At 40.4% G+C, this 72,089-nt stretch overlaps 4 protein-coding genes across 4 annotated transcripts; 3 read left to right on the top strand and 1 right to left on the bottom strand.

Moving 5' to 3' along the window:
* Positions 1-27,212: 27,212 nt before the first annotated feature.
* On the bottom strand, positions 27,213-31,897 carry slc25a47a (solute carrier family 25 member 47a). Its single transcript, XM_034150624.1, has 6 exons — positions 31,724-31,897; positions 31,288-31,331; positions 31,126-31,197; positions 30,281-30,454; positions 29,824-30,088; positions 27,213-28,600 (listed from the first exon to the last, which is right to left on the bottom strand). The coding sequence occupies exons 1-6, from the start codon at positions 31,758-31,760 to the stop codon at positions 28,287-28,289; spliced, it is 906 nt and encodes a 301-aa protein (XP_034006515.1). The 5' UTR covers positions 31,761-31,897; the 3' UTR covers positions 27,213-28,286.
* Positions 31,898-32,429: 532 nt separating this feature from the next.
* slc25a29 (solute carrier family 25 member 29) lies at positions 32,430-39,029 on the top strand. Its single transcript, XM_034150718.1, has 4 exons — positions 32,430-32,874; positions 35,101-35,144; positions 35,299-35,382; positions 36,327-39,029. Exons 1-4 carry the CDS (start codon positions 32,847-32,849, stop codon positions 37,095-37,097), a joined length of 927 nt encoding a protein of 308 aa, XP_034006609.1. The 5' UTR covers positions 32,430-32,846; the 3' UTR covers positions 37,098-39,029.
* A 2,157-nt stretch (positions 39,030-41,186) lies between these two features.
* LOC117498529 lies at positions 41,187-44,663 on the top strand. Its single transcript, XM_034150683.1, has 7 exons — positions 41,187-41,252; positions 41,344-41,598; positions 41,716-42,009; positions 42,093-42,146; positions 43,855-43,953; positions 44,297-44,343; positions 44,427-44,663. The coding sequence occupies exons 1-7, from the start codon at positions 41,195-41,197 to the stop codon at positions 44,538-44,540; spliced, it is 921 nt and encodes a 306-aa protein (XP_034006574.1). The 5' UTR covers positions 41,187-41,194; the 3' UTR covers positions 44,541-44,663.
* Positions 44,664-49,578: 4,915 nt separating this feature from the next.
* Positions 49,579-54,221, top strand: vrtn (vertebrae development associated). Its single transcript, XM_034150382.1, has 3 exons — positions 49,579-49,744; positions 50,406-50,727; positions 51,325-54,221. Exons 2-3 carry the CDS (start codon positions 50,416-50,418, stop codon positions 53,077-53,079), a joined length of 2,067 nt encoding a protein of 688 aa, XP_034006273.1. The 5' UTR covers positions 49,579-49,744; positions 50,406-50,415; the 3' UTR covers positions 53,080-54,221.
* Positions 54,222-72,089: the final 17,868 nt, after the last annotated feature.

A 72,089-nucleotide genomic window follows, 5' to 3' on the forward strand; every position in this document is an offset into this window, starting at 1 on the left:
CTTTGTCATCCAGGTATAATGTCGCGTGACAGTGATTTATGCATGTACAATTGAAATACATTGCACAGTGTGATTGTCATCAGAAACTGCTGTCTGCCATCTCAACTCAAATTGTTTCATCGATATAGAGCCTTTGATGGAGCCTGAAGTGTTTCACAAAAAATAGGAAAAAAGTATAACATTGAAAACCAATAAGACTGTATAGTAAACAAATCAGTAGAGTTGGTGACTCCAGAGTCAGTGAGTTCCCTTATTTGAAATGGCTGACTTTGACTCTTGCCTATCTGCCTATTTGACCTTTGCCCCCAGAGAGGGTTTTTCTGTTTAAGTATAAATGCCTCATTGCTCAAGAGAAATGTGGACCCAGATGATACACATGTTTTTATCTACATGCCACATCCATTTGACCCAAGGGAACCTACAAAGCAGGAATGCCTCTCACAACAGGTTGTAAACCATTATGGGAATCCACCATGAGTTACCATGAGTGCCATACAAATATGGGAAAAACACACATAAATATATCATGGGAATATATTCAGCTGGCAAACGAGGCCTTTCTTTTCTGGGTGTAAAATATCTGTTGCTGAATTAAAAAATAAGATTTTGACTTCACTATTTGTGAAAATAACCTACTCAGCAACTGTCACAGTTTTCAATTGTGAAATAATTGTTTATGCAATTAGTAGGTACTGCGTGGTAGGCAAAAACCCAACGTTGCAGTTACGGATCCATTTAATATTAGCAGGGGCTTTGTTGTTATAATTATTCAATTTGCTTAATGCACCTCGTGTTATGTAATCCTAAAAGCAACTTGAAAAGGATACAAATAATGTCCGATTTGTATTCAGCTTTAACATAAAAATCAGGATCTGAAGGTAGAGTTTAGGTGAGAATCTTTCAGTTTAGTTGTGGTAAAATTGCTTCTTCCCCTAAAGTTGTCTACAAACATTTCAGGGCGCTCCCCAGATATTGCAGCTGCTCTCAGCGGAACATCAGTCTTATCATGGCGTCGGTACAGCCGTATATTTTATATACATATATATTTTTAACTGTTGTTATAGAAGAGTGTGATGGCCCCAGGGCCTTTGTCTTACGATGGGGTGGAGCTGAAGAGGCTAATCAGCACGATCACGGACACCTCCGGAGCCGAGGTGCTATTAAGCCCAGCTGCCCGGAGTCACACGACGGCCCCTGTCTCTCTCCAAAGCGGCTGCAGGAAGACTAACTCTGCGATCCTCTCAACCACCTATCTCTGCATTTACCACAATAAATGTGCAGTGGTTTTGTAAACTCGTGTATGTCTCCTTGTCTTTCCGTTGTGGCCTACGAGCCGCTCATAACAAAGAGTAAGTTATTTTTACCCGTTATAAACTACTACTGTTTGATGAGAAATCAAATCATGGTTTGCTATATATGAATTCAGGGAAGAAAGGATAGGCCTACTAAGTATTTCCATTAAACTTTATTTTTAGAAATGTACAAAATGAACATAAATATACATATATACACACGGTATATCATCCATTCCTCCTCGCATCTTGCCTGCGCACAGCCGGTGCGGTGCCTTTTAGCACGAGGCCTCAGTAGTAGTAGAAGTCCCGTCCCCGTCATGGATTGTCCGCCAGGATCTGGCTGGACGAAATCAAATGCAAATCACAAAATATTAGAGAAACTTAGTTGTTTTAGATTCGTTAGTAGTAGTTGTGTAATGAACAGCTTGCCTGCTAATATGCTAACCTAGCTTTGTTTACCTTGGTAGCTAACACGATATGAACGTTAGCTTGGAGGAAAGGCAACTATAATGCAGTGTAATAAAACTACTATGAACAAAAGCTAGTGGTTCATATTAGGCTAGCAATAACGTGTTTATAATTGCAATCGTATACGGGTATTCTGCTACCATACAATGTAACTTGCATGAATACATTGTTTTGCGCTAGCATACAGCTAGCCTCGTTAGCTACATGCAGTATATGTACTGTCACAATGTACGGTAAATCACCCGGAGTATAATGTATGAGTATTCCGTGTGTGTGACTGCAGACATTCTCCTGCCATGACAAACATGTAAGGCCATCTGCTGACATTGTAGTTGATATATTTAAACGCTAGCAACGTAGCATCACAAAAATGTTTTTCCGACCAAAACTAGCTCTAGCTCCGTGTGTTAGATCGGTTGCATACACGCTACGCCAGTTATAATGTAATTACGTTTCGCGACTGACCGCACGGCAAATCACCCGGAGTATACTGTCAATAGGTATTTTGTGTGTGAATGCAGACATTCTCCTGCTATGAGATACATGTATGCAAGGCCATCTGCTGATATTAGAGTTGATATATGGAAACTCTAGCAACTTAGTTAGCACAGTTAGCACTGTGTCAATGGCTTAGCAGTCCAACACAGTTTACACATTTAAACAGTCTTGTTTGATAAATACACAAATAACAATGCAAACTTACAGGTTGTAAGTAAGGCGCCGTGCTGGTGGCTGCCTGTTGCATGCAGCTCCCGGTGTTTTATTGTTCTTTGTCTTTTTGTTTACTTTTATTCTCTTAGTTGTACTTTTTTCTTTGGATATTTATTTTGTTTTGCAGCGAACTATGGCCACGTTTTACTTCGAACGTTTTCTGGTCATTCTTCTGCTACTTTTTTCACTTTTTGTGTCGGAGAGCCATGCTCAGAGGAGTGATGGCATTGTTTACACGCGTGAGCAGCTGATTGCGCTGTGCCGACCCGTGCTGCTGCCCGGAGCCAGGCATGACATCCCGGAGGAGCTTCGGAGGCTCAAGCGTGGCTGCAGAGCTGGGGCCAAGCTGAGGATGAAGAAGAAGATGAGGTACAAACCCTGTGTACCGGCCATCATAATGGGGAACGTGAGGTCTTTGGGGAATAAGATGGACGAGCTCCGCGTGCTGACGAAGACGCAGTGGGAATACCGTGAGTGTAGCATCATGTGTTTTACCGAGACTTGGTTGCACTCGCTCATCCCGGATAATAACACGGCTCTCCCCGGCTTCACGAGTGTTCGGGCGGACAGGGACGTTATTCTGAGCGGTAAAAAGAAAGGAGGAGGGATTGCACTGTATGTGAACGAACGATGGTGTAATCCTGGACATGTTACTGTGAAGGAGCGTTTCTGTAGCCCGGACATTGAACTGCTAGCTGTGGGATTACGTCCATTTTATCTACCTAGAGAACTTTATTCTGTCATCGTAGTTGCTGTCTATATTCCACCGAACGCGGACGCGGAGGTGGCTGGTGACGTCATTCACTCTTCTGTGGCCAAACTCCAAACTCTTCACCCAAATGCATTCATAACAATAACTGGGGATTTTAACCGTGCAAAACTGGACAAATCTCTGCCTACATTCACTCAGTATGTGAAATGCCCCACCAGGGGAAATAATACTCTGGATCTTCTATATGCTAATACCAAGAATGCATATTGTGCCACTGCCCTCCCCCCCCTGGGCAGATCTGACCACAACCTCGTCTTTTTGGCTCCTAAATATGTCCCACTGGTGCAGAGGCAGCCTGTATCCACCAGGACTGTGAGGAAATGGACTCCAGGGGCTAATGAGGCTCTACAGGACTGCTTCGAGACCACTGACTGGGACGTGCTTTGTGTGCCACATGGAGAGGACATCAATAATATGACTGACTGCATCACAGAATACATCAACTTCTGTGAACAAACAATATTACCGGCTAAAACTGTCAACTGTTTCCCCAATAATAAACCCTGGATTACTAGTGACCTGAAAACACTTTTAAATAAGAAAAAGGAAGCTTATAAGTCTGGGGACAAATCAATGCTGAAGAGTGTCCAGCATCAACTTAGAGACAATTTGAGGAGGGGCAGAGATTCGTACAGGAAGAAGCTGGAGACTAAGCTCCAGCTGAACAATAGCAGGGATGTCTGGGCTGGGATGAAGGCTATCACTGGCTTCAAAGGGAGAGACAGACTGACTGTGGGCACCCTGGAGAGGGCCAACGAGCTGAACACCTTCTTCAATAGGTTTAGCTCTCCGCCCGCTGCTGTCTCCTCCACTTCCTCTTCTCACCTCACCTCCTCCTCTCAGCCTGGCGTCAACATCCCCCCTCTGCTCACCACCTACACTTCACACCTCTCCTCCACCACCCAGCCTGGCTTCTGCACCCCCCCTCTGCTCACATTGCCGCTGACCCCCCCCCCCCCCTCTGCTCATCTTGCCTCAGGCCCCCCCCCCCTCTATCCCCCCTTCCATCAAGCCCCCCCCCCCGCTTCACTGTGAGCACAGGACAGGTCCAGAGTCAGATGGAAAAACTCCACCAAGGCAAGGCTGCTGGCCCTGATGGTATCAGCCCCAGGGTCCTGAGGACCTGTGCACGCCAGCTGGCTCCTGTTCTCCAGTATATATTCAACCTGAGCCTGCACTTGGAGACCATCCCGGTGCTGTGGAAGACATCATGCGTTGTTCCGGTCCCTAAAAAGACAACTCCTTCTGGGCTCAATGACTATCGCCCTGTAGCACTCACATCTCATGTGATGAAGGTGCTTGAGAGACTGGTCTTGGCCCATCTCAGACCGCAGGTGAGATCATTCCTTGACCCTCTGCAATTTGCCTACCAGCCTCACCTGGGGGTGGACGATGCCATTATTTACCTGCTGCAGCGTGCTCACTCATACCTGAATGGATCGGGTTGCACTGTGAGAATCACCTTTTTTGATTTCTCCAGTGCATTCAACACGATCCAGCCTCGGCTACTGAGTGACAAGCTGCAGGCTATGAGGGTAAACTCGTCCACCATCTCCTGGATTACCAACTACCTCACGGACAGACCACAGTACGTCCGGCTGGGCAGTGTGCTGTCTGATGTGGTGGTTGGTAGTATTGGAGCCCCACAGGGGACTGTGCTGTCTCCTTTCCTGTTCACCTTATACACCTCTGACTTTCTATACAACTCGGAGTCATGCCACCTGCAGAAGTTTTCGGATGACTCTGCAGTGGTAGGGTGTATAAGGGATGGACGGGAGGAGGAGTACAGAGCGCTGGTGGGTGATTTTGTTGAGTGGACTGGAAGAAATCATCTGCTTTTGAATGTGGCCAAGACCAGAGAGATGGTCATTGATTTCAGGAGGAAGAGGACATCTCCTCCTCTGCCCCTGTGCATTCTGGGAGAGGATGTGGCAGTTGTGGAGGTCTACAAGTACCTGGGAGTGCACTTAGACAATGGGCTGAACTGGAGGATCAACACTGACGCTGTGTACAAGAAGGGGATGAGCAGACTCTATTTTCTGAGGAAGCTGAGATCCTTCAACGTATGCAGTAAGATGCTGGAGATCTTCTATCAGTCTGTTGTGGCTAGTGCACTCTTCTTTGCTGCGGTCTGCTGGGGGGGCAGCATCAGAGCCGGTGACACCTGCAGGATCAATAAACTGATCAGGAAAGCTGGGTCAGTCATCGGCATCAAGCTGGAACCCTTTGAAGCTGTGGTGGAGAGGAGGACACTGAACAGGCTGTTGTCCATCATGGATAACCCCACCCATCCTCTCCACCTGCAGCTGGACAGTCAACGGAGCTCCTTCTCCAACAGACTGCTGCAGCTCCCCTGTCACAAGGACAGATACTGGAAAACATTCCTGCCCACTGCAATATCACTGTACAACAAATCACCTCTGGCTGGAAGAGAACTCTCTGCTCCATAGTTTCTCTAGAAATAAAACCACCTTGTACATTTTACTCACACATAATCTGTTTCATATTTAATACTCCATAATTCCATATATTTTGAATATATATATATTTGTATATATATATAATATCTGTATGTATATTTTCTATTTTGTATTTTGACATGTATATTTTATATTTTATTTTATATTTTATTTTATTTTATTTCTATTCTTGTATATTTTGTTTTATTGTAAATGCCTTTTATGCTGCTGTAACAAAAACAATTTCCCAATTTGGGATCAATAAAGTACGATCTATCTATCTATCTATCTATACCCAGATCTTCCCCTGCTCCAAACGGTCCAAACAAGCTGTGCATATCCGGCCTCAAACTGGGCAATGTTTTGGAAGCTTTCGTCTGTGAAATGCCAGTTCTTCGAACCTCTGGAGGAGGAACACGCCGCTGCTGGTGTGGCCATAGCTCTTCGGGATTGGTCCATTTCGTTCCGGGTACCGCATGACATCAGGCGGTACCCGGAAGAATCAAATGGGCAGTGACGTATCTCCAACGAGGCGTTTTGGGGAGGTATTTTCTGTGTTAGAGTTTTACTCGCTACAGGGTGTACTTTGAGGGTTTTGACTCTGCACACCGTTTACATGCATAAAAACCTTCATAACACACAAGGGGACGGGTAATAACCGGAAAAGCATGACATGGGAGCTTTAAATTAGTCTTGCAAACAACCGAGAGAACGTGATGTACATAATAAGTGCGGGTCATTATTGATTTAAATTGAAACTTGCCATTGTAATTCAATTTGGAAGTTGTCATAGTACAGGATGTTCTAATATACTGTTCGTACATACCTACAACAAGTAGGAATTTGTATAAACCCACAAAACCAATTTCTCCATAGCCTACAAAAACTCAACTTCCATTAAAATAACGTCAATCTCAATGCCCGCTCCCTGGATGTTCACTGGTGTCGGGGGGGAGTGTTGGCGCTGTCTGAAATCCACCACCAGTTCCTTGGTCTTCGTTGCGTTGAGCTGGAGGTGGTTCCTCTGGCACCAGAGGGTGAAGTCCTGCGTCAGCTCCCTGTACTCCCTGTCATCCTCGTTGGAGATGAGGCCAACGATGGCGGAGTCGAAGGCCTCCACCTTAACGTGGTTGAGGTTTTTGTGTGCCACTTTAAGAGTTATGTTGTTGGTGGCAAATACTCCTGTTACGGTCTGCCAAGGTAAGGTAGTCCCAGGGAAGGACACTCCACTTGACTAGGTTGTAACACCTCATCTGAAAAAAACTAAACGGGGCCCCTTTCGGGATGGAGAGCTGGGAGGGAAATGTGCCATGGTGGTTGGACATCGACCTATGGGGCCTGGGGCTTAACATGGAGCTGCTGCACTGTTGCCCCCCTACTTGTATCATTAGGGTTGGGTGTAATGTGAGCTGGTTGGGCTGTCATTGGTACTCCATTCTGTAGATCTATTTAAAAAAGCAGCATCCAACCCAGTCCTTCTTCTTTTCTGCAGCATTGCTTTAGATTGAATGCCCTAATGGAACTTCCCTCGCAGGGCCACACCTCTGTGCACAGCTAGGGATCAGGAAGTTAGGACCGTGCCAGAGAGCTTCAGGGGAGGTGCAGCGTGAGAAAAAAATAACGAGAAACAGTGAAATCGAACTAGTTAATTTCAGCTAACTTTATGCGAGCGGCAACATGGATAGATTTTTAGTGAAGTTACCTAAAGTGAGAGAGGAGACAGCGTCTGGCAGAAAACGGAATAAGTATGACCACGATTATTTGAAGCTAGGATTTTCATGGACCGGTCCTGGCAGGGTCGGACTGGCCATCTGTGTGTTCTGGAGAATCACAGAACGGCCGGTCATCAGCGGGCCGTTGGCGGCTGGCTCGGTTCGCTGACGGCCGGCACCACCCTTTATTTTAATTGTAATAATACTTACTTTGATCAAAAGCAAGTACCGGTCAAGGCTGCAGCCAGAGGATGATCTGCATTTATTCCTGTCTACATTGCATCCCTGCATCATCCGCCTGTGCGCATCAAAGACGCAGACTCATTGTTCCCACTAAAGTAGGGGTGAGTGCAATAAGGAGGCAAAGTTGACGTTCAGTGTGTTGCCGGGAGCATATAAGGATTTATCCACGATGTTGAAAATGTAAAAAATGTTTTAAAATAATGTTTAAAACATAAAGATAAAAGGGTTTAAAAAAGTTGTTGTTTAATGTTTTAAGGAGGTGACGCTACTCAGCCAATCAAATGGGTGCAGTCAGTGAGTCAGCACGATAGATTCAAACACACACACAGAGACGAGACAAGAAGAGAGAAACAGTCGGAGTAATTTCAAATGGCGTGCTCAAAAAAGAGAAAGGTAGACAGCGAAAACAGAGCATTTAATGAAATGTTCTCTTACTGGACCTCTTTGAAATGCAATTGAATACCCCTGCATTATAGCAACAACAACAACAATAATAATAATAATAATAGCAATAATAATTGGGAGGCGGGGCGTGGCTGTTCTTATGTTCTCTGAGGGGAGGCTCACCTTCCCACACTTTGAAAACCCCTGTTCTGGGAGATTCCATTTCAATGACAGAGATGAGAGAAAAATAAGTTGTTGGTTCAGACAATGAGGCACTGCAGTATCTCGCATCTCTTATTGCTCACATTAAGTCCTACAGAGTTGCATCGTTATGATGCATGACTGACTCATTCTTAAAATGAAACTTTAATGTATTTTCCAGTCACCACCACAGTGCAGTACTGTCAACAATGTAAGTTTCCTTTAGCTTTTCCGGGAAAAGCGAGAAATGTATGAGACATCAGTTAAATTTGGATGCTTTCTTCCACAGCTGTTCCCCCGGAGGGGAATACTTTCTTAGTTTTTTAGCATACTGACGAAAGCTTCAATGAATTGAAGACTGTTCAAATATTTGTGTCACATGTTAAATTATATGAATATTTCTGATTTGTAACAAAATAAGTTAATAGCATGCTCCATTATTTAGGAATGCAACCATCTTTTTTTTGTTTCAAGATAAATGCTTTTTTTTTAGACTTTGATTCTGAAAAAAACGATTCTTCATACATTGGTGTTCTCTTTTGAATGAACTCTAAAAGCAGCTTGAACAAAAGATTGTGTGAAATACTATGACACACAGGTTTGTTAAAGAGATATTTCAACTGAAAAATGTGTTTGACTTGATGTTAATTCACTTGAATGTTTGAGCTTTACTGAACAGAATGATGTATGGTACACAGTTTGAAACTAGCAAGCTGTGTGTGTGTGAGTTTAACAGATAGGCATCAGCCTTCACCCCTTTCACACACCCACACAGGTGTGTCACACAACAGAGTGAATCCCAGAGCAGTTACAGCAACCCTGGGTCCTAACAAAGTACAACATGTACCACAATTACAACATCTGATATGTCCAGCATTATTAAATAAATGTAATAAAAAATACCTGCTGGTGACCATTATCCGACAATATTGTCTGAATGAAATATGTAGCATAAATACACTATAAATCATCACTGAGTTTAGTTCAGTTTCCCTCCGCTGAGTCGGTCAACTGGACCACAAGACACAAAAAGAGAGCAAAGGTTGGATTTATAATCAATGCGCCATTATCTGATGATAAAGCCAAAGGAATGTCCCACTTTATCCGTGCCAACATACGTCTTCCATATGTCCAAAACAGTTCTTAATGAGCCATGAGAACTTTGGGTTACACTGGGTTTGTTTGGTAAATAAACAATTGGCTTCATTTCAATCAATTATAAAAGGCCTTTTGATAAATTAGTTGGGGATTTTAAAGAATGAACATGTTGTACCTCTATTGTTTACCTATTATTGCCTGTCCTTTGATAAGAAATAATAGTATAAATCCTCTCAAGTTTGCAAAAACAGTAGATTGTGAATTTTTCTGAAAATACATAGATGTTCTCCTAAATGACCTAAAGCAATTAATACTTAATGGGTACATTTTTATTAAATTGTTTTTAAATCAAAGGAAACCATTTGTTTAAAAATAAAGGTTTTTAATTCAGGAAAGCCTCACAAGAAGTTGTGCTGCTAGTGCCTTCAATGTATAATTGAGCGTCAACCAGGAAATGGAAGTATTTGAAGAATATCTGATATATTCTATAATTAATTTGGTACAGACTTTCATTTTTGTGAGAGTGTGAAGCTGAGGCGAGGGAAACAAAAGGTCGTGGCCTCATGCAGTCTTCCAAAATGATACAAGGCTTCTTTGTCAAGAAGCCCAATGTCCTATTGAGCTCCACTGGAACTACAGGGTTCATGTGAGTGCAGAGAACTACCCCTATCCCCACACACCTCCGGCGCTCCCACCACATCTCGTCCTTTTTTCCACCCCGAGTGTAACCCTGCACAATATGTACAGACACAGTTTCCCTGCATAACCCTTGGCTGAACTGTAGGGTATTTACAGCCACACATTAATGCAGTGTACTGTAAGCGTAACTGATGTGAACTGGATTTAGTTTTAATCTTCCAGAAGGTCTTATAATAGCATTATAATAGTACCGCGTTATGAAGTTGTCACAGTCTGCTCCCTCACTCAACTATTTTCTGCATTAACATTCCTTAGTCACCTGGTAGTCACACCCTGTTTCTCTCTCTCACTCTGTTACACCCATCAGCTCCATTAGTATATAGGCCCACTTCACTCTCACCTCAGTGCCAGATCGTACTTTGCAGCATGCCAGTCTTTCCCGCATTACCTTCCAGATTGCTCTCCCGGTTTCGACCTTGTCTGCCCCTGACCAGCCTGCCTCGCCTGTTTCCTGACCCTGCCTGTCCCTGGATTATTCTGCCTTGTCTGCTCCCTGACCCGGTCTGTACCTGCGACTCCCGTCTTGCTTACTCCTGGAACCCTCGCCTGTCCGCGACCAGCCCTTTGCCTACTGTCTGCCGGTTTGTCCCCGACCAGCCCTTTGCCTATAATAAAGCTAGTTACCGACTATCCCTGGTTTCCCGTGTGTTGCATTTTGGTTCTCAGCTCGTTTGTGATTTAGTTTATCTGTATTTCTTATGACTATAGGGGAAAACCAGGATACCAAGAAGAGAACATGGGAGAACATGGAACTCAACAAAGAAAGGCCCCTGCTAATGTAACCCCAGGACCCTTTTATTGTGAGGTGTTTGGGGGGCAATGTACAAGCATGAGTTAAGTCAATGGGAAACTATCTTTAGCTGTATTATTTCAAAAGGTTCAGTTGGGGTGCAAAAAGTCTGATTGTATAAAGGTCTATAAGAAAAGGACCATAGTTCTCACTTGATTTTCATATCTCAGTTAACAGTTTTCAAATGAATTTATGATCTAAATTCCAAGTTTTAGGTGATCTTTAACAAAGCAATATGTTAGTTTTCTAAATAATTAACAGATTAGAGCAAAAAAGACAATATTGCAGGATGTTCTTTGGGTTTAACTTTTGATTGACAAGTCGCTGCCAAGGTGTTTGGAATTTGAAAAATAAAAGAGCTACTGATACAGGTCATAATGTCAATATCTGACCCTCCAAACCCTAAACTACAGTTACTTAAAGAGCTACTTCAATGTTTCCAATACGATTTAACTGTATAACTTTTATCATGGTACATCTGGGTACTGCCATTTTTAGCGCTATTTCTGACTTTTTATTTATTATTTTTTAGTACTTTTTTTTTGTATCAGTGTCTTTTGTTGTGAAGCACTGCGGGATTTGTCTTGGCAGATTCAATTAATTAATTAATTTATAAATCATCATCATCATCATCATCATCATCATCATCATCATCATCATCATCATCAGCATCATCATCATCATCATCACCATCATCATCATCATCATCATCATCATTCGATTAATCACTTACTTGGTTGATATTTAATGGTTTAAACTTCTTAAGCGTGAACACTTTCAGGTTTTCTCAGTCTTCGCTAACAGTAAATTGAATATTCATTCTCAGTCATCTGAAGGTATAACAATAGACCATTCAATTATTTTATAGAAAATAAACAGCAGCTTAATCAATCTATTTGTTATTTGCAGCCTTAAACGGTAATGTTTAACTGCATGAATAAGGACGTTTACACATGTTCAGCTGTCCTTATAGCTGGGTCTGTAGCACTTGTTCATATAAATGTGACAAACATTCACATTGAGTTGCCTTGTCCTCAGAGGACTGTGCTGTTGGAGATTACTTCAGACCTCCAATCTGTTTATTTAACAGGAAGCCTAGGCTACTTAAGATTTGGGCATTTTGAACAAACCTCTGCCCAAACAGTGATTAGCTTCCATCCTATAAAGGGATTGTTTGTTTAGTCAGTACATTTATGTTAGTTGATACTAAACTTTGAAATGTGTGATTATTGCCAAGGACACTTGTCTAAGCTCCTGTCACGATGTACCAGGGCACCAACAAAGTTCGCCGTGTACATTTTCTGTGCACTTTGTATGGCTTCACCTTATGAGTCAGATATTACAGTACAACAAGAACCAGTCCTGACATGACAGTTCAACTTAGAGTAAAATAAATATGACCTTTGTGAGAGGTGTTGTGCAACATACAGTACATATAACATTTACCATTTGAAGAGTTTAGTCATTAACATAAAGATAATGTGACATTGGATCAGGATTTCAATTGTTCTGCTCACAAAGACAGTTCAATCGGTCAGGAAAAACACTTTAAATCATACAGTAAAAAAGGGAAGTATTCACCAATTGAGGATTATTTAATCATGAATTAAAATAGTTTGGTTAACTATTACTCATTAGAGTTACATCCCTCTGACAAATGCTGCATTTCCACTGCACAGAGCTGGGTCAGGGCTAGGGTTAAGGTTACAAGTTGTATAACCTTGTTACCAGATTTGTTGAGGTTTCAAGCCAGCAGAGGCCATACTAGAAGGTAGAGTTCAAACACAGCCAACCACAGATTGTTCCGAGAAAATCCTCTCTTGCGCAACACGGGACATCCTGCACAAGCCCCCAAAATCATTTAATATGCGAGCAACCTAAAAAAAAATCCTGGACACAGATTTCATAAAATGGCAGCCAACACTATCTACAATAACACTATGGCTATCAAAGGGCAGACGATTCTCTGTTTAGTTTTCTATCAAAGGATTTAGCGAGGCTCCGGATGAAAAGGATGTCATTACAGTTTGACAGTTCAACGACCAGCTGGTGTTCGATGTGCAGTAGAAAACTAAATAGATCTGGTACCAAAAGTAATTTGAAGTGCAGCCAAATCATGCTTTGGAAATAAGGCAAGAGTTACCTACAGTATTATACTCAAGTGACCTTTCATTCCACAGTTGTCTGCATGAGCTGCATGCTCATGGTACAATCCAATGAAGCTTCCAGCTAATTGTTTTTAATTAATCAGCGGGAAATGAAAAAGAAAGAAAACCTCTTTATACTTATTTGTATGTTGCTAATTATCCCTAAAGTTTCTGTCACTTTGCAACATTACCTTAAGGTCATGACATACATATCTGATCTCACTGAGTTTCCACTGCAGAGAAGATGCAATCATTTCATCATCTTATAGAGTCTGAGCACATTTGAAACTTTTATGTTGCAAAGACTAACTTTTCTGGGGAAATGTGGAATTTATGTACAGCTTCTATCCGTCTCAGCACATGGTTTGAATATTTTGTGTTTCCTTCTCTGCCAAAGTGTCTTCAGAGGAAGACTCTCCTGCGTGTTTGTGTGCGGCCGACCTGCTCTGAACCCTCCACCGTTGCACCGGGCTGTCAGATTGAGTAGGCTGAGATGAGCCGGCATCAAGCCTGCTGTAAGGCTCCGCGTGGCGGCTACCTCCCTTCACCCCTCTCCTATTGTGATACCTTTTTATTTTCTGTTCTGTCCTTCACTTCTTCTCCTCTTTCCTTCCAGTTACGCTTTGCTTTTCCTTTGCTTGCTGCCGTGTTTCCTCTGTTCGTGCCTTCCCTGTTCTCATGCTCGCTCATTAAAAACGTTCCACTTTCTCCGCGTTTCGTGCACTCTGCAGACCTTTGCGTGGTTCAATTCAGTTAACTTTGTCAGGCACATCTTGTGCCCTGTTATTGCTACATTATGATGATTGAGAAGCTACTGGTAAGTCTCTTCTCAATCCAGTCATTGAGGTGAGGTGTATTGTGAATTCCCTTGCTCTGTGAATGCTGTTAGAGGGATTCCTGGTTAAGAAGCCAATGGAATATGTGGACAGACATGTGGGTAGTGCTGTTCTCGGTCCAATCAACATTCATCTGATCTGATAAAAACACTACATTATTTAGCTTATCTCCGGTTAAACTCTTGGCCAGATACCTACATGTTCCTCTGCTCCTGGTAAAGAACATGTTGTCCGAACTAGCTGAAAGAAAAGTGTTTATTTCCCCAGCACAATCGGAGGTAGGGAAAACGCCTGCAGTCAGGGTGAGACGCCACAACCAATCAATTGTAAGCGTACCTGCAACAATTTTGTTACTCAAAAGCATTCATGGTGTTGCACAAAAGAGGCTGTAATAGAGGTGATGCAAGCGCTTCATTTGAATACTTGAAAGGGAAACATTGTAGTTTTTGTCCTGTGTTCTGCTTCAAATCAGCATTGTATTTTCCATTATTTATTAACCTTAACCACATACTCTGAGTACCTAAACATAACCATATTCACAAATAAATATATGTAAGACTATCTATGTCTATAATGAATTATAAAGATTATAACATGTACACTTGTAGACCATTGCAAAAAACTGTTGCTAAATGACCATTGATTATATAATATTATAATACTTGACATTATAAATTATTATGGAATGCTTTAAAATGTTTCATGAGTATTGTTATAAGGCATTATGAGTATTTATGAGTGTTATAATGCATAATATAGTATTATATTACTAAAATTATCAGTATGCTTTAGTTGCCATGACAGACGTCAAGTGCGGATACATAATGGTCCGAACATTTGGTTAAATTGCTGAAATGTTCATCCAAACCGTCAAAAATCTATTCCAGCATTATGTAGGGGAGAAAAGGACTATTTAGATGGCATTATATGTATCTGAAAATGTATATGGTACAGGGTTGGACTCACATACCTAATATACTTTCAGTAACACACCAAATATTAAAAATGTAATTTGTTCAACAAAATGTTTCAGTGCTGTAATAGTTTGAAATATGTAAAGCTCATCCATTTTTATATGAGTAGCTGTAACGTTTTTTAAGTGTGTCAAAGTTTAAAGGTCCCATGACATGCTTTTCCGGATATTACCCGTCCCCTTGTGTGTTATGTAGCTCTTTATGTATGTAAACGGTCTGCAAAGTCACAAACTCTCCAAGTACACCCTGTAGCGAGTAAAACTCTAAAGGCCCGGACACACCAAGCCGATTTTGGCCATCGGTGAGCGTCTGGCCGACGATGAGCGTCAACACGCCCTACTCAGATTGGTGTGTCCCGCACCGTTGTGTCTTTTCAGCCATGCCGACGCCTTTTCGGCCAAAGGCAGTCGGCAAAATAAATCACTCTGATTGGCTGTTCAGCTAGCGAATCAGTGCATGAGAAGCGAAACTGAAGTGAGGGACCCAAACAAACTATTAAGAAGGCAAATCTGAGATTTCATTTAACTCCAGCTCTCGACACAGGTTCGGGAAAGCCCCATGAGCTTCTCATTGTAGAGTGAAAATGGAACGCACACGCTATTTGTTGTTTGTTTATATCACGCAGTCTGTTCTTCTTCTCTCGGTTATCACGCAGTCTGTCTTCCGGTTGTTGCCTCTTTTGAATGACGAATACACACTACCGCCGCCTGCTGGTAAGGAAAGTTATTGCCACTCACGCATGCGCAGTTCGTACGTGCTTCTTGGCCGTCGGCTGAAGTCTTTGCGGTGTGTTCCAGTGCGACACATGGCCAAAACGCAGAGACGCGGGGGCAATGTACAAGCATGAGTTAAGTCAATAGCCGCTTTCACACCAAGTACTTTGCCGTACTTAGTGCCGGCACTTAGTGCCCCGGCACTTAGTACCCCAGGGCACTAAGTACCAATCGCGTTCACACCGGAATAAGTTCCCTGAGGGAAGATTACGCAAATGAGCCGCTGACGTCACTTCGTCTTCCTCTGCTTTGGGTTTACTGGCAGGCCGCAAACAACTTCACGGCGTATACTGCCGCCCGAAGTCCCCGGCCGGAAGTCCCCGGCCGGAAGTCCCCGGCCGGAAATCCCCGGAGTTGGGGACTGGCTTCAGTAGAAGCTGCTGGGACACCCAGCAGCTTCTACTGAAGCCTTCCGAGTAAATCGCCAGAACGCCGACACCTCCTCATCACTCCACCGCTCCCATGTTTTTTTTTGTGTTGCCATAAGTTATTCTCTCTCCGTTGGTGCGCGGGGCTAATGCTAATGCTAATAATGCTAATGCCACAAATACAATGGCGGCTTCACAAAACTTTTCAGAGTTTTACGGGGCGTGGTTTGCAATTCGCCCAGCCAATAGAAATTGGTACTTTTTTGGTACCACCTCTCTAGCAGGCACTAAAAATGGGGGTAAAAGTTCCCGGCACTAAGTACTCTTTTTGGTGTGAACGCAACATAAGGGGTACTAACGGAACTAAACGGGAAAAGTACGGGGAAAAGTACTCCGGTGTGAACGCGCCTATTGCAGCAGCAAAAGACAAGGCATTTTACATTAGAGAAGTTAAAAGACTAGAAATAAACAATCCAATCTCAAATAGAAATAAAATAGCATTAAAAAAGTTGAAAATATACATAGATAGTGTGAACAGCTATCTTACCTGCCTTGTTAACATATACATGTTAGGCTAACGTTGCCTTGATTAAAGAGCCTGTTGCTGTTGTTTATTGCTTTGAATTCTTTAAAACAAATATTATCTTCATAAACTTGTATTGTAGTCAGGAGCATCACATCCTAATGTGTATTTATATATTTAGAGGGAGGGGATGGGAAGGAAGGTTTCAAAATTCTGATTAGATTCATTTCTACCATTTCTTTAATTCATGGTGCTTTCAGTAATCCCATGGTAATTGAGGACATAAGTAATCTAAATGACTAATGTAATCTTTATGACGACTTTCAGAAAGGACAGGAGACCGACAGGTGCCTATCAATGATTGTCAACTGACAGCACAATGAGCCAAAGGACTAGCAGCAGCAGCATGATGATGATGTTAAATGTGTGGTTTTAGGAACATCCATTAGGCGCTTTCACACCAAGTACTTTTCCCAGGAATAGTTCCCGGAACTTTTATTTCCTGGAACTATCTAGTAAATCGAGTTCACACCGGAATAAGTCCCTGAGGGAGCCGCTGACGTCACTTCTTCTTCTGCTTTGGGTTTACTGGCAGACCGCAAACAACTTCATGGCGTATACTGCCACCCGAAATCCCCGGCCGGAAGTCCCCGGAGTTGGGGAAGACTCCCAGCTGCTTCTACTGAAGCCTTCCGAGTAAATCGCCAGAAGCGCCGACACCTCCTCATCACTCCACCGCTGCCATGTTTTCTTTTGTGTTGCCATAAGTTAGTCTCTCTCCGTTGGTGCGCTGGGCTAATGCTAATGCTAATAATGCTAATGCCAGCAAATAAAATGGCGGCTTCACAAAAACTTTTCAGAATTTTACGGGGCGTAGTTTGCAATTCGCCCAGCCAATCAGAAATTGGAACCTTTTTCTCCCCAGGAAAGTCCCCTCGCTAGCAGGGACTAAAAAGGGGTGAAAAGGTTCGCAAAAAATCCCAGGAACTATCGGAACTATTCCGGTGTGAAAGCACCTATTGTAAATACATGGAATTCAATAAACATTGAATAGCATGTCATGCAGTTTGTCTTTGCCTTTTCCTCTGTGCTGTCCTGGCATATAGTCTCCCCCATGGTTTGCTGTGCTGCCTGGGGATGCTCCAATCGCTCAGAGAAAGGAGTACGAATGTACGGTGGCACAGAGAGGAGGAAAGAACGGCTGGCTCAAGTCAGCAGGAGCAATTTAACTATCACAAAAGACAAAAACAGCAACAAAATATGTGAGGTAATCATATTTTTCACAAAACGAAGACCACACCATTGGGAAGCTTAATGTCTGTTTAATAAAAATAAGGAACCGGGAGAGGCTTGCAAAAGTCTAGGAGTTGAGACTCAGGTGCAGGGTGTGGGTCTCATTTGCAGGTCTTCAGGCTCCATTGAATCCCCCTGGGGTTCTTGGGCTGAAAGAGGGAGACAAAGACAGGAGAAAGGGTTAGATACATCCAGTGTTCGAATTACCCATTTGCTTTCGGGGAGCCCTATTTTTCAGTGCACATCCTGCTACTAAATATGTCACACGCACGCTCTGTTAACTGGCGCAGCAGCGCGGATGCGATCAATTGCTATAAAAACACTCTGCTATTTTTTTTTTTTTATAAAAAGCCATGGATACCTTTCATTCCACTCACTCCATCTTTTCTGTGTCCAGTTAAAAGGCAGGTCATGGGCATCGTCAGGTTCGCTAGTGCAGGTGGCGCCGGCGGATGTGGCCGTTGTTGAAGCCTCTTCAGGCTCCGCATCGGCAGGCCTTTCCCTCGGTGTGAAGCTGTCAAACTCGACCCTAACGCCGCTTACAGCCGGCCAACTAAAAGTTGTTCTGTTCACGTTGTCATTTTTAGACTCCATCGCTTCTTTGCTTGTGAATCCAAAAGCTGCGAGGCTTGGCTGTTTTCGTTTCGCCATATCTTTTATTACAAACCCAGAGTTAAACAAATATCAATATGAACATTTCAAATACCGCGCCGGCATTGCCGCCGTAACCATTGAGTGCAGCGCCGCCACGTACAGATGGCCGCAACACCCAGAAATATTCACAAATATAAAAAAAATATTCAGAAACTGTAATGAACAATGACTATTATTTATTTCAATAACTTTTATTTACAGAAACTCAACATTTCTAATCTGTGTGACACAAATATGCACGATTTCTTTGGGCTCCCCCTATTCATCTCAAAGTCGGCCTCCAGGGGAGCTCCCCCTAAAGCTGGCTCCCCCCCATTTCGAACAGTGGATACATCTATAAAGCAACCTATAGCATGGGAAATTGCTGACCTATTGTACACTTACCTTGTGTTTTCACTCTCACTTAAGTCCCTCTCCCTTTGCCATCAATCCAAAATCAGCTGAGCTGCAACATAATATAGGCAGGTGATAATCAACAGAATCACAAGGACATTATATGGCTCTGCTAAAAACACTCACTCATAAGTAACGTTTTTGTTTACTGTTTAGAAGTCTCAAATATGCACTCTAAATCCATATCAATAGCGATGTATCACAAAAATAGCTCTCTTCCTTATTATTATGTAACGTTAACTATAATATACTAGCTTGAACTCCAAAATGGATATCCTAATTTCACCACCTCCACCCACTACAATCACACGCCCCAATGTTATATTTAACTAATATTTAACTCCCTCCACCCTGGATAAAATCACGTTTAGAAGCCCCTTTTCTCTAATTCCACAACGTTGGACGAAATGATCATTAAGAGAACGGAATTTACAATTAAAAGGCTGATGATGGTTAACGTGTGTTGCTAACTTTATCCGGTATCCTAGCCTAATCTGTTATCGTTCCCTAAATCTACTCATTTAGAGGGGGATAATCCACTAAAATGCTTTAATTCACATGTTAATTTGATTCAGATGTGCTGATAATATCCGCAAAATAAGTCTTTAAACGTCTTACCTATAAAAGTCCATCACAAACGGTCTATTATGCTGCAACTCTACTGCGCTGCTAGTATGGAGCCAGAATTGGGTCAATATTCTAGCGCGCAAAACAAGCTACTCACGAGCGAAAAATGTGCTTTTACACGCGCACAGTGGCGTTTTTATATGTACAAAAGTGGTGGGGCACAAAAAACTTAGATGTCTATATATAAGCTTCTGCAGTGACGTGCAGTGAGGTTCATGGCTGGTGAGGCACTGGCACTGACTCTTCAGGTTTACAAATCTTATATTTTGACCTAAACCAAAATATAATATTATTTTCAAAAGCTTTTTTTGTCTGATGCTTCGATTAATTTTAAACAGACAGTTCAACAAAAGGATACCCAAAAAATGTAATTTTATCATTTAAATATTGAATTGTTCTCTCTAAGTAAGATCCCATTTTCAAAAAATTGCGGTCTTACCTTGACTTGAAGATGAAGTCCATTTGCCTATCCTTCTGGACAAAAAATTCTATAACTTTTTTGTAAAAGTCCTCCTTATCATCTTGTAGTTTCAAAAGTCTATCATAAATCTAATCGATAGATTTATGATTCGAAAATGATAAAAGTAGGGTAGACATGTGGATATTATCCGGCTGAACAAAACGTGCATTTATCTAACAGGTACGTTTCCCACAGATCTTATTTCAAGCTATTTTCTAAAATCCTATAGAGAAACCTCATTGCTTTTTTGCAGCTTACTTCCTGGTTTTAGGACGCGTCACTGCAGCTCTCGTCTCCTCTTATTATACATCCATGCTCTTCACACACCACACTTTTCGCGGCACACGTACTTACAGCCAATCAGCTCTGAATGATGTGAGATGACGTATGGTGGAGATGGCAGCTCTGTGCCCCTATGGTGTTTTTTTTTTTGCCACACACAATACATTGAAAAATACTCTGAGCATGCGCAGTGTAGTTTTTACAGTCACCGTTCACTTTGACAGTGAAAGGGTGGGGCATGATCAGGTTTTGTCCCACATGGCTCAAAACGGCACTGTAGACACTAATTAGAAGAACACAGACTAAAACAGCAATGTACAGACGAATCAGATGATTAAACATGACCTTAAAATATATTTTATATATTTTTTTATTTCTTTTTTTGCATCTCTTTCCATTTTTTGTAATCATTATGTGTAATACTTTCTGCTGACACTAGGTGGGGCTGTGCCCCTAATGACCAGTCGCCACTGCACGCGCATAAAATGACCCTGGCGCGCAGATTAAACCCCCGCGAGCGGCTATGCGCTCGCTCGCAAGAGAGACAGCCCTCTTGCTCGCTCGCGGGAGTGTCAGCCTCACTCGCTCGCAGAGTCTGTCTGCGCGCGCGTGAAAAGTTTCTGACACTTTGCGGCGGAGCCACTGGACTTTGATTGACAGCTGCCAGGAAGCCCGGAGTTGCCAGGTTTGATCATTGCCTGAACTACCAAGAGCCGAGGAGTGACAGCAGCAAGATTAGTTGGACGAGATTTAATGATAAAGTCGTCCATAAAAAACTATTATATTCGTAAAGTGTACAGCTAATATATATATATCAATTAGTTTTATATGAAACAATATATTTTTGAGTGGGCTGTATCTGTCGAAAACTGCTAGCTACTGTCTGCTGAAGAAAAGTAATGTCCACAGTGTTAACATGCAGAAAACAAGTTAACCTAGAGGCCGTTTTATGATTACCCTGTCAGTGTGCTGTTGAGTTAGCTATTTAGCTAGCAAACATTAGCTGGGTGATTCTCTGAATCGGGTGCCAATTTTAAATGAAAGAAAAAAAAAAAGTTTAAAGCAATTAATGAATACACAAACAGGGTGTTTTGCATCACAATATAAAACCAAATATATATATATATACCAATGATCTTAAAAATATATTGTAGTGCCGAGAGAAGGGAGTCGGAGGCTGTGCAAAGTTGGCTTTATTGAGCAGCAGAAAAGCACATGTTGTCCGGTTGCAGTCCGGGAAGAGAAGGGGAGAAGAGAAAGGAGGACACACAGTAGGTACACAGGAGGTACAGTCAACATGTGTGTCCGTGCGGAACAATACCCCCAACCTGTAGTTCCATGAGTGAATTATGATAAACAGTGATCACTACACAAGCCCCCCCAGAATTCAACCATGGACACAATCCTCGCGTCCGGGAGGAAGCACCACAGGGGCCGAGGAGGGCGGGGCCGCAGGCGAGGGCCGGGGCATGGAACGGGCCGTCGGAATAGGCCGTCGGAATAGGGCCGCAGGAGAGGGTAGGAGCCCTAATGAGGGCGAGGGCATCCCCACCGGGGGTGGGGGGCGGGCCGGAACGGGCCGCCGTCAGGGGGCCGCAGAAAGCAGGGTCGCTGTGATGCGACGTGGGGACGGGCGTGAATATCCCGGTGGTCCTCAGCCGGGAGGAGCGCTGCCCAGCCGCAGGCAAAGGCACAGCGGCGGTGGGCATGAAGTCCTCGGGAGGAAGGAGCCGTGTCCCCGGGGGGCAGGAGCAGCATCCCCGGGAGAAAGGAGCCGTGGACAGGGGAGAGGTCAGACGGGGCGCCGTCCGAAGCCGCCGTCGAGGCGAACCGTGAGCCGCGGTCAGAGGAGAGGCCAGGCAGGGTCCGGGAGCGCGCCACCCACGGGCCGATGAAGGCGTGGGCGACGTTCGAAGCTGCTGCCGAGGCGAAGGAAGAGGCCAGACAGGGTCCCGAAGCGCGCCACCCACGGGCCGATGAAGGCATGGGCGACGTCCGAAACCGTAGAGTCGAGGCGATACGGGGTCCAGAAGCGCGCCACCCACAGGCCGAAGAAGGCATGGGCGACGCCCGAAGCCGCCGTGGAGGTGGTAAAAAAGCGAGAGGGTCCACACGAGGCCGACCAGACATGGTCGAACCTCCTCTCAGGCACCAGAAAAAGCTCAAAAGGGTCGTCCTGTCCACAATCAAAAACAGGTGGGCGAAATTGTGAGAGGATCCACATGAGGCCGACCAGACCTGATCGAACCTCCTCTCCGGCACCACAAAAAAAAAAAGAAAAAAAAAAAGGGGGCTAACAGTCGGATGTCATTAGCCGCTAGCTGCCAGCCGTTATCCGTCGTGGCTAGCCGGTCTCGACGGCCGTTAGTCGCTGTCGGCGGCGGCGGCGGCGGCGGCGGCGGCGGCCCCGGAGCCTCTGCTAGGCGGCGTGCCCCCACCAGGGAAGGTGCCGCAGCGTATAGTGGCCAGCACCTCAGGGGTAAATCGCCGGGCGGCTAGGAAGAACCGGCTAGCTTCTTCGGCTAAAGCGCGGGGCTCAACACTAGCCGCGTGAGCTAGGGCAGCCTGGACATGCAGCCGCATATCCCGAAGAAACAGCTCCATGAGGTAGAAGACGGGTTCCTCCATACCTAGCAGGTCGCGGGAATGGCGAGCGACGTCCTCAACCATTCCGTGGGGCGCACCGAGCCTCAGTCTGTGTGCACGTGGCAGCCACGGACATCTCTAAGAATCTCCGGCATTTCGAGAAAAACAGTGTTTGTTTTTTGCCGTCATCTGTTTGTCATTACTGGTGTCATTTTCTGGTTGCTAACAAACGCCATTGTATCACATAAACACTGATGTTCCACTGTAACGGTGGTGGACTCATCAGAACAGAGTGGGCGAGCTGACCAATCAGAGCACAGTGGGCTCATAGGGAGGGGGGTCAGGAGCTCCAACAAGCCATTTAGGACAGAGAGTGAATACACATACTATACAGAGATGCTGTATGAGAAACCAATGTGATTTTGGAACATTGAACAATGTAAATCTATTCTAGTAGACCTCAACAATGGAATTATGATCAGTAGAAATGGCCATGTCATATTGGAATGTGTACACGTGTTGTGAAAGGAAACTGTACAGGGTGTCCCCACACAAAGCTGGCTCAGGGCCAGGGATTCAAATGAGGACATGGTGCTGAATTTGATGTGACAGGAAAGACAATGGAGGTGTTGCATTGACGTATGCAAATGTTACACCACACAACATGTCTATTTAACTTATTTTCAGTACTGAGACATTTGAATAGGGCGCTAGGGGAATCCTTGCATCACTTTTATGAGTGTTTACTGGCCCAGCTCTGCTGTGAGTGAATGTCTTAGGAATGTATGTTCAACGTATAGATCATTACTGTTTAATAGCACCTCAGATATGCTGAAAGACGTCATAGGAACATTGAGGGAGAAGAGAAAGTAAACCATTAAAGTTGTTGACCTTCTCAACAGGAAGGATGATGCTTTACAGTTTCTTATCCTGCATTGGTTTTTCTAAACTTAATTTCACAGCAGATCATGGCAAGCGGCTACTGGCTACTTGCTAACATTTGAAATAAAATCTGTGATTGTATTAATAAGAGCAACTATGCAGTGTGTGCTGGCTATAATCACTAGGACTCCCACAAAGATAAACCTTACCAACTATATTGGATTTTTTTAAACATTATTTTACATCCAATGATTGACAAAGATGATTTATTTGTGATGGCTTTCTTTAAATCGCATACTGACAAAACTTCCATTTACAATCACTTTTGCTCGTTACTAGGCAGTCTTCCATGCAGGAAAGAAAACAATGTAATACAAAAACATTACCATCACAGAATTTGCACTGAGCATCAAAAATATTTATTCAGTATGTCCTTTTTTCCTGCTGTTTGCCACAGTTTGTTAGTATCAAGTACAATAGCGCCCCCACTCCTCCACCTTCATCATCACCTATCACTTTTCTATACACTTGTTAGTCATCAGTAAGAAAAAGAGTCCTTGGGTTTATGAAAGGCGCTATAAACAGTACATTTAAGTCATTATTATAGTTCATTTCTTCCTCAGCTTTTGTCTTTCATCTGACGCAATCCGTACATTCACTTAAAAATACCTATTCTTATTATATCTGTTTGTTCTTTTAGTTTCTTCAAGTTTCATTCAAACCCCACTCATGTCCTCAAGTCATCTTTCAATAGTTGTATTTTTTATGTTTTCTGTTTCTCTCCCTCCAGCATCTTGTCTGTCATCCCTCCCACCCCTACATGTTTTTCCCGATTGATGCCATCTGAGGTTGCAGGCCCAGGCCACCGGAGCTGCAAATTTACCCAGCAGCACACGTCACTAACAAGGGAGCGTAGAGCTCCCAAAATAGCCCAAACAGCAATTGCTGAATGGGGACCCAAGTGGTAGTTACAGAGGATTCTGACAACAAAATTAAGCATATTAAACATTATGTGAACACCCTTCATTTTAATGTGCCACCCACACAAACTCCACCGGTTGATTTATCATGTGTGTCTGTACTTGTTTGGAGAGCCGTTGGAAGTTCCTGATTGTGTTTTGAAACAATCCTAATGAATTTGTAATATATCACCAGAGCGTAATAATAAGGGGCGACTGATGGGCTTCTATTCCTGAACACAAGCCACAGAAACATATACTGTGATTCAGTTGAAAGACAAGAAAGGCTCTTCTGATGTGAGTCATGCGCTAGAACTCATCCCACTGATTTGCTTATTAAAATGCAACACAGTATTCACCACTGGGATAATAATCGGTCGTATGTGTGTTACAGAAGTGGTACTAATCTTGTTCTCAAACCTATTTAAGTTGTCTGAAGATCATCCAAGATACCGAAATGCAATAATACAGGTCTGAAGAAGATCTATTTTCATCACTGACAAACACTGTCTCTTGAATAGCTTTCCTTTTAACCCCAGGGGGATATGGTGAGCACAAACACAACAACATAGACGCATTGCAAACATGTTAGAAGTTAATTGGAAACTCTAGCCATTTCACAACCGGCCTGTAACTTTATTCAATGTGATCTGTGAGTGCTTGCATACTTGTGGCTTGTTGTTGCATAAGGGGGAAAAGACATGCAGGGTTTAATTAAAAGCAGCTAACAAAGGCAACATTGAGCCGTTTTCTTGTTTCACAGTACAGTCAGCAATTCCTAGAATTTCAGCAAGTATCCGATTGTGAAAAAAGCCTGACCCGCACTAGCGTGGAACCCAAATGGAGGGCATTCAAATTCAGCAAGTGTTTTATGTAAGGCCAAATGGTCAACCCTTGTAGATTAAAGGCGGTAAACTTTTCCAGTTATGCTGTTGGGTCACTTGAACTAATTAATCCTGACTAATGTCTGTAGAAGTTATAAAACAAGTTATGCAGTCCGTTGAGAAGATTGTGAAGTATGTTGAAGACCTATCGATTACCACATGCACATCAACAACAATAATAGACACTCCTTTTCTCTTTAGTTTGTTCGTGTTTGCAGCATTTGATCCTAATCTTGCAGCAGAACTGACTGAGAAGTGATCTCCTGGGGCTCTAACCCATGACTTCATCCATTGAGTAAATCTGTTATTCGTAAAGCAAATAAATCATCACAGTTGAGTTCTTTATAATTGGGCTTTATTGCACCCATGGTGGGATAACCACGAGCCAATTACACATGTTCAACAGATGAAAACATGAATCTAACACATATCTCACACAGTTTAGGTTTGTCAGTAACAATGACAGAGAGACGGAGTAATAATGTCTGTGGGCTTGACAGAGCGTTGGCGTGTTCATTCAATCGGATCTTAAACGGTTTCCTGGATTACACTTGATTTTGCTTGTAGGATAATCTGATTCGGTTAATTATTTCCTTAAACAATAGGCTTGTTTGTCCCCTCTTATGTAAAATGTGGAAAGAGGTTACTGCTGCTTTCAAGACACATTTCAAAACATTTGTGTGAATTCCAGGCAGATGGATATTCCTGCCTGCACTTTTTTAAATCTTCTCTAAATCCTTTGCACACCAGACCAATGTAAGGATTAAGTTGTGATTTATTTTAATACACTTCAGATAATTTGTCCAGATCTGGGGAAGCAATAGTTTCCATTCAACTGTTGTGAATTTATTAAAGACAACTTTTGAAAATTCTTTCGACAAAATGCTCTCACATTCCTGCAGTAAAAGTTTAGCTTTTCATTTAAAAAAGTATCTATTCTTTGCTATTTAGCCATCATTTTGTCATTTAACAAATACTTTTCGGCTGTTGCAATAAACTCATTTGCCATTGGATGCTTCTGATACCTTCAAACTCACATAGACAAAAAGTCTAAAAGTAAAAAATGATACTGTCAATATTTGCATAATCTTTAAAATAATAGATTGCACAAGATGAAGGTACTCGCTATTAAACAATTGACATTGTACAGTGCATTTTGGATCAAGATTGCATAGAAACAAATCAAAGTAAATTGCATACATTTCTATTTGACAACAATATGATTAAATAGATCAAGAGAGACAACGCACAGATAAATAAATACAGACATACCTTATTTAAATGGACAACAATAAGAGGAAGAAAAAGCTGAAAAAAAGGTTTGAAACAGCTGGGGCCAAGGCTGTGAAATTGAATTAAGTTTGCAGACACCAATGTGAATGACATTGCCAAGATGGTGTCAAACTCCAACACTAGATGGTGGTACAAACCCACAGAACGGTTAAATCATACAGGACACATTTCTGCAGTGTCTGCTTTACCTGGTATTAGTGGTTTAGGGTTAGTTAAGGCATGTGTTGGGTTAGTAATGAGCAGTAATAAAACACTGGTTAATACCGACTTCATTTATTGTGGAAGGCACAAATAGCATTTTCATGACACTCACACAAATAAAATCTCAGAAAATATGATTCACGTGTTTCCCCCTGATAGAGGAACTGTGATTTTACAGTTTCCCCCACTCTGAGAACAGATATATTCCCTTATCATGCCACAAGTTAAGATGGAATAAAACAAGTATGTTTACAGGTATGCTCCATTTTCAATAAGAGACATCTTGTTTTGAGCATTTATTTTCATTAACAGCAGTTCAGCAGTTGTAGTGTATAACAATGATAAATAAACATTACGTGATTATCAATTAATCCTCTCATTAATCCAGATAATCAAGGTTTTAAATTCCAAGATTATAGTCGCATTGAGATTGTCCAGTTTTGTGATTTTGCTGGAAATGAGTCATGAACAGTGTTGGACGCAAATGTTTTGGTAAAGTAAAGGTAGTAATATCACAGTGTAGAAATAATCTACACTGCCCTAAAGTAACAGTCTTGCATACAAAATTCCACTGACCTAAGCATACATCATGTACAAAAAGTGAAACTAGCCACTTTCAGAATAAAATGTTATACTTTAAATTACAATTATTGCTATATGTTCATTAAGTAACTTTGGATAGCTTGTGAATTTCACATATCTTATCCAAAACTACAAAAATACATGATAAATGTGTTTATATTTGTATTATAAATACAATTCTTCAAAGGCTGTCGTTTAAATGTATTATTCTATATGCTACAGGTAGAAAGTAGCAGGAAATGGAAATACTCAAGTACAGTCCAAAAATTGTAATACTAATACCACTTCACTGGTCAATGAAATACTCGGAGTACAGGCAGCAAGGAACTGGACGGGTATCATACTCTAAATTGTGCGTGCTGCAGCTCATTAATTATTCTAAAGTTAAATATAGTTTATGTATTAGCAGTCTACAAACGATTGAGGTTACATCATGCTTCTTTTCTGGTTAAAGACTGAAGCTGTTATACAAACTGTTCTCTTGTCATTAACATACAGATAAAACAAGTTAGACAGGGAGGCCATCTAGTGGTCAGAGGTGTGTGGTCCAACTTGTAGTACTGATAAATTACCCCATAAGCATATAAGCATAAATGTAACAGACGGATTGTGGTTCCAATAGAATACTGCACTGCAAAATACATTTCCTTCACAAAGAAGTCTATGCAGTTATGTATGTAAAACCTCCAAATTAAACATTGAAAACATAAAAAACCCAAGAAGAACCAGCAGGCAGGTTATTCAAACCCAAACCGAGGTTGTTCAACACTGTCATGTCCTGTTTGGAGGAAACCGTTGAGAACCTCGTATGTGACGAACACCACCATGTTGACGGGGAAAGCGCGCAGACAGTTGATGCCTAAGCTCTTGAAGAACACCCCCGCCCCCTCCACCCTGGCTGTCTCAGTGATGCAGTGGAAGAAGCCCCTGTAGTGCTTCGTCTCCCGCGCCCCGTCCACCTGCAGCCGGGCTTTGATCACGTCCATGGGCGTTCCTAAAGTCCAACCTACCATTCCTGATATTCCACCGGCCAGCATCACAACACCCCAAGCTGGAGGAAATGAAAATATACTGACATTTAGATAAAGATACATTATCTTGCTTTTTTATTTCTGAAAGATACAATTGGATCTTTTGGAGTAGGGTTGTATTAAGTACTTAGCAAAAGATATATATCATCAAAGAAGCAAACAGTATCATATGAACCTAAAATGAATCAATATCAGTTTATGCTATAATAACAATAATTTAACCGCTTTAACCTGAGACAGCCCTTTCTGACATATATGTATATAAATATTTTTTAGATATTTTTATATATATTTGTATTTTGTATTCCTCGGGATTGTGGGAAACGGTATTTCGATCTCTCTGTCTGTACACACAAACTGAAAGATTGACAATAAAGTTGACTTTGACTTTTGACTGAACTAATGTCAAAACAATAATCTTGCCTGATTTTTTTTCTCAATGAAGTCTGATGGCTCTGAAGAGAACACTGACAATGACTTTGCCACCCAGATAGATATAATAAATAGATAAAATGGCTTTAGTTCACAGTCTTTTTAGGTGGCTAAATATGTTTTGCTGCTGTCTTTTTACAGCAGAACGTTGCTTTGCTCCCGTGCCATTAGTCTTATCTGCTTCTTCAAACTAGGGTCTTGCCAACTCCCATTTCCTGTAGGTAATGCACTGTTAAGGGATGAGTATGCTTTAGTTTATGAGCTAGTTTACAGCTATTGCATCACTCTCAATTTAGATTGTGATACAACATGATGACTGACGCTGATAAGAAGAAGAGCTGTGAATGAATCATTCAATAATCAGGAATGACTTCATTCAAGTTATTGAATGTGACCATGTGAATAAACAACAAAAATCATCACATGACTTGTAACAAAGTATATATATACTTGTATATAGACTCTTTTGCACTATTTCTATTTTATTTGTATTTAAATTTTTGCACATCTCAAAACATTCTCTTGCACTATTTTATCTGTTTTATTTATTTTATGTCCTATACATACATATATATATATATATATATATATATATATATATATATATATATATATATATATATATATATATATATATATTCATGTTGCACTGTTGGAGGAGCATGTGACTTAAGTTTTTCATTGCCATATCTACACTGTAGCTAATGTGCACATAAAAGCAATAAAGCCTTGAATCTTGAGATGAGCATAAAAGATTAAAATACAAAAATAAGCCTTTTGTGGATATAAACGTGGTGTTGACTGCTCTCACCTGGTCTTTTCTTGCTGCCGTCTGACAGCTTTTCACAGATGGTTGTGTAAGTCAGAAAGTATGTGGCGAAAGATGGTGCGTCTCTTAGCACGAGTGGTAGAGCTCCTTTGTAGAGCCCCTTGAACCCTTCCTCTTTAATAATGCTGAGCAGACAGTGGACTGGGCCGCGGTACCTTGGTTTGGGCATGTTGGTACCGCCTCGCTTGGACTCCGTCTGACACTGCAGACGCACTTTTACTATGTCACCTGGAGACATCACGGACGACTGTTGGAGGCAGATAAACAGAGATGCAACAGTAGGAATTAGAGGAGGATATCTCAAAATGTGAACAACTAAGACTATCTGCAAGGCTCTCTACATCAGGGAAACCAAGGGAAAATGTTTTTTTGAGGGTTTTAGCTGCCATATATACACATACGTTGTAAAAAGAGGGGGTTGTAAAGTCGTATCCATTACCTGAGCTATCCCTGCCAACATGCCTGACAGGAAGACCTCTGGTTTGGTGTTTGGACCACCTCCTCGCGCCTGACTTAGACATTGCAGGCAGTTCCGGTATGTGCCAAACACCACTGAGGAGGTCATAGAGATCGTAGTGATGGGTAAGGACAGGCCTTTGAAGAAGCCATGCACCTTATGAAACAAATGAGAGGAAACAAAGATGAACCACAGAGCAGCAGAAAACTAAGAATGCTCCTCCTCATCTAGGATCCTGTTATTTTCTCTACCTGCTTGTAAAGTGTCTTTTAGCACCAGGACCAGCGCTATATAAATGCCATGTATACCATATTTATATTATTATCTATCACTTCACTTTTTATGCCTATAAACTGTCTTTTCATGCTAATGCAAGTCCAAATTCACTCTGATAATGAGCATTAGAGCTTCAAAGATTAATCTATTAGTTGTCAACAATGAAATCAATCAACAAATATTATATTTTTCAAGTAAAAGTCCAAATTCTCTGATTCGTAAATGTGGATATTTGCTGTTATTTTTAATCTACTATGTCAGTGAATTTATTATCACTAAATGGTGGGGAAAAATGACAGTTGAGCATGTCGTAATTTGTTTACAATTTAACATTTTATTAATCAAATAACCAAGTGGTTAATCGAGAAATAATTGGGAGTAATCGTTATTTTCAGCCCTAGGGCAGATACCCTGAATAAAGTTTGTCTGAGAAAGTTGTTGAAAATGTGTAGTGAACATGTTACACTTTAGAAACTGTTACATATTAACTTGTTTAAAAAGGACCTGTCGACCCTCACGCTTGCACTATTTGTTACACCGGTTCCACTTACCCCTTCTTTTGAAAAAGTCTCCGCTGCACACTGCCATATCCCAGTGAACTGTTTCTGGGTTTGGATTCGGACCTAAAAAAATAAGGAATATGATGATTCCCCTTCGTCACATCACATAGCCAAATTGACATCGTGTTTAAAATAGAGGCCACTGCAGTTTACCTTGACAGTGTCCAGAGGGTAGCCCACTGCAACTCCACATGCCCCTGTGTGTTTCCAGAGAAACGAGAGGAGCATCAAGGGCACAGAACAAGAACAGAAACACAGCGATCCTAAAGATTATGAGCTGTAACTGCAACCCTTCAACATGTGTTAAACTGAGAGGAAAGTCAAACGTGGTGATTTGTTGCCTAACTGTAACACTGCTCACAGGCTGTGTACATGAATGAAACATGTACGACATGCGTTTTAAGTAACACTGTATGACAGTTAGCATACTTATTCCACTACTAAGTGTACACGGTATACCATGAATAAGAGGAGAAGCACACAATGTTTAACAACGTAACACATACATCATGCTATTACAGTAGCTAGCCATTTAGCCAACCGGCTTATGCTAACGTTACATTAGAAACCGGCAGGGCTAGCATGTTACCTGCAAGGGATCCAGACACAAAATCCTTGATATGCATCCTGTCAGACGGTGCACGACCAACAGATACTTGTCAGATAAGTCCCCATTCTTGCTCTAGCAGCATGCTGTAACCTTGAGTATACATGTTGCTGTTACGTGTGTAGCGTGACAGGACTACTAGCCGGGTCGACTACAAACATTCATCCCGACTTTTGTCGAAGACAGCCGAAATATTTACTGCATCTAAAGAGTAGACTTGTTATGTATACACAACAATTACACGATTAACACAAAACCTTAATTTTCTGATGATATGATATGATATGATACAAACTATATTATATGATATGAGGCTTTACAGGACAAAGTTACTTTTGAAACCCTTTTTGGCTGAACATTTGAAGGGTAGGTACCAGATGATATAATTTGTCAACCCGCCTATTAATGAATAATGAAATGAGTGCTCCATACATTTATCGAACCAAACACGTTTGAATTATGAAACAAATGCCTCTAACATTCATGGAGATTTCAAAAGCAAAACATCACATGCATTTATGACGCATTTCAACATTGGGGAGTTATTGTGCTGAGCAGCCAATGAGTGACGAGGATTACGTCTGAAGCGGGGTGTCGGCGACATCTCTTCATCCGGATTGGATAGAAACTCTAGCAAGGCCGGTAACTCCGGCCCATTACTAGTTACTTCCGGCGACGCTAGCTTGCGTGCTAGAATAAACCTCCTTGATAGACAGCTTCAGCGGTGAGGGTGTCTGCATTGACTGTAAACGCCAGAACAGTTCACTGAGAAGGTCAACAGGAGAGTATTGTGAGGATAATTAGAGGACAAGCTTAGTAATACGACCCACATTACATATAATTGGCTGCTTCTGTAGGTTGTCAGGTCATAGAGGGGGACTAGGACATAGCTAGCCAGCGCTAGCTAACATAGACGCTAACTGAAAGTGTCAATTAGTCTATTAACGGTAGATTACACAGTTGGTGACTGTAACTGTCTGTTTCACAACAAAGTCATAGGCTTTGGGAAAAAACATTTTGTAGAATAGTTAAGAGCCTCTTCAGTTAGCGGTAGGTCATATTTAGTCCATCTTCCGCTACTGTCAGGGGACGTTGAAGAGCGACGATGGACTTCGTTGCTGGATGCATCGGAGGTGAGTCACTTATATTGTGTTAGATGAGTACATTTGACAACCTTGATGTGAGGAATTATATTAACATATATGTAGTGAAATACCAATTTGTTATTCTCTTGTAACAGTTAAAACACATGAACCATCTCTACCATTGTGATGCGACTATATCTCAAGATTACAAGTGCATTTTTGAAATTCCACCACAGGAAGTCATTCTTTAGCAAGTGTTGTAAATTCCTCTGATTGTACTTGACCTGGTTGCAAACTTTGACTTTGAGCAAAGCTGTAAATGACTCTGCCTTACCTCCAGGGTCAAGTAGAGGATGAAAATATGAAGCTCAATATTTTGGAGAGCTCACTTCCTGTGAACATTTTCCTTGTTGTCCTACAGTAGTGTTTTTAATAGCAAAACACTTAATACATAGTTATGTTACACACTTTTGAATACAGAATGTAAAGGTATCTGATATTTCCAACAGGATTAACATGGGAAAAACAGGTGCTTGCTAACCAAGGATGCTCCAACCTTCTGCATTTCTCCCTGGTGTCCCTCCACTTGGACACCCTGTTGAGAATCTCAAGCATGCAAACACTACATAAGTGCAACCTGAGCTTTAACGCTAAGATGGCTTGGCTGTTTAAAGTTTCCACACACCATATGCAGATGACGTGAATCTACACACCCCCAAACCGCAGATCAATCCTGTGCTTTCTTTCCTTAACACTGACTTTCCTGGCACATCCCACCCCTCTCAGTGTGGTACAATTCAGGGAAATGGGAAGCTTGCTGCTGCTGACTAAGGATCACTTTGTTCTTGTTTTGGTCAAAACGAAAGCTTTACATTTGAAACCACTGATGTTGACATTTAAACCAGCTTGCTTTGGCATTCAAAGCTGGCTCGTGACACACTAAATAAAACAGTTTTAGCAGCTATGATTAAACACCCTCGTCCGGTTGTTTTCCCAGCACTGGGATCAGAGCAGTGCAATGAGGTCAATGACCGATCAGCATTGTGTCAAACCCACGCCTGCTTGTGTTCTTTTCCTGGATTACAGTTGGGACTCATTCCTGATTGGCCCTTTTCACAAATAAATCAGGTGAAAAAGCAGGTGCTTATGACGGATAAGCTTCCTGTGGTTTGTTTACTGTTGTGACACAGTGGGCCAGTAGCTAAATGAAACTGTTGGCAAAATATCTCAATTAAGGCAAATTTAGATCGTCACATTGCCTGTAAAACCCAAATGCTGTCCTATTTTGGATTGAGTTCAGATTCTTTGTTTGTTTTGTGGTTAAAGCCTAATGTTGTTTGTGGCCTTTCCAGGAACTGTAATCAAGTTTCAATGTAGACTGAGATCAGAAGCCCAATCTGGCATCAGAACTTGGGCATGTGATTCACAAGCACAGCTTATGTAACTTTTACAGGCGCTCCAAATAAAGTTTAGAGGGTGATAATATAGTGTTACCCTGGAGGAGATGGTGGAACGCTCTAAAATTACACAACAGTGCCAGCAGCAAGAGGTTTGGCCTTCAAACACGAGTCAAATAGGCCAAGAACTAAACAGGCCTGATGTGTTTGTGCTAAAGTTATCAGAAAAAGTGTTATAAAGCATTATAAAGACTTAGCAGAGGATTGGACTGTGTGTAAAAAGGCAGAGCTGGCAGTAAATAACATTACGCTTAGTGACAGATGTGCAAAACAACCAGTGTTAGTGTGTGCTTGAATATCTGAAACACCTTTGTATTTAACTCCCACAAGTTTTGCTTTATGGTTATGATAACATTGGGCACCTACTGTGTTGATGATTATAAAGATTGAAGCCTAATAGACTTTTTTTTTAAATTGTGGTGTCATTAATTTATTAACAAAAATTGAACTATTTGATTGAATGAATGTGTCCATTAGGGCTGAACAATTAATCCAAATGTGGGCATAATTGCTCTTTTTAAATTGCATGAGGCAAATAATTAATAATTCAGGCTGCAATGTTTGTCAAAATAACATTTTTAATCAAATATTTGAGTGCTTGACAACAAACCATATTCTACAGACTTAAACAAATATCTTTATTTGGTACCAATCCTTAAATCATAACCATTTGTTATTGTCTTTATGAAAATGTAAATGATGTAAAAATGACCATAATAGTTTTAGTATTCTTTTATGAAAATGATGTTAAAATGATCATTACGTCTATTTTTGTACAATTTATTGTGATTAAATATGTTGTTTCTCTTGTCTGCAGGGGCTGCTGGAGTCTTGGTTGGACACCCATTTGACACGGTTAAGGTGGGCCAAGTGCTTTTTTTCTTGATCAGAATACTGTTTATTATTACCGAGTTATATAACAAGCCTTTTTAGGCTATACTCTGTACCTTTAAACATATGTATGTATACCTGTGTTTTTTCTGGCTTTAACAGACTGATGTTTCTTGTTTTCCAGGTGAGGCTGCAGGTCCAGAGTGTGGACAAGCCTCTGTACCGTGGGACCTTTCACTGTTTCCAGTCCATCATTCGGCAGGAGACGGTACGTGGTTTTATTTCCCATGCTAATCTAATTCTAATGCGTGCTGTAATATAACGGATAAGTATCTATGGTTAGGTTATATACACAGTGTCTTCTAGGTCAGCTAACTTATATTAGACATAATCTATCTTTGTGGCCTCTACTTGTTTAAAGGTAGTGAGGTCAGAGTGAACTGAGAGCAGAGTTATGTCACTCTTCATTTTAAGACGGAACTTTAATTAGTGAGGCCTAAGTGTGGGATACTTGGATACTCTAGGTGGGGGTTCAGACTTGTCCTTTGATTTTCCCGTTTTAAAAAAATGTCACTTTCGGTGTTAACATTGTGATCTTTTTCTTTTTGTTAACAATTAGATCAGTTATTTTTAGCCCAGGGAGTATATTTACATCACAGGATTTTCTATTCCAAATGTCAGAATATCTATTAGGAGCTGTTGAATGGTGGTGGTGAAAAACATATTTTGTGACAAGGTAAACTGAAGGAGCAGCGTTTCTCAGGATCTTTGCTTTGGAAGCTTCAGGTCATTTTGTTCACGTTTACTGCAGGCACCTTTATTACAGAAAGACAGAAATTGTTCGATGAAGTAGGCTACATGTGTTGTTTACACTTGAACATATTCTGCTAGATTTCATCTGCAAGTTTTTTGACATAGGAACACAGTAAAACATGTCAGAGTTTTACACGTGCACAACCCGTATTTTTATGATTCTATTTCTATTAGTTTTAGCATTGGAGCCATGCTCTGAAAACATTGCATGATAAGCAATGTTCTTTTGCCAAATATGACCTCAACAATTATTAAACCAGTGTTTTATCCATTAACTGAGTAATGTAAGTGAAAGACAACTGTTGCATTTAATCTAGAGACCCTACAGTTAGTTGTTTTTTTAAGATTTTGGTTGTGTAAACACATGTTGTCTAATACGATGTCTCTGACCCTGCACAGTTATTTGGTTTGTACAAAGGCATCGGATCCCCCATGATGGGCCTCACATTCATCAACGCCATAGTGTTTGGAGTCCAGGGGAACACCATGCGTCTGCTGGGACACGACACCCCGATGAACCAGTTCCTGGCGGGCGCAGCAGCGGGCGCCATCCAGTGTGTCATCTGCTGCCCCATGGAGCTGGCTAAAACCCGGCTGCAGCTGCAGGGTACTGGAGAGAAGAAGTCCTCCAGGAAGTTGTACAAGAATTCCCTGGACTGCTTGGTACGCATCTACAACCGAGAGGGTCTGCGGGGCGTGAACAGAGGCATGGTCACCACACTGATCCGCGAGACGCCCGGCTTCGGGGTGTACTTCCTGGCCTACGACGTGCTGACGCGTGGACTCGGGTGTGAGCCAGATGACCGCTTCATGATCCCCAAACTGCTGTTCGCAGGGGGCATGGCTGGCATCGCCTCCTGGCTGTCCACCTATCCCGTGGATGTGATCAAATCGCGGCTGCAGGCGGACGGGGTGGGGGGGGTGTACCGATACAGCAGCATCGCCGACTGTGTGCGGCAGAGCGTCAGGAGAGAGGGCTACGTGGTGTTCACACGAGGCCTCACCTCCACGCTGCTGAGAGCCTTCCCCGTCAACGCAACCACTTTCGCCACCGTCACCCTCATCCTCATGTACTCCCGGGGGGAGGGGCAAGGATCTAAAGACTGCGAGTTGGCCCCGACGGGTCACCAGGCGCAGCTTCAGCAGCAGGCCCACCCCTCCAGCCTGTGATTGCACAAAAAGTCTCAACATGGGCACTTTACTAGAGAATGGAAAGAAGAAACAAACATTAAAAAAAAAGGTTATTACTGTTACTAAGTCTCACAACAGACCAGTCATTCCCAATTGTAAGTCAAAAACAGTCTGTCATTTTAAAAAGGAAACAAAGGAAAATAAGTGTATATTTATCTTTCTCAGTTTCAGTCTCGCCTCTGACGATGCAGAGTTGTAAACGTGTTACCTCTAATAAGAAATGAAGTTATTTTGCAGCAGTTTTACAAATCTCTCGTATTACACTGATCCAGACTTGTTACTGAGCCACAAAAGTGAGGGTGTGGCTAGGTAGCGTGTGCACTGAAGGTTGATATCTCTATATATATATTTAACTGCACCTGTGTTTATATCATTGTCTTTTATTAATGTTTATTGGAAACATTTTCCCTGCCTTATAATATGAATAATTGTATTTTGTTGAAGCTGAAGCACCTGTTTGTGACTGAATTATATCCTGTGGAGAGCCGAGAGAGAGATGGAGCTTTTTTGCGCGGAACTTATCACTTTTGTGTGCTTTTAAACCAAATGAATAGCAGCTACAATCTAATCCCCACTAAAGCACTATTACTCGATGCAGCGCACGTCAGTACCCAATTTTCACTGAAATTGAAGGGACTGAAGTGTGCGTAGCAGGATTTTGAGATGGCCTTTTGTTTGTTTGTCTGTATTGCATTTGAGGTTTTACCAAACAATGTGAAGTTTATTTATCACTTTAACTTTGCTTCTGCTTTAAAGGCCTGATCCAGAAGTGAAACAGGATACATGTTGCACCTCACGTGTTCCATTATGTTGTTTCATTTTTATACATTTCAGTTCTTTTTTCAAAGCTTTTTAAACTGCTAGGGGATTTCTAAATGTCTAATTCATTTAGTAAGACCATTATCACTTTATTTTCGTTTTATTTACATTTTTAGAAGATAAAGATAAAAGGTATTTTTTCTTTGGTGTACCTCCCCCTCTGGATTGGGGCTTTATTGCAGCTTATTTATTTTCCGAGTTAGTATATTAGCTTAATAATGTTAAGAGATTGTTAATGAGTGGGCCTTGTTTGCTTTCTGCATGTGTGTGGTCCGTATCATGTATGTTTATTTTTCTGTTATTTATGCCTGAATGTTGAAAATCTGTTAAAAATCGTAGTTGCTCCCCTACTAAAATGCTAATGTATTGGCTGTAAATCGTAGGTGCTACTGAAACTCTCTTGTTGTTAACTTAACAAGTCATACTACTGTTGTGTGTGTGTGAAGACTATCTTTGAAAGGCTGTTAGAGAACAGGAAGTCACGGATGCACTTTCAGTACTTTGAATGTAACACACCTGTACTCGCACGGGAAGGATAAAAAAGATTTCTTGCTTAAATTAAAATGTTTGAATTGTACAATGCTGCTGAGAAACTTGAACATCTCCATGGCTGTAGACTGGTTTGTGGGCGATGAGGAGAAATGAAAGTGCAAAGGGACATTTCTGGTATGTTTTTTGTTGTTGAAGTTAAATCAATAATTCCACCTCTTGAACAGCGACTGTTCCCTCTGACTGTAAAGTGGATTACATCTGAAACGTGGTGATTCGACAGCTAACGTGTAGTCCAGCTGATGCAATATGTGAAGGATGTAACTATTAATGTGAGATTGTGTCGAAGTGTTGATGTAAATATATATATTTAAACGTATAACATATATTTTTCATTCTAAGGTTGTTGTGTGGTTCCCTGAATGTCCGAGTTTAAGCAATTTTAAAGTCTCTATTTGATCAGTTGGATTTGCTGAGGAGATTTTTACCAAAAGAACTAAGACATACGTATATGATATTTTTGTAACATAGTCACACAACCTTTTTGTCTAGATTTGTCACTGAAGATGTGCAAAAATGACTCAATAAAAAGTATTAAGCACCTCCTTGTTTGCTTCAATACAAGACACTAAACTACATTGTACATTACACTGTATTATACAGCTTGATTATACAAATTACTCTAGATGTGCAAAAAACGTACACAAAGATTATCAGATAAAAAGTTTGCTTTTGTCACGGTCAGGGATGAAGCACCAAGTTATCTTGGTGTGCAAGGCTATGAAAATGTAATGAGCTCATATTCTGTTGTTCTCCTAAACAAGGATGTATTAATACATCTGGTCATTTAAGCATTCAACAATGTAATGTTAGCATAGGCTGTCAACAATGTAATGTTAGCATAGCATCCTATATGTCAGGATAAATTAACTGGATCATGAAAATTGCAGAAATTGAAAATAAGGAGCTTTGGGATTTATTTACAAGTAATCAAACTCTTGGGTTGCTTTGAAGGGAAGCTGGTGGCAGTTTAATTTGTCAGCACTAAACAGAATAATGGGCCACTGGCATCTAGGAAATGATGATTGCAATTTGAGATACATTGCCTGACGGTAACTTTTGAAAAGCTTTTTTCAGAAAGAAGCATCATTTTGAAAAACCCAACCTCAAGTGTAGCTTGCAGTGAGACAGGATCACAGGGAGCTACAAAATGACATAACTTATTATAAATAGTGTAGAAAAAGGATCAGTAACTGTAGTTTAAACTATAGTGCTCTCTGCTGTTGTTCAGTGGTAACTGCAAGAACATCCCAAAGGATCAGTCTTATTAAGAGAACTAATGAAAAAATTAAACAATGCTTTCTCTGTGAGGTCTGTTGTGAGTCGTCACCTCTTGTGCAAGGGTCAAAGGTGCTGCACTGTGCAATGTATCTGTATCTAAATGTACCACTAAATAGTTTAGTTACTTATATACCTTATCACCTTGAAAATTATTTTAATATCAATCAGACAAAAGACATATTTGAAATATACAGCGCTGTTCATTTCATTTCAATCTTTATTTCGAACAGATTAAATCAAAAATAACAAATGTGAAAAACAGAATACCGTATTGTTAAAATACAGTATTTATCCACATTCACGATAATATTTATATATTCAACAAAAAAAGTCTTCATATTAATAATAATAATTTAAAAAAATCATATGTGTCCGAAAGGGAGTAGGAGGAAGCAAATGCTTATTAATTCCCACCCCTTACTTGATCAATGATTGTCCTTTAAGTCATTATGCAAGTTATTCCTACTTACATTTACATTTATACATACATATACAATAATTTCTCATCTTCAATCACCTCTCTTCATTCTCATAGTTTTCCAAAAAAGTGTTTCTGTACATCCTTTTAAACTGAATTATGCTTGTGCTTTGTTTTAACTCCTGCTCCAAACCATTCCATAAAATCACCCCACAGATTGTTATACTCATACTTCTCAGAGTTGTTCTGACCTTGAGTTGTTTAAAATGTAGATTTCCTCTCAAATGATACCCACCCTCTCGGTCTATGAACAATGTTTTTAATTTCCTAGGAAGTAGATTATGTCTTGCTCTGTACATGATTTGTGCCGTTTTAAATTTAACCAGATCAGTGAACTTCAATATGTATGACTTCAAAAATACAGCGCTGTTGTCTTGAAATTATAAATACCATCTCCCATAAGATTGCACTTCGATGCTGGACTCTGCTCATTACTAACATCTTTATTTATCCATTTATCTTGTTTAAGGTCATATCCTCTCACAGGACTTAAAAGGGAGAAAAAGAGTCTGTACTGATCAATAAACTTCTTTTTATATCGTCTTTTAAAATGTCAGAGTAGTTCCTTCATCCTGCAGAATCAATGCTTTTATCTGTAGATGAACAAAAGGTTTGGAACATTACAGCTTTCTTACATTTCCTGTGAGAATGGGACCCTTTTTTTCAATGATCCCAAATAACTCCTTTGTGTTAATTTTTTCTTCTTAAGGCATGCAAGTTTTCCCCATTTACTATTACTAAACCCTGACTTTCATGAGCTCTTAAATGTGTAAACCTGTTAAACATTATACTCAGTTTAAAGTAAACCTATAGCAGTTAGGCTTTTCCACATACGCAGGTTGAGGATGTTGGCAAACGCAGGAAGTGACTTTTTCTGTTGACAAATGCACTAACAACCTGACAAACAGTGAATCTCAAATGTTTCACAGCTAACAGATTTGCATACAGGATGGCTGGAACTGCTCACCTTGTCATAAGACTGCTGTTGTTTTCTTTAATCACGACAGGTAATTGAAACAATCTTATCTCGTGATAGTTTAATTATCTTATCTGGAATATCTAGGAGAAAAACTGACCCTCTTTATTTTCTTTCACCAGGTGTAAATGCAGAAGACGGTCTGATACTTGCTGAACAGAATTATCAAAGTTCTTCTCCATGTGAGGAAGGTTTAGTCTGCTTTCCTGTATTGCAGTTCAACAGTAGCCAAACAAGTGATTACTTTGCTATTGTCAGTGATGGAGGGATCAAAACAGCTACATCAGAAGACTCAAAATGCACTCTGCAAATCACAGCGGAGGATGTTGGACTTCATCGCTGCCAACAATTGCCAGAGGTTTTTTCACCTCTCAACAGTAAGTACTCTCAAGATTAAAGTGTTACTGATGTGTGGGTTGATATGGTATACTTCATCTGATAATGAGAAGGCTGTGAGATGAACAAACAGTAAATACATTTTTCAACCCCCTCAGCCATCCCAGAGTTAATCCTCATGCCTGGCAAAACAGTGTCGCTGCGGTGCATTTACTTCACCTACTTAGAGCCGTGGCATTGCTATACACATCATCGCAAGGTCAAACTGACATGGGTGGATGAATCCGGCGCTGAGATACAAGAGGACTCAGAACAACCAATAAAAAGGGAGTCTTCTTGTGATATAACTCTGACTGTCACCCTTCAAAGTCCTGGAAACAAGAAGTTTAAATGCAAAGCGTTTGTGGATGGACAGGCCCAGACTTCAGTGGAGTTGGGGGTCCGAGTCCCAGGTCAGTATGATTTATCGTAATCAGTAGACCACTAGGTGTTGAATGCAAATTATTAATAATAACAAATGTTTTTTTCTTTGTAGCTCCGAAAGGGAGGGGAAGAGGTCTTGTCATAGACCTAGAACCTGAAAATCAAGGTACAGTAATAATCTGAGACTTTAATTATTGCTCATATACAAATTGACTTTTTTGTAAAACATACTTAAATAAATAAAGCTCAATAACCCAAAAACATTCCTGAAAATGTGAACTATTAATCCTGACAAGATAACTAAAAGGCACTACATGGTTTTTGTATGATATTGAGTTTTAAAGATTCAAATCGACTGTTTGCAGTTAATTTCAAATTAAATATGAAATGGGTGTTTTTTTTGGATACACACTTATTCGCTTACTTGCCAAGAGAAAATTGTTACCACTCTCATTTAAATATGATTTTCTACGAGAAAGTTAGCTTAGTTTAGCATAAAAAAGCCTAACCTCTGGATAATTACAAGACTCCAGAAACTCACTGCACGCAAGCACTCACCTTCACACATAGTTTTAAGACAATATTAAAGTAATGAAATATTCCATTTCAGTTGTTGAGCCTTGTTGTTGACTGGTAGGTTATTTGACAAAACCAAACTAGCTGTTTCCTGTCTTACAAGGTTAGCTAAGCTAACTGCCTGTTAGCTTTAGCTTTATATTAAGCGCACTGTCGTGAAAATGGTATCAATTTCAAAATAATTCTCAAACTCTTCCTTTAAGGTTAGATGAGGATTTTGTGTACTAGTTTCAGCCATACAACACATTATTTGAATTGTGAAATGATGATGAGTAATTTTCAGCGATGTGCAGTCAGTGGAGGCAGAGCCTCACCTGTCATACTCCAATGTAACGGAAAAACAATTAAAGAAAAACTAAATAATAATAATAATAAAATGTCTCCACTGATCTTGTGTAAATGTGATTTATGTATGATTCCAATCGCATTTTATAGTCAAAATCAGCAAATTTGCCGAGCTCCGCTACGGGAGCGATGAGAAGTGAGGCAGGCACGAGCACTGCCTCTCGTAAGCCCACAGTAACTTGCTGGAGCGCGGGCACTAATTTAGCGCGGCCACTTATTTTGTGAGCGCGCTCAAGCCATTTACTGTGGGGTGACGCATTCTGAGGTGAGGCACAGATGAGCTCTGCCTCAATTCAGAATGCGTCACCCCACAGAAACTGTCTGGAAAGCGGGCCCTAAGCGCATGCCTGTTCCCATCTCACTGTAGGTCACCAATGTAATGTTTGTAGATCCCTTTATTACATTTATCCTCGCCATCCATAGTCTCTAAATAACTTATTTCACGTATATATGATATTTAGGCTCGTTGGTCTCATCATACAACGGCAATGAAAAAATCACCAGGAGAGGCAGCCATAACCTCTGCCGCACTGAAGGGGGCGCACGTGAGCCCACAGGTTCTTGTTGCTACTGTTATTCTACCGCAAACAACAAAGAAACTAGACTTTTGAAACTAGAGGGAGATAAGGAGGACTTTTACAAAACAGTAATAGAGATTGTTGTCCAGAAGGATAGCATGGACTTCATCTTCAAGTCAAGGTAAGACCACAACTGTAATGAAAATGGGATCTTACTTAGAAAGAACAATCCAATATTTAGATTTTGGGTATCCTTTTGTTGATCGGTCTGTTTAAAATTAATCATAGCATCAGACTAAAAAAGCTTTTGAAAATAACAGAATATTTCGATTAAGGTCAAAATAGGCTATAATATTTGTAAATCTGACTCTGAAAGAGTCAGTGCCTCACCAGCCATGAACCTCACCGCACGTCACTGGTAATTTTCATTTTCAGGTGGAAACCAGAACACAATCGGTTTGGCTGTTGGAGTGGTGGGATGTGCGGTTTTGACAGCACTTGTTTCATTGTTTATTGTGAACAGAAGAAGAACAAGTAAGTTCCCCTAAACTTACTCAACCTATGGAAATAGTATTTTGAAAGCGCTGCCATGTAACATTTTGTCACATACCTTAGCACAGACTAGTCCATACATACATATACACAATCACTTACAAACACAGATCCCTTGCACAACTGTTCTTTGAGGTCATTGAGGCAATCACTTTACGTACATTGGCTTCAAATATGCTTTAAGTTCTGTTTTCATTGTTCCAAACATGAAGGTAATTAAAACTATGCTTGAGAAATATACACCAGTCTGTACATCACTGAACATGTATTGTGGTAGTTTGAACACAATTGAACCAAAACATGATTCTGTGCATCTTTATTTTAGTGAGACGGCAGGTGGATGAGTCCTGTTACACAATCAGTACAAACAATGTAAGTTAATTATCTTTCAAGAACATACAGAGCAATATTTTGTGATTTTTGTTCCTTATTAGTGTTTTTTTGTGTGTCTTTAGGTCGTGAACGCAGACGATGTGATCTACGCTGACATTATTCTTCCTGTTAGCCCAGACAGATTGCAGGTCCATGATTGCGATTCCACTGTGTACGCCTGTGTCCGATACAAATAGTCTGCTTACCAAACGGCAAAGTGCTGTGCATATTTTTGTTACTGAGCTCCGTGCTACTGCAGTGTTTCCCCTATATGGGCCATTCTACCGAATTGGACCAAAGTCAGGTTGGAATTTTTTTGAAATGTTGTATATTTTTTCCCAAAACTTTGTCCATATATATTTTGTACCATATCTAAATTACACATATCTAGTAAAAGAACCGTACATTTTTATATCGTATTTTCAGACTGTATTGGAATGTCCTTCCTCTACCAAAAATGGTCACTACCGAAACATAGTAAATACACTGTAGTAAAAAAGTATTATATTAACCTGTTAAGATTGTTTTACCTTCCCTTCTCTAAATAGTATTTTAACAAATATTTCTTGAGGGTTTTCACAATTAAATCAATAAAAGTGAATTTGTAATCAAATTTCAAAGTTCAATTTATACAATTCATAAAAATCATAATGCAAACTTTCTTTGTAAAATGCATAATACTGATCCTATTGATTCCAGAGTTGATGATTGTTGGAATTGAACATACATTAAACCAATCAGTATCATATCATTTTAGTTGATAACTCAATATACTTAATTTTTTACAAAACATCCACTGTTTCGGTAGTGACCACAGTATTTTGTTCTCAAGGTTGTATCATATTCCCTCAATCGTATTGCTTAATCTTAACTCATAACATGCCTTATGTTGAAGTGTGAATGTTTGAAGCTACTGACCCAGAATCAGCACTTTAGTAACAGGCTGAAATAGAGGGGAATGAGGCTAGAATGCATGATCTGTTTGGTATTTTGAGCAAAACACTTCATAGACATGTTTTTTATATATCTGAGACCTATAATATATGCCTAACAATAGTATAATAAGATACCTTTAAAGTAACACACTGATTCTCAGACTTTAAAACATATTTATTTAAAAACTATGCTTACCATTCCATTTTGTCACAACCGAAATGTTCATGTCAATTACCGAAACTTAAGCATATGTTCCGGTAGTGACTGTTTCGGTAGTGATGATTCTAGCTAAAATTGAGCATAACTAAAGAATGCTAGCAAGTACATGGCTAGCATACACGTTTTTGAAGAGGTTTACACACGTAAAAACCTTTATATATACAGTCTATGGTAAAAACCTAATACTTTGCATAAAACCCAGAAAAAGTTTACTTAATTGAAGATAATATGTGTTCGGTAGTGACAATTCTTAAGGTTACAAGCCAATTTTCTGATTTTGGAACAGATTTATATCAAAAGTATGGGATATAGCTACTTGCCATTCAGCCATGAGGGACAGGGATGCAGTGTCACTGCCTTGTCAAAAATGCAGGGGTGTGGCTAAAAACCAGGCTCAGCCATTGGACTAAAACCCCTTGTGTTTCGGTGGTGACATGAAAACTGGGGACATGATTTTTTGAGTATAGTTTTTTTATTAAAAAATGATACCCACAATAAATCTAAATATTCCAACTTCTGTTTGAATGTAATCATAAAGATCTTCTAAATACACCATTGAACACAATTTAAAAAAATGTTTTAAGTGTTATTTACAGAAATTTAAATGTAGACTTCCCAATAGAAAGTACCCTATAAATGATGTTTTTATATATATTAAGCTTATCACTATATCATTTAATGCCTTGTGTTTAAATAGACCATAACATATTCTTAGTAAATATATATGTCTGAATACTTAATTGTTTTGTTAAATAGTTTTTCTTGTTGTGGGACCGCACTTTGTACTAATTCGGTAGAATGTCCCATGATACATTCAGCGGCTTTTATACATTAAAATAATAATACGTGGCGCTCGCGTCATCGCCACGGAGGAACACACAGCCTCTGTGAGCGAGCGAGAGAGCGAGAGAGCTAGAGAAAGCACACCTTTATCTATTTAATATAGTTGTAAAAAATAAAGTAAGAAATCATTCCAATGTGTACTATACAGGACAGTAAAAACATTTTTTTTAAAGGGGGAGTGATTAGTAAAATATGCATAAATAAAAAGAAAGAATACTAACTAGGTAACATAAGATAAGAATAAACAAGTTTAAATGATTTGTTATTGGTTGTGATCATATTCTAAAGATGTTTGGATTATTGAAAAGTATACAGCTCCCTTTCATATGAGTGTTGAGAGCTGTATCCATAAATTCATTTTGTGCTCAAAGTGCACCAGATGGATGCATTTCACTTCAACATTTAAAAAAAAATCTTCCCGTGAGGTCCACCCCCAAATAAAGCAGGTTAAAATAATTAAATTGCATAGATTTTATTTTGATTGTTTGTTATGTGGATTTGTAGTATTTGTGTTACTGTATGTTCAATAAAGGTGATTTGGCAAAATACACCTGTAGAGCCTCAAGAGCCTTTCTTGTGCTGGCAGACACATACTGTAGAAACATATTGGCTGGGCGCACTTCGCATGTGCACACACTAAAAAAATCCACGCGCTCCGCGCTCACATTTTGCTGGGCTCGCGTGCCTTAGCACCGCTGCTATGACTCCATCCAAGGGGAAACACTGTACTGCCATGTGTTTTTGTACTATGCTTTACTCCAGTTATTGTTAATGGTGTTTTTTATTGGGTTTTATTGCAAAGCATGTGTTCAGATCTTTAATAAATCAAAAGATGACACACTAGGCTATATACTGTAAGTCTGCAGTTATTATAGAACAACACCTTACAGTAGTTCGAGAGAGAAGAATATGTACCTAAATATTTTTAAAGATATGTGTTCACTTTTGAGTCTGGTCATATTATTTTTCCTGCATGGTTTGATCATATAATATATAGGTCACGAACACAATGAAATAAATATCTTCACATTTCCCTTTGCCTTTATTGAGCTAGCAGTAACTTTTCATAAATCTTATTTGGAGTCTTAGAAAAGCTGGTTACTGAGGTTGAATACAGCAATATAAGCCACATTACTATAAATGCTCCATTAGAACAGATTTCCCTTAGAGAACTGTTTATTTATTGGTGTCAAAACCAGGTAGAGGAACTTACAAGAGGTATCCTATACCCAGCCCAGTGCAGCACTTCATTTTGGACACAAAACTGCTATTTTGCCTGTACAAACACACTAAATTACATATGGCGTAGAGCTGGAGTCAGTCTAAACTCTTTCTACTTTCCCCTGCCAGTACACACACAGTCCTGTCTGCACACACACACACATGCAGACACACAGACACAGCAGGTGAGAGACTGCCGGAGCCGGTCCCAGTGTTGACCTATTTGCATTTTAAATGCTTGCAGCCAGCCCACTACTGTGTTCACAGTGCAGTGCAGCACAGCTAATCTACACACCTAAGGTGTGTGATTGGATACAGCCAAGGGTCTGAGGGGGTTACAGAGATGGTGACACAAACATTGACAAGAAAGGGGGGAGATAAATACAGTGGAGAGGTTGTACCAGGATAGGAATGGAGGTTAGTTTCTGAATGTGTTAATTTTCCGGATTTCATCCTTCAAAAAAGGCTATAAAGTATGAAAATGCAGGCTGCCTTTTTCTGATTTTAGTTTGGGACGTTATGAATAGACGATGAAGGCAAAGCGCAACAGACTGAGATTTAAAATGCTTGAAAGCGTATACAAATGCATCAAATGTGCCTTAACTCATACACATACTTAGTTAATTTTTACAATCATGAGACTACTGTGTATTTCAGATATAAAGCACTTCTACAAGGACACTGTGATACAGTTATGTTTAAGCATCTCTATTAATAACAAACTGTGAAAAAGCCTCTGCTACTGGTATGTCTTCTTAATGCCAGCTACAAAGAAATCACGGCCTTTTTAAAAGAAAAAGGGAGCTGTACAGATGGTTTCAGTGTGACCTACCTCTCCGCTCCTTTGATGCAATGTTCACACACTTTCTTTGACCTCTTACAAAAATCTTCCTTTCAACATTTTCGGTATGTGAAATGTAACAGTGATATCGCTGCTTGTATTTCAACAGTCTACAAAAAAATGCCACGTCAAAGACGACAAATGAGAGGAAGCTCTTTATCAACCAGGAAAGGAGTTTTGATTCACACACACATTATCATATCCTTTAACATGTGGGTGTCTATGCATTATCTCAGCTTACAATCTCAGAAATACAAATCAAAGTGTTGAAATTGTGCCTGTTCTTTTGTAACCCCTCAACCCCTCAACCCCCTCCACACTCACACATTGTCCAAATAGCTGATAAGCTTCAGGTCAAAGCCTTGAACCCCAGTGAACTCAGGCACCAGCTTGTCTGCCAAGTGCTTGGAGTGGACAGATCAGTGGGGGCCAAATGCTGCAGTCCCCTGATGTGTGTGTGTGGGGGTCTACAGTAGGGACAGTGGGGGTGGGGACAGTCGCTGGGGATTGTTGTGCGTGTGTGGAACAAAAGGCCTTGATTACTGAAATCCTGCAAAAGGCAGGAGAGGAGGTGTTAAAAGTGATACAGTGGAGAAACAAGCATCAGACATGGAGCCCTCCTCTCCTCTAGTAAAGCTCATGTCCACACCCTGTCTGCACATATCCACTCCAATCCACAAACGGACCCTTTTAAACAGTCTCTGGAGTGAATACGTAGGAATAAAGACACATAGTGTAAAAGAAAGCGCAAGTTAATTAAGACAAAATGACTGTTCAATATCATAACATGAAGGATTTGTAGGCTTACAAGTAAGCATCCATTGTGTTTGTTAATCCACATTTGTTTATACTTATTAGGCAAAAAGGTCCCTGATAGTTTTCTTTACAAATAACCTTGAAACTGAACTGTTGACATTTGTAGTTGGCAAAGGAAAAGCATAAAGGTGTTGTTAAAGCTTAACATTACCGATACCTGTTTACTTACAATGCAGCCTCTGTGTTCTGATGGCTCCTGACACATTGGCTTTTGTTAACATTTCACATTGAAATTGACCCTGGCTGCAGTCTACTTGGGGAGGGGGAGGAGGGGAGGGGGAGGGACTGAAGGAGGTGTCTATAGACGCAGAGACAAAAAAGCGAATCGACGATTAACAATTTCCTGAAGGGAGGTGTTGCTTATCACTCCCAAAATCTCCAGTGCTCACGGGAGGACAGGACACTGAGGCAGCACGCACACAATGGAATAAACTCCCAGAGAGAGATCAACAGTATCAGCTGTGAAACCCTCCGTGACTTCATTTAAGTCTCCTTTTTTTGTTGTTATAATCTCTGGACGCTCAGGTAGGAATACAATTGTTTGCAATATTGTTTTACGTTACGAATAATGAGAAGTAAAGTGTTGTTTTGAATCAACATGCGTGTTTTATGTTCTGTTTAATGGTTGCTAACTTGGTAACTTTACCTGAGCGTAAATATCGAAGTTTTAGTTGAGTAAGGGTAAAGAGGGGACACAAACAGGCTAATAAATTGCGTAAAACAACGCAATTATGGTGCAGTTTAAAGTAGGCCTTGTGACAATGATTTTGGAGTGGAACTGATTTAGTTTAGTTTCAAATAACACAATAATTTATGATAAAAACAGACTTAACTCAAATGACACGTCTTTTTAATGAAATGTTATTTGTTGAGGCCTAACAAAACGTTTACAAAGAGACTTCTTAACTGTATGTGAATTATTCGTGTGAAATAAGAAGTAGAACATATCAGATGTGTTTATTTTTACCAAAATAAGACACAACTATCCCAGAACCCTGATGAAGCTGCAGCTGTTGTTTGAATTTGCATAGATTTACATAATCGTTTCTACTGTACATTTTTAATTTTGCACTCATTTCCTAAGCCTATTCTCGATTTTTTTCAAATGACTTCATTTCTACTCAGTAGCTCCCTCTTCTCCTCCATTGTCCTTGACTTCCACTTTCCTCTCTCCTGCTCTCATCAGATCCCCAGCTATGATTCAGAGGAAGGAGGTCGTGTTTTCTGTTCTGGGGGAGCTGCAAGAGGCCACAGAGAGCTCCGGCCTGGATGCTCTGACCAGAGTGGCCCTGGAGGTGGACCAGGTCCTCGCTCCCTTCCTGCTCCCCGAGGTCCCCTGTCAGGATTTCCCTGAGTGGGCAGGCGTGGATTACACATCTCAAGGCCTGTACCCAGCCGATGCTCCCATGGGCCTCCTGCCTCTCAACTGCAAAGGAGAGGGCAACCTGCTGTTTGATGCTGTTAGCATGCAGTTGGTGGGCCACACTGGACTTAGCTTGGAGCTACAGGTGAACAGTGGTGGTTAATAATCTGTAAATAATAATAATGATTAATTTCAAGTTGTCAAACATGTTTAACATCATCAAACTATATAATCACAACAGTTGTATTCAGTCATGTTTGTTTTTAACACGCACTTTTTTGTCAAAACACTTTTTCCAAAAGTGTTTTAAATTGTAAGGTTTTAGGGCAAATTAATTTGCTTGTAAGTATTGGAAATGTGTCTAAATTGTACAGCAACATTTGTGCCACGGATGATTGATATAGTTGTTGCTGTTATGAAACATGGCCATTCAATTATATGTGTCAAGACTTCTTTTACCTTACATTACATTTCATTTAGCTGACGGTTTTATACAAAGCGACTTCCAATTACAGGGACATTCTCCCTGGAGTAACTGAGGGCTAAGTGCCTTACTCAAGGGCACACTAGTGGTGGTGTTCCTGGCGGGATTTGAACTCACAACCTTCCGATCTTCAGCCCACCTCACTATCCATTAGACCACCACTATCTACTCTGTAGACATGCGGAAAAACGAATTTATGGAAGCCCCAGACTGTTTTTACATGCACGCTTAATATTTTGGTATTGTTGTCCCCCACAGGTACGAACAGTGTTGGAAATGGTGCTGTGGAAGAGATACTACCTGTCTGGGATGATTGATTCAAAAGTGATGCTGCAGGCTGTTCGCTTTGGCCTCTGCGCTGAAGAGTCTGAGGACATGCTTAACCTGCCTGCAACTGTCTTGGAGGCCATTTTTGATGCAGATGTCAAAGCTTCCTGCTTCCCCGGTTCCTACGCCAACATGTGGCATGTGTACGCCCTGTCCTCAGTCCTGCAATTTAAAATCTACTCGATCTACCCCATGTTCAACCTTAAGATTCGACCCTATTTCAACCGCCTCATTCGCCCAAGGATCTGGCCTAAAAACTGTGAGCCAGCAACCCTCCACATCATGTGGTCCGGCGAGATGCAGCCTGACTCAGGGTTCAAGCCTAACCACTTTGTGGCACTAGTCCAGACATGTGACCTCACATTTGGAAGTCCTGACAGTGAGAAGAGTGTCTCGCCTACCAAGAGCGAGGAGCTCCTGAACCAGGACTTGCAGCTTTCTTACCCGGGTCTGAAGGACAAGTACAACATCACCAAGAGGACCTTCTACCGCTGGAAGAGGCAAACGCAGGAGCACTGCAAAAAGTCAGCAGCCAGGTATGAGGCAAAATATTTCCTGCAAGCCTGCTACTTGGAAGGCAGGCTCATTCCTCTGCACCAGTTTAAAGAGTTTTTCCCTGAAATCTCCAGGTCGTCGTACTACAACTGGAAGCACGAGCTGCTGAAATCCGGAGGACACTTCTCCACAACGTCATCGAATGGAGAGATTAGTCCTGGAGAAAGCACAGAGCAAGACACCTGGTCTTCGCCTGAAGCGAAGCATGATGAGCTGGACCACCAAGACAGCCTGGCCAGTATGTTTGGCCTCGGCCTGAGCAAACTGGATGTGGAGCGGGCCCAGAATGTAGCACACATGCAGGAAGCAAAGCGCTGTCTGCAAAATTGCATTGCCATGAATGCCTCCTTCCCCTTCAGGATCTTCAAGAGTAATTTCCCCGGGATCTCCAGATCAACCTACTACAACTGGAGGAGAGAAGCCTTGATGTTCAACAGAGGTTACAAAGGAAGCACAGGTAGCAGTGAGGAAAGCTCCGATGCCGACAAAAGTCCAAAAAGTCTGTTACAGGTTCTGCCTAACCTCAACCAAGCTTTCGTTCCCAGAATGAGAATCAGCAGGCGGAAATACAGGAGTTTCAGGCTAGCATACATGAGTAAAAAACAGCTAAGAGATGCTGCAAAGCTGCATGTCCAGAAGTCCAGATGTTCCCTGACAAAGTTCAAGCTCAAGTTCCCATCCATGTCCCCTTGCTTCTACTGGCTCTGGCGTAACAGTCAGACCGGCAAGAAGAAGATCGTCATGCAGAACGATAAGGTCGACATCCCCGTGATCATCGAGAACACGGTACCAGAAAAACAAATCATGGAGATAAAAATAGATCAAAATGTGTTCCCATTTGTCGAGAGTCCTAAATATCTAGAAAGAAACCCCATACCCTCCTTCCATGCCCCACATTCACAACATATCTTTCACAGCAAGGCCCCCGTGCATGAGCAGATGTTTGCGATGGACGTTGTGGCTCTGGCCAACTTCAAAGCCAAGGCTAAGCTGTTCTTGCAGCAACGCTTCGAGGAGAAATCATTCCCCTCCTTTAAAGAGTTCAGGTCTTACTTCCCATTCACCCCACGCTCAACATATTACATGTGGAAGCGAGCTTTGCATCACGGGGTGTCGCTGGTTCAAGGGTAACCATTTGTGCAATTAAAATGTTCTTACAGAAGCATCATGAAGAGCTCTGTTTAAGAACTTCTTGGCCCAGGAAATCTCACATGCAACACTGTGCATTTCACTGTAAACCAACCACCTACCGGTGTTGTTCATCGTTTCATGTTCTCAAAGAATGTTAAGCACACTGATTTAGCATTTAAATGCATTGTGTCCTTCCTGTGCCCCACCAACACAGCTCATTCCTCCCTCGTGGACATTTGCACGTGTGTGAAAAGAAACTGAGTCGTGGGTCAGTTTAAACCCTGCATGACGCCCTCCAGGCAAAAGGCAGTTCAAAGCTGTTGTTTAGTGGATTTCGTTTGAAGCCGTTTTTCTTTTATTCCTTGCTAAGCATTGTACTCAGGGTCTTTTTTTCAATTTTCATTGTGGTAACATTGTTAATGCTTAAATGTATGATTTGTTTTGCTGATGCCTTTGCTATTGATCTGGGAGATTTCTGGTTGTTTAATTTTGTTTTCCCTCAGTCAGCTTTTGTTATACAAGATGAGTTGTCTCATATCTCTGTAAACAGGATTCCAGTGTTTTTATATTCTTTACTCAATTATTGCATGTATTCACACATTTTTGCACCAAAGTTTAAGGTGGTTTTCTCCAAATGAATGTTTGCTTCTGTTGAAGAGCATTATAGGAACTACGGGTTTTGTCACTCACACTGTATTTGCACTGAAATTCTTCCCATCACAGTATTGAATGTATTTCCTAAGCATCATGCACCTTCGGTTTCATTTTGAATTTTCCAACAATTCTATTTTTGAAAGATGTTTACATGTTTGTTTTTTTTACTTGAATGCTGAATATAAATGAAGATATTTTATTTTTTGTACTATCCTTCATTCCAAAACGACCCGTTTCCTTTTTAATATTGGGGAATATTTGCCTTTTATAAGCTATGTTTGTTCACAGTCTTACATCCAGTCTCCACATAGACAAACACACTTTTGACTACCATATAGATTACAGGTTCTTATTTTTACCTTTTTGTATTTATTTCCCCCAATTACATCTTCTAAGTTGGTACTTGCAGCCTTCATCATATTCATTCAGTGGTTAAAGAAATATGTGCTGTTCAATTGTATAACAATAAACCATCGACAAGCATCATCCCTTTGCTTCAGTCCTGCTTGAAATGTTCTCATTATGTGGTATTTAATGCCGTTTTCTCATGGCAGCTCATTAACACAGGCCATGTCTGACAAATTGTTAAGGCCAGCATTTGTTTTATGCTCCACAATATCTTACATTTTAAAACACATTTTTAATTCCCCCAAGTCAATTGGTTTTCCTTCCAAGTCAGCAAGCCCTTCTAATCTCATGCCTCAGCGACTGCATCTTGATTTGATTATCTGGGTGAGATAAATTGGGCAGTTTAACTCATTGAACAGAAGTCAGCCGTATATGATCATAGTTTATGACCCAAAGGACACACCTGGCCTTGCCAAGTGAATTCATGTGTACATGTGTGCTGTACAAAAGATAAAGAACAATATCAGTGTAACCACATCCGAATGTGCAAAAAGGGATGTCAAACCGAGCCAGCATGTTAAGAATAGAAATCAGCTTTTTGACTTGAGTTTTTGCTCACTGCCTTTTCTCCATTTAGCCATTGTGTTCATGCTAATGAAGGTAATGGTCAAGAGTAGTTGGGATGGAGTAAAGAGAGAAGGGGGAAGGGGTTAATTGTATTCATGGGGATTTAGGTGTTTGAGATAAGGCCAAGCACATCCAAGAGTGTATGGGGGAGGGCAAGAAGTGTACCACTGACTGTGTCTGGGCAGACATTTCGAGTGGCCTATGTTTATTCAGGTATCGGATCCATTCAAACCAAAGCAGGGGATTAGCCACAGAGTCTTAGTGTTTTACCTATATGGCCCATTTGTGTGAGGTTACACCCCAAAATGACAAAAACAGACTAATATGTTGTACAATTATTTGTTTACGTCACACAGTGTTCATGGTCTCACATTTCCAACAGCACTTGAAAGCAACATAATTTATCTTCGAAGCAGCTAGTCAAGAAATGACGGAGGGACTGTGACATTTGCTGGAGCTTGTTGCTGGTAACACGTTCTCGAATTACCTTTAAAATTGCCCCAAACCATGTATGTAAATGTTACACAAACTTCGAGCAGTTGAGAGGTAAGTGTTAATGTTACACGTTTGTTTGCTTTCACAGGGTTGCCAACTTTGGGTACCTGGCTGGAGTGAGATTGTGATATCATGGGTTTAATTCGGTTTAATTACACATATGCGCACGACATGACTGCTATCGTGTCAGCAGCGGGACCTTAGCATATATATAGGATATATATACAATATATACAAATACACAATAATGGACACAGACTATAAAGGGCACACAGTTTCATTCACTAATGAAAGTCAAACATGTTTGTTTCCACTGTTGTATTGTGTGCCTGTCGCGATAAGCAATTAATTGACTTATCAGTTTGAAAGGATGTACTTGAATTATTATTATATATTATCATTATGTCAGTGGTCTAAAATGGTCATACAACGGTGCCGACAATATTATCGTTTATCGCAATAATTTCCGGGAAAATGTATCCAACAAAATGAATTATCGTGAGAGGCCTATACATGAAACACACACACACACAAACAAATCTACAGACTTACTCCAAACTGCCAAATATATTAATTAACACACTCTCACTCTCATATACTGTACTCTTTGACTCTATGTTGGCCTAGTAGAACAATAAGCAGCAGACTTTTACTTTTTTATCATTTCTACTGGATCTTAGATCTGCGCATGCGCTCCAGAGTATTTTTGTTGGGTAATCTATGGTAGGGCTAACCCATACAGTGGTGGGGCTTAAATCAGTATTTGCAATGTAATTACATACACGCTCCCCCCGACAGTGAAACGCCATGCGTGAGGTTTAGATTATTTCCCTGTCTCAATCCAAATTGAACTGTATGAAATAAAAAGGCACATTTGTCTTGTAGTAAATAAAAAGGGCGACCTGGAGCCAATCCTGCAACAGGTGAAAGAGTTGACATGCTGAAAACCCAACCCCTGCAGGGGGGTCTGGGGGGATTCTCCCCCAGGAGATTTTTTAAAATCCTAACATAAAATAAACATTCTGGTACTCTCTTGAGAAGAAAAATAAATAAATCTATTACTACACATTTAAAAAAATGAATGCCATATTATTTTTTTGTTACTTTGTTCTGAAAGCTGAACCTGCTGCTCCTCGAAGAGGGAAGAGGCTGTGTGAATTACTTTACATTGTGGATATGGGTGGATAGCCCCCATTGTTCTGTGTGTCAAAATGAAAGACAGCCCACACACCTATCAATCATCAAACCGTGGGGTCTTATTTCATTACGTGTTGATTTCTATCAACACGTAATGTTGTATCGATGTATAGAGATGTACTACCACAAAAGTATTCTCCGTCGGGACTTCCTGCAACAACACCACGCCGTTATCGTGATTCTGATTGGCCAGAAGACATTATCAAAGATGTTCTATTGAGAAGACGATCACTACGTGACAAAAGTTTTCGAAACTGTTTCTAGTCTTCGTATTCTTGTTTTTGGCGTGAGAATAGTTTGGGCAGCGTGAGAGCGTGAGATTGAGAGTGAAAGCGTGTGTCACACGCCAGATGCGTGAGAGTTGGCAACCCTGGCTTTCATATACCGTAGTTGTTTTTGACCACCGCCATGAGGTTACGTGATCGCAGCGTGTGACGTCAAGCGTTGTTGACACTTCGGTGGTTTCTTCAAAAGTAGATTAAGGGTGGGCGGATCGATCCCAAAATATCGATACTTCCGATATTACGTTACGTTTCAAAATATCGATACTAGAGCCAATAGGATCGATACTTTTATACTTTCCCCCCCCTCTCCTCTACTCGTCAATTTCATCAAAAACTATGTGCAGACGAACACAAGTATATGCGCTCTTTTCTTCTCTCTCCACTGTCCAGGTTATTTATGAATTTAGCAGTAAGTGGTGCGACTACTTTATGTCATGCTAATAAATTCAATTTGAATTGAATTATGGCTTATCAGATGCCAAAACTGATCACTGACTCATCTCTCTGTTGGAGGATGCAAAGCTAAAAGAGTAGGGCATAAATTACAGATGAATATTCAATTTTATATTATGTACAACCATCACAAGGTTAACAGATTTACAGAATGGATCAATAAGGTGTAGAACTAACATGAGTACATAGTATTTGGTATAGATTTACATAATTTTACTAAAGGTAATATGCATGTTGTTCCTCTTGAATTAACTTGAATGTCAGACAATTGACTTTCTAAACTTAAACATTTAATTTCATAGCCTCATGTGATCAGTGTATTCTAACCTCGACCTTGGCCTTAGCAAATGTTTGATAAGTATTCTCTCCTGTTTGCCATCTCCATCTTCATTACTGAATGATAGGAGGAAATCTCAGTGGTGCAGAGCTACTCTACTCTGTTTATCTCAAAAATAGCATGAAAATAATGAGGGCTGGCAGGTGGGAGCGGAAGTCTTCAAGGATTAGCATACTGCAGTTGCTTCAGAAAGACAGAGCGATAAAGCAGAGAGACATCTCAAGGATGCTGAATTTTCTCAGTAAACAAAACAGACCTGTGGGACGCTTTAAGCGTGCGGTTGGCTGCCAATTAGCCTCAGAAAGGGGCAATGGCATGAACTCCGAAGAACTCAAACATTTGACCTTAGTCTTGGTAAAGTAAGGAGGAGAGAAATAAAAATGCAAAGCAATTTTAGACTGAAATATTTGTGAACATTTTCATATCTATTCATGCACTTGTACCCTAAACTCCTCTCTCCAAATTGAGAAGAAAATCATGACCATTCATGACAAGAAATGTTGCAATCTTTCATGTGTTTTAGAACAATGTACAATGTCCCTTGTTTTTTATGCTGTATCCAAGCATAGAGACCGTTTGTCCACTAGATGGCAGTGGTTTGCTTCATAAGACAGTTTCCATGGCAAGCCTTGATACACACACTTTAGTTTGGACAGGAAATCAATGTGTTATTGCAAGGCTCAGGCTGTGCAGTGCAGATTTCTCTGGTGATAACTACATTAATAAACATAATCCAACATCGCAGCCAGTAATGCATAAACCAGATAACGTCTGGGGAATCAAATTGTTTAATGACGGATTAAATGGCAGACAAAACAACAAATAAAGAAGAGACATGATATCTAGTAAGGGATTAATTCAATCCAGAACCATCCAAACTGTTTCCCTTTATTTTGATTTGTTAAGTTTATTAAGACAAGACACTACAGGCAACATCATACTCATTAAACATTTTTGGGTTATTTTGCTACCATAACACGTCTTTATTTAGACTAGAGAAAAGAAAAAACCCAGAACACATTTAGGTGTTTATTTCACTAATTGTCTGTTTGCGCCTGCAGATTTCTTTCAAAAGTTAGAATCAGATAATGCCTCATTTGCATAGTTAAACCATATCAGAAAACTTGTAATACAAACAAAATGAAAAAGAGCATCGGCACACTCAAAATGTTTATTAAGCACACTTCCAGAGACCTCCCTCCAGGCAAAAACAGGTAGCAAGAACACTTGTAGTACAACAAATAATTGTCCTAATATAAAGCATCAACTGGGGAAGTTTCATGGTTGTATTTATTAGATAAACATTGTTACCCTATTCACCTGAAGTGTCTTACAAAATATGGGACTTTCCGTATACAGTATATCTTTAAAGGCTGTTTTCTTAAAATAGGTTCCCTCACACCTGTCAATAAACCCTTACAAGAGAACGTTTTATTTGTCATTCCCACACAAAAGTCGCTTTGTACTGTTGTGCCTTTAGATGCTGTTAGAATCAACTGCTTACATTTCATGATCTGAAATAAGCAAATATTGAGGTTCAGTAGGTGTCATGTAACGTAGTCATTTTTGAAGTTTTACTTGTTGAACTTCAAAGTATTAGTCATCGTGTTAGGCTCCCAAATAAAATAAAAACATTGGGTATTCAATCATCACAAGTAATATCCATATTTTCGTCATTACCAGCTGCACAGCTTAATGTGATACAGCATCATGTCACATTAGCCGGCAAAAACAGAACACAGTGCATCTAGGCAGATTTTGTTAAGCAGATGCACTTTTTTTTCAACATTTTATGAGATAGAGAGATTAAACCCAGGCAGTCACAGAGGGGCAATGTGAGTCTATATTTGACTTAAAAAATGACGCTGATGTGAATGAATTCCCCTCTAGATGTAGATCTTGTGAAATGGGCTTCTGAATTGTTTAGACGAGTAGCTGCTTGAGAATTCTCCATGAGTAATGTGCAATTTATTTTGCTTAATTATGCATAATGTTGTGCCTGTGAGCATGAGCAGACATTTTGGTAAGCAGGAGGAAAGCATTAGTTAATTCAATAAGAAACTATTATTTACTTACTGCTGCGTCATATTGCTCTGGTGAATTTCCTCTGGCATTCATTCTGAAGTGACTTACTGTAGGTTTGCTGTTGTTGTTGCGTCCAGCACCTCGCTATGCATCAAATACACACACTCATACTAACACTGCTTATCAGAGACTCGCACTGAAAAGTAAATCAATGACTGACAACCCCTGACTTGGTTTTCCTGCATCAATTGTTTCACTCTTTGTTTGCCATGAATCAATAATTGTGTGATTCTTTTTTCCTGATGAATAGAGAGAGGGAGAAAGTCAGTTTGTGTGTGTGAGCGAGTGAGACATGAGGGATTGTCAATGTACTAACGAGCAGTTATTGAAACTCTGATCCCAGATGCGGCTAAATCCCCAGATTGCATGTCAACAGATGATAATCGGAGTCAAAGGTCAGGTAAACAAAGGCCTTAATGAGTAATCCGTGTTTGTGGTCACATAATCCCTATGTTTGTTGTGTTGTAATGTACAGGCCTGCACCTGTTTAATCTGACTCAACACAAGCCGATGAAAGCCAGAAGCTTGATACCTCCATGCAGCATCCAAACTGTGAGTCAGAGAGCCGAACAGCCGGAGTGCAAGGTTCGATAAAGTCAGATCTGGAGATAAGAACGCGGAAAGAAACATGTTTTAACCATTTGCTCATCCATCCATCTCGAGTCTTACGGGCCGTCTCCACGGCAGCGTTAAAAAATCTTGAAACGCTTCTGCCCATTCACTTTGAATGGGGTGACGTCACCTTTTTTCGCTTTCGCCGAAATGCATTGTGGGCAGGCGAGCGGAGATTCTCAGGATTTTCAAGATCCAAAGTTGAACAATGTTCAACTTTTGAGGCTGAGGTGGAAGCGTCAGCCAATCAAATCCCGTGTACGCAAATCTGACAGTTCAAGCTCTAGCCAATCAAACGGCGTGTATGCTGGGAGAGAAATACCGCAGGTCATTTCCTCATATTCCAAAAAATGGAGGAGAAATTAGCGGTAGCGAATCAATCACCCGGTGCTTTATGACCAGACCTACCGGGATACAAACCGGAGGAGCCAGGCATGGAGGGAGGTGGCAGAGACAGTGGTAGGTTTTCGCCTGTTTTGGGGAGTTTATATCCAGTTTACTTCGGGCTTTTTTGCTTCGTATGTCGCGGGCGGGAGATTCATGTGATTGGTTGCTCGCAAAAAATACTCAAGCTTCAGATACGCCCACCTCCAAGATTTTTTTAACGCTGCCGTGGAGACGGCCCGTTACTCTGTTGGGAAGATCCAGTTTGAGTGGAGTCGAGACTAGAGGGAGATAATTACATACTGTATGTAGCAAACAATGTCAAGGTAAAAAAAACAACAAGAAAAATGTGTTACTTCTCTGCACTTCTAATTAGTTAGTAAAGTTTGCGGTTGTGGTTTTAACATTTTCGGGAATACACTTATATGCTATCGTAGGGATAGTTATTTAAAAAAAAAAAGATAAGATAAGTTCAACAATTAGTATTTTTTGGCTCATTTGTTTAATTTGTTTAAAAAGTCATTGACTTCACCGTGAGGTTGCCAGGCAACCAACTGAGACTCCAGGAAGTCACTGCTCCCTGACGAGAAATGGTGAAACACATAACCCCAATAACACCAGAAATTGGTATTTTTACACTTAATTTGTCCGTATCATTAAACAAAACATTTTTCATGATTAATAGGGAGTTAATACATGGATTGTTTTAATATGGATAGAGGCATGCTATTGTTTATCCTTGTTTCCAGTCTTGTTGCTATGCTATGCTATGCTAAGCATCACTGTGTAGGTTCATATTTATACATAACAGACATAAGCCTGATTTTGTGACTCAACAAAGAGAATGAGAATATTTCTCAAAATGAGGAACTATTGCTTTAACTTTAGCTACATTTCTGCTTCTAACAAGGCCTCTAACCGCCCTAAGCACTGTCTTTTACGGTAAAATATTGTGAAACAAGCCGAGTTATTACTAGCATGCCCATGATATGACCTTCCCTCAGCTCCCACAGGGCTCCCTGTTACTGTGTCCTCCTAAGTGAAGGCTGAAGGCCGGATAAATGTGCTTGTCAAATGACGGGAAAACCATCCTCCATATCCACTACTCTCACATATCCCTCTTTTGATCCCCCCGTTAATAAGATAGCCTCATTAGTAACCTCAATGAACCTCCCATAATGACCATGTGGGCTCTATTGCGAGCTGAGCGGGTGTAAGCACAGCTGTTAGTTCCCCTAATGGCTAGTGTTCAGGGTTGTGATTAAAAGCACAGCGACCATGAACCATGAACTCATTTCAGCCAGAGCCACTGTCTGCACAATGAGAAGATAAGAGCTAATTGCTAGATTTAGTTTCAGAACAAGAAAGTAAGAGCGACGTGTAGGGGAATACATTGAATGTAAGGATAGGAAATTAAAGTTCTGGTAATAACTGGCTGTCTGCATTAGTACATCCCAGCAAACACTTTTAATGGGAGCTTTTGTAGCAGCAAAGATTTGATTGCGACTCAGCCTCATACTACTTAATATTATTTCCCTTGTGTCCTTTTAGTGGAATGTAAAGCTTGTGAAATACACAAGAGTCTTATGGTTCTGCCCTTGATGTACCTCCTTTTCTTCAAAGCCAGACAGTAAATATAGCCTGGATAAAAGATTTATCAGGATTTTATTATTATTATTATTATTATTATTATTATTATTATTATTATTATTATTATTATTATTATTATTATTATTATTATTATTATTATTATTATTATTATTATTATTATTATTATTATTATTATACCCTTTTAAATTACTAGTCTGCTCATTAAGGATGAAAAAGGACTCAATTATTCTTGGAGAGTGTTTAGAGCAAATTGTGGTGTGACAGAAAGGACAGGTGTTTTCATGTCTTAGAATGCCATGTTTGCCATTCAGATATCTGCATTTTTTCTTGAGAATGCAGTCAAACTAAAAGCAACAAAAGAAAACACTGAACTTACATTTTGCAGCAGCACTTTATATATAGCAAAACATTAGATCCGTCTTGAGTCATCTGACTTAAATCCTCCCTTGCGTGGATTTAAATCCTTCGCTGAGTATATTAAGTTGAATTATTGCAGCTGTTTTAGGCATACAACTTCTCGCGCTTCAGTCAGACTGCTTCAGGGTTGTAATAATTCAAGACATTTACCCAACTAAAAAGATCTTAGATGTGTGCTTGGGGAAATACATTTAACCTACAAGCTAAGCATTCCACACAACTGCCCTTGCAAGGGATTTATTCCTAAAGTGATTAGTGTGTGTGAAGGGTTTTTACTATGGTTTTCACACATACACTGTTTTGGATTGCATGAACTCCCAAAAACGTTTCATATTCCTTACTACATTATCCATACCCACGCCATAACTGTTCCATTTTCTTTAATAATCAATCCAAGAAGATTAGAACATTACCATTAAGTAGAAGTATTTTGCATTGTTGATAATGAAGGTAAAATGATGTATGACTAACGGATTGAAGAGTACATTGATCCCATCATAAAGATTGGCACATATCGCTCTATATGCCTCATTTTTGGGCATCATTTTAATGAACACACTCTCTTTTAATCTAAAGCTGTTACTTATTAATAGCTGCTTCTAATAAATCATTAAAATAATCTCAATTTGTAATTTGTAGGTTTTGTGCATCACAAACCAGAGTATGACAAGTATTGTGTGTTAGACTTTTACTTGTATAGACAGACACTTTATGTCTAGACGATTCTCCTCTAAGTCAGTATTGAACCTGCATCTATGGAAACATCTTCTGGCGCTTTTGTTTGTCTAAAGCTTAAGCTGTATATTAGCACTTATTGGCGTGCTCTGTCTGGTTGCCAACAGGCTGTAGAATAAATGATGGTGTTATTCTGCAGTTCTAATAAGCATAACGAAATACTGATGAAAATGTGAGAAAATTAGCAGTGCCTTCACACAGTCTCTGTGTGTGAAAGCACGAGTGCTGGAGCAAAGGCTGCTCTCTCTCTCTCACCATGCTGAATTATAGCTGTGTCACTTCCAATCAGGACTGTAATATTTCACACAGTGGCAGAGGAGTCCCAAATACCTCTGTGTGAGTGCATTTGCTCATCTGCCTGCTTCAAAAGCAGAACTCTTTGATTTTATCTAGAGAATTGGACCATATTGTGTTTTCGAAATCACTAAGGAGGAAAATATATTTAAACTTTTCTTATGGTAGATATGGACATAATACTACCCTTAGGAGAGACTCTGATGCGTCTGATCTGTTCAAATTTGCTCAAAATATAACAAGATAAAAGTCAGGATTCCCGTAGGTTGGGACGCCTGTTGAGCACATTATGTTCTCGTCTATTCAGAGATCAAGGTGATGTGAATTCATCATGGAATTTTAATGTGTGCAACAAGAGAGTAAGAGGAAGAAAAGATAGTTGAGCCCATGAAGCTGATAAAGTCAGCCCGAGTTTTGCAGCATCAGCATTATTGAAGAGTTCCACTGAGTTTCTGTATCCAACTAAACTAAAAACTGTTTGATTATCTCCTTTTCCAGACAGGCTCATGTTTCATACTAAACTTCTGCTCCAAAATGCTACAGCATGAAGAAGTGTTCACTGTTTTGTCTCATGTAATATATTATTCCCTCAATGTGAAATTGCATGGGGCTGTAGGAAGGGAAATACTGTATATCTCAGTCTCTTTTTTTTGCCTTTTTAACGTCAGTAATACTATGGCAAATGTATAAGCACAGTGTGTTTTCCTTGCAAAGATTAGCACATTGGGCTAAATATACTTTTATAATACTAGCCCAGTTACTTGACATAATGCCAACTAAGGTTTCATAATGCGCTGTACATCTTGTAGTACTGGTAGTGTCCCGGATTACTTTAAATCTGCTTTTTCCCAACCAGTCCTTGGCTAACCTGAGCTCGATCTCTAAACTGCCCTTACTCCTAAGACTGTGGCGTCCCTCAGGGGTCAAGACTTGGACCTATTGTCTTCTCTCTATATTTGAGATATCATGTTTTAGGGCTACAAATAGCAGCATTTGTCAGTTCAACACTTTAGATGTAGTGTAGTGTGGAGAGGTAGAATTACCATTGTGTATGCGGATCGTAAATACCTACTCTTTATGACGTTTTTTTCCTCGTTACTGAACAAGACAGTAAATAAGAACTGTACTTTTCCTAGTCCTTCAACTGCTGAACAGTTTGTAGGCCCATGTACAAACTTACACAGTGAGATGGATTTATTGCAGGAAGGAGAATGATTGCAAAGCTCAAAGGTCAGGAGGGGCATATAGACTTTTTGGATTGATCTTGAAATAGACTTGAAACAAACTGAAGCATAGAAGTCCCAGCACAGGATTTCTTTAGCTTACTTTTCTGCTGATGTTGGCTTTTCTCTTAAAGATGGCTGCCTGACATTTGAGGCCAAAAGTAAATAAAGTTGATTTCTTTCAGTTGATATGTTTTCCCTTTCCACTCATCATATTGAATCGAATCTGCACCACAATTGTATTGTATTAGCCTTGCATTTACAGCTACATCCAAAGCAACAATAACGGCTAAAAATCAATAACTTGTTTCCTGTATAAATACAGTCCCTATAACTCAGGATAGGAGGACAGAGCATTGAAGAAGAGAGCGTCGCTTTGTTTTCATTAACTGTAAATTAAATGGCATTTCCCCATGAAGGCTAGCGCTTCCATCCGTCCTGATTTATTAGCTTTAGAAACAAAGTCTAGGAGCCATGGAACAGATGACCAACCAATCCCCTGGGCCAGGTCCTTCATTTGAAGCGAGCAGCTTTAGCGTTGTGCTGCCATGTATCCGATCCGTACAGGTCTTATCTGTCAGAAGAATATTGACTGCATTACTCATTATCAGTCAAGAGTGTCTCCGCTAGTAAACACATGCCAAATGAAGGCAGCTATCAAAAGCAATACTCTGGAGGATGTTTGGCCACAAGCAGATGATCCCAGTGCAATCATACATCTCTCACTGTGTCTCTTTCTTGTCTTAAATAATCTCTCTCTGTCCGTCTCTCTCTCTCTGAAGCTTTATAGCTTTTTAATCAACTCTTCCCCCTGCTGCTCAGTGCACTTCTTGAGGCCGCAGGCGAAAAGGAAACAATAAGAGGACATCAACGTCAGAGCAATCAGAAAGCAAGTTATCACTCAATAACAATACAGCTGAGTCTAAGGAAGGAAAATAATAAATTAAGTCTATAATTGTAATGAACTTTAACAGCAAGAAATTGTTTTGTATCGATGACTCAGGACGTAACAGACGGAAAGACAAACTTTAAGGAATAGTTTGAAATGTTGAGAAATACGCTCTTATGCTTACTTGTTGAAAGTTGGATAAGAATACTGATACTACTCACATGTCTGTATGCCAACTGTAAATCTATAGGAGGTTAGCTTAGCTTAGCATAAAGATTGAAAATGGAGAACATTTGCTTGCCTGGCTCTGTCAGCTACTGTGCAGCGCAACTACTTTGAGATTAAGATTGAATCAAATGTACTTTTCAATAAAATCTAATATAAAGATGTGAGAAATTATTATTAAAATTGTTTTCCTCATCCTTTTTGGCCACTTCAAGTACAGCTACCGTAACATCTAAATCCGAGCAGCAGCAGGCATAGCTGTTTTTTTGTAAATGATCATTAATTTAACCGCAGTGCTCCTATAGCACTGTGCTCCTCCATCTTGTCTGTCTGTCTGTTTTCCGTTATACATTTTTTTGTTGGTAGGTTTTGTTATTATTGAAATTAGGTAGTGCTAGTAGTAGCACAAATGTTATTTCTGTGCTCCCTGCTATAATAATCACAATACTTTTTAAGTTCAGTATTCAACACTTCAAAAGGTTTTCTCTTATCCCTTTGTTCAGCTTTTAATATAGACATGACAACACGTTTGGAATCTGACTCAAATTAGATGTAATGCATCTGTTGTCTGTATTTTAATCTTGATTTCCCCCCAGAAATCACTGAACATGTATCTGGTCTCGTCTTTTACCTGTTGAACCTAATAAATAGTCAAAGTCTGGGAAGTGTGCCATGAAGTGCTCTGAGGAATTTCAAAAACAAAAACAGGGTAAAGTTTTCTTTCATCCAGTTTGTTTTCCGTCTCATGACTACACCTATCTTGTGCCTTTGTTTACACACCGGAAAGTATGATTTATTTGTGTTGCATATCCACCAAGGCATCATCTTCTTCTAAACAACAGCAGTAAGAACAAAGAAATGTTTTGCGATACACACACACACACACACACACACACACACACACACACACACACACACACACACACACACACACACACACACACACACACACACACACACACACACACACACACACACACACACACACACACACACACACACACACACACACACACACAAAAGGAAACACAGTAATTATTTTAACTGTCAAATGAGTCTTAAAATATTTTCATAGTCCCCAAGTTTGAACTTCAAAGAACTATCAGATTCCAGTGTCTCTGTAAAACGAGATGCAAAGTCTCCACGAATAGCATCCTCCGAATGTCACAGAGGAGGGTGAGGAGAGACGTTCACACAAAGCTGCTGAGAGCATCAAAAGAGAAGAGGAGCACTAGAATGATAAAGGAGCCTATTGTGCCAATCTGAGCTACAATACAGGCAGTCACAATGCTCTGCTCAACAACTAAAAGGTGAAGGAGATTGTGCAAAAGAAAAGCAGAAGCATCTCTTCCTCCTCCGTGCCATAAAGACCTCGCTTTATCGCTCTCTTGGATTTGAATTGTGAGTTGGAAAGGAGTAAGTGTTCTTCTCTTCCTCCACTTGCAGTGATGATTCCCAGACTATAGAACTTGGCCTGTGAAGGGGGCATTTAAAAGAGCATTCAATGAATATGTACATTAGGTTATTAAAATCTACTAAACTTTACAACAAATTGTGATACATTGCATAACCAAACCATATCATTAAATAAAATCATTATGATGCAGTATAGTTAAGCAATAGCTCACGACAAGCCGTGGTATATGGTCATTATATCACAGTTAAGGGGCGTGGTTCGGCCCGACGCAAAGCTTTTGAATGGAAAGCTTTTGAATGGTGGTACTTTTCCAGTTGGTCTACCTGCTCTTCACGTAGCTCTGCATGTCGTCGTTTAGGTGCTTTCTGGAGATAGGCACTGCTCAATCTACTCCTCCATAGTAAGGCCACCCCGGAGGTCGAAGTTAACCTTAAATGTTTCCATCTTAAGCTTTGTTAGTTAGTTAGTTTCGTAACGGACGTAATGTAACAGCTGTAACAGTTGTAGCTTTTCTCAGACACGGAGGGATACTGACTTGTGAAAAGTAACTGCAATTCTACCCGTGATATACGCTCATTATATCACGGCTAAGAACCAATCAGATTGCTTGATTTGACTTGTCCGTTTTATAAGTTGATACATTCTGATATTTTACGATAATGTAATGTAATCCATTACGTTATGAAATGTTATGCATAATGTAATGTAATGCATAATATAATATAAGACTAATATAACACTTACTAATATATTATGATGGGATATATTACGACACCATACAATGCATTATGATATGATATTTTGCAATGCAATACAATACATTTAATAATAAACAATATTATATAATATATCTAGACACGTTGCGATAATACAGATCGCGATACATTGCGTTTTGTATAGGATATTTTGAGATATGAATCCGTACATTCTTCTCACTGCCCAATACCTTAAAAATACAACTTGTTGAGCTAAGAAATCATTATTAAACATGCTAATGCTTGCCTTCTGTTCAAGATCATCTACGGCCTTACCTCACCTCCGCTCGGACAGTATGGACAACTGCATATATGCTATCAAGAGGTGCAGCAAGGGGAGATTGCATTATTCCACTCAGGAAAAGTTATTTTAGTTTATCTGCATTTTCCGTTAAAGCTGCTCAACAATGGAACCTAATCCCAGCAACAATCAGGGAACAAAATACATTCCGTTTATTGAAATCCAATTTAAAAACATGGTTAGTGAGGAATCAGGAGTCAGCACTGAAATAATCTACTGCACTTTACAACCCTTTGTCTGTCGGTACTGCCTGTGCCGTATACCTGTTGCCATCTCATTGCTATGCAATATGTATGCTTTGTTTTATTGTTTTTTATTATCATTTACATATTATATGTTGCATGTTTTCAATACATTTTATTTACACAATAAATAAATGATATATTGCAATATATAATAATAGATTAAGATACAATATATTATAAAACATTGCTATGCAATACACTGCAGTACGTATATATGTCAATGCAGTACAACACAATAACATACCAGTTTTTAGCCTTACAGCTAAAAGGTGTTGCATTGGAATCCTGCTACTGTCCACTGAGGGTTTTGCATGTTAATACTCCTGTTTTTACTCTTCCCATCACCTTTGACCCAGTCAACGACAGCGCTTGGGGCTAACGTCTTTAGAAGAAATGTTAGGTGTTTCAACATACAGCAGCAGCCAACTGATTCTAAATTTGAAACAGTTATTTAGTTTGAGTGACCAATCATAAATGTCCGAGATGCTGTATAAAAATGCAGCACATCCAATTTAATATTACAAATAATAAAATTCTTGGCAGTGCAGAAAAAAACCGATTATTTCGTCTATGACACATACACAGTCCAAACATATGGTAATTGTAGCTTTCTTGACATGCTGTGCTACATACATATGATAATTGTCTTTCCCCAATTACCTTGAAGATGCATCAGCACGGGTACTTATGAAAAGGACAATCAGTTTAGAATGTACAGGAAAGACTGCAATCACCATTATGCGAGATGTTGTTGTGCATTGTGAATGCAATGGCTCCTGTACAATGCCAACAATCACCGAACCATCCTTGAAAATCCTTGAGCATTTAGCGAGCTGATTTGAGGATGGATATCATTTCAAATTGGCTAAAGTGGATGTATCCGTCCATGTGCGTACACAATGTGAGGCAAACAGCAGACAAGCTTCAATTGTCTTGGACGTCACCACACCCTTTAGTCTGTACAACACACACACACACACACACACACACACACACACACACACACACACACACACACACACACACACACACACACACACACACACACACACACACACACACACACACACACACACACACAGTTCATTGTGACTTTCCAGATGTTGGGTATGCAAAACGAGAAATATTTGACACTGACACCAGAAAAAATAATTAAAGCCCAATCCTCTAATGGTGGTTTAGGCGTAGGCTCCACGAGGACGAAAACGGGTTGAATCCGCATATTTCTCATGCGTATAGCCCTTTAAGCTCGACGACGCCGTAACAGAAACGTAGAAACAGACCCCGCAAACGACAACGGGTCCAAAGGTGGATAGATCTGGGAACGGAGCGCTCTGGGGGGTCCAACGGGGCCGTGGGGTCGCCTATACGGTCATCCGTTTCATAGCCCCGCCTCTCCCCGCCTCTCCCCACCTCTGCTGCTCACCCCCGCAAAAGTACACTGCACACTGAATTCAGATTATTTATCTTTATCTCGATATGGACATAAACGCGAGTGAAGTCTAATCTGACAGGACGGAGACACGCAGCTCCTCCGGCTGTGATGCAGCGGGAGCAAAACACACACTTCAAGTCAGATCACCACCCTTAGCTATTTTAATTACCTCTCAAACTACCTAAACTAGTTATAAATATGTTTATTTTTACTGTCGGGTTTACTTACTGGATCAGCTGCTGCATGAGGAAGCATGAAGATTTAAACTTTAACACACATTGACCAGCGAAAAACTCTGCGCGGTTCCCTCCGCCCCCACCGCGGAGAATAAACAGAAGTGCAGCCATGACAACCATTCTTCTTCGCTGCTTTTGTGGAGGAAGTTGCTGCTTTTGTGGAGGAAGTTGCTGCTTTTGTGGAGGAAGTTACAGCGCCACGTACAGGTTCGGCATATGTACTGCAGCTTTTCCAGCGGTTGGATGTAAACGGAGCCGTCTCGTGGAGCTTGACACAATCCGGTGTATATTGCGTGTGGTCGGAAGGTTTTTTGCGGTTGCATTTGCGTTACTCCGATGCGTTTTGCCGTATTTGTTCTCGTGGAGCCGGGGCCTTAGAGGAGAGGAAGGCTCCAAATTCACACTAGGATATTCAACTCTCCTCAACTCAAATTCTTGCACCTTTCCCAGAAACAGTTTGAACTCCAGCTGTGGAGCACTGAGAGGTGTGATGAAGTTATTTGTTTTATGCAGATTGTCAACAGCTGGAAACCCCTTTAATAGATAAAATAGCAATAATGTTGGTCCAGCCTTTTTAAAAGGAGTTTTTTTAATGTATTTTATTATTCTATTAAATCAAGACAAATCCAAAACGAAATAAGTAGAAGCGTATCATATTATAAAGAAAATAGCTCTCCTGTTAGTTATCAAGTTTCAACAGGTAGCTTTTGCTCAGGGACCCAAATATTACGGCATGTTAACCAACGATTGGGAGGAAAAAGTGGAAGCTGCATTTAAAATAACTGGATCAAATCTACAGGAAATGTTGCATGTTTGCATTCAACTGAAAATATAATTTGATAATTTGTTATTTCATGCTTAATTCCTTTTTCAAGACGGATAAGTTATCTAGACCTAAGTCATTTCTATAGTCTGTATATTTAGTCTGTACTTGATTTGTTCCTTTAACAACACAAAGTAAAGAACCAAGGACCAGGTGCTAATATTCATATTTTCTTTTGCAATTGTTTTGCTTGAATGATGGTTTAATAGAGGGACCCTAAAGAGAGAGATACACCTGTCTTCATGTGCTCTGAATAGACTGTTCCTGGTCATGAACAGGACAAAATGAAACACCGTATGCTGATCTAACATTAGTTGTGCGTTCTCACTTTCAGATGGTAGAAGCTGGGCGGGGCACGGACGTTAATTGATCTCAGATCTGATGGAAAAGTCCTCTGTTGCTCAGGGGGATCAATCCAATGTCGCCTTTTGAAGATACAGCAACACTGTTTAGCATTCAAAAAGCAGCTCACTCTGAGAGAACAGAGGAGTGCAAATAAGAGGCCGGTTCATTTCTATGCCCCCCTGGTAACTCAAATGCGCCCTATATAAAAAAAAAAAACCCAGACAATGGCACAGCGAGAGTGCCCGGGGCGTCAATACCTGTCCCTAAACCTGAACCAAAAGAGCCCCTGCCTGCCTAATTGGCAATCAATCTACACACAGAAATGTTGAAAATCGAATACCTTACTTTTACTCCTTTCTTCGCTCCTCTATGTGATTGAGTTTGGAAAATAGATTTGCTTCAAAAGCAATGAGGACGTTACGAAGACACACGCTGGACAAATAATTAGAAACACGTTATTTTGGACACAAGCAAGTCAATAGGAAATGCTGCTCTTTGCTACACCAATGGACTTGGTCAGCCACATCAAATATGTCAAATGTTGAAAATGCCTCTGTGACATTTCATCCCACAGGCCATAAGA

Source organism: Trematomus bernacchii, unplaced genomic scaffold (genome assembly GCF_902827165.1).
Source record: "Trematomus bernacchii unplaced genomic scaffold, fTreBer1.1, whole genome shotgun sequence".
NCBI lineage: Eukaryota > Metazoa > Chordata > Actinopteri > Perciformes > Nototheniidae > Trematomus > Trematomus bernacchii.

Excerpts from the sequence above, each read along its gene's own strand:
- slc25a47a (XM_034150624.1), bottom strand. The coding sequence starts at position 31,760 with ATGCATATCAAGGATTTTGTGTCTGGATCCCTTGCAG. Across the intron at positions 31,198-31,287 it reads ACCCTCTGGACACTGTCAAG|GTCCGAATCCAAACCCAGAA; the intron begins GTAAACTGCAGT and ends TTATTTTTTTAG. Across the intron at positions 30,089-30,280 it reads TGTTGGCAGGGATAGCTCAG|TCGTCCGTGATGTCTCCAGG; the intron begins GTAATGGATACG and ends TGCCTCCAACAG.
- slc25a29 (XM_034150718.1), top strand. The coding sequence starts at position 32,847 with ATGGACTTCGTTGCTGGATGCATCGGAG. Across the intron at positions 32,875-35,100 it reads CGTTGCTGGATGCATCGGAG|GGGCTGCTGGAGTCTTGGTT; the intron begins GTGAGTCACTTA and ends TCTTGTCTGCAG. Across the intron at positions 35,145-35,298 it reads ACCCATTTGACACGGTTAAG|GTGAGGCTGCAGGTCCAGAG; the intron begins GTGGGCCAAGTG and ends CTTGTTTTCCAG.
- LOC117498529 (XM_034150683.1), top strand. The coding sequence starts at position 41,195 with ATGGCTGGAACTGCTCACCTTGTCATAAGACTGCTGTTGTTTTCTTTA. Across the intron at positions 42,010-42,092 it reads GTTGGGGGTCCGAGTCCCAG|CTCCGAAAGGGAGGGGAAGA; the intron begins GTCAGTATGATT and ends TTTTCTTTGTAG. Across the intron at positions 42,147-43,854 it reads CCTAGAACCTGAAAATCAAG|GTGGAAACCAGAACACAATC; the intron begins GTACAGTAATAA and ends TTTCATTTTCAG.
- vrtn (XM_034150382.1), top strand. The coding sequence starts at position 50,416 with ATGATTCAGAGGAAGGAGGTCGTGTTTTCTGTTCTGGGGGAGCTGCAA. Across the intron at positions 50,728-51,324 it reads GACTTAGCTTGGAGCTACAG|GTACGAACAGTGTTGGAAAT; the intron begins GTGAACAGTGGT and ends TGTCCCCCACAG.